The following is a 61,903-nucleotide window of genomic DNA, read 5'->3' as shown; positions in this document are numbered from 1 at the left end:
AATGGAATAATGCAACTCCGTAATGGACCTATTTACGGTTCTAGTGGAATAATGCAACTCTGTAATGGACCTATTTACGGCTCTAGTGGAATAATGCAACTCCGTAATGGACCTATTTACAGTTCAAGTGGAATAATGCAACTCCGTAATGGACCTATTTACGGTTCAAGTGGAATAATGCAACTCCGTAATGGACCTATTTACGGTTCTAGTGGAATAATGCAACTCTGTAATGGACCTATTTACGGCTCTAGTGGAATAATGCAACTCCGTAATGGACCTATTTACAGTTCAAGTGGAATAATGCAACTCCGTAATGGACCTATTTACGGTTCTAGTGGAATAATGCAACTCCGTAATGGACCTATTTACGGCTCTAGTGGAATAATGCAACTCCGTAATGGACCTATTTACAGTTCAAGTGGAATAATGCAACTCCGTAATGGACCTATTTACGGTTCAAGTGGAATAATGCAACTCCGTAATGAACCTATTTACGGTTCAAGTGGAAAAATGCAACTCCGTAATGAACCTATTTACGGTTCAAGTGAAATAATGCAACTCCGTAAATTCTTGGGTATGATGCTTTTAAACCATTTTCTACCTGTAAAGAAGATAGAAGTAAAATTAGAAGTAATCAAAACCTAAATCAATTCAGGATCATCAGTTAAGATCTCCTTTCATTTTTCCCGAACAATCTCTTAAAAAAAATTGATCTTTTATATTTGTCGAATTTTTATGGTTTCCTAAGAACTGAAGTAAACAATTAGAATTGTTTGTCACCCCCCACCATAAATAACACCATAAATAACACCATAGATAACCTAGTTTTGCACCTCTAGGATTCATAAAAAGGAGATCAGAGGTCGAAACTTGAATGCTTGATCTCGATAAACGATGTGGGCACTTTTAAATTTGAGGATCAGTGCTTTATTTCCCATTTAAAGCTATCCCGGCAGGGTATAATCAAAGAGTATTTATTAACTAAACCACTCTGAGCTCAAAACTTTAGAATGGGATATCTTTAATCCCAATCGCTCAATCTGAGTATCCAATGTACACACTTTTGATTTTCTTCTTAATCCTCTTTTTTGGATACCTACTGTATAAAGTTACGTTTGATAACAATGACAGATACGATGCTTTATCGATTTGACTAATATCCGATTGAACTAAAGTCAGCTGTTCACAAGTCGGCTTTTAGAGCATTTAAACAAAAATAAATTTAATAATGTTAATATTAACTTCTTAAAAATATATTTTATCCCATTTGAGGACTATAGCCATTTTGAACGTTAGTCTTAATAAACGTTAAATCAAAACTCAAGTTCGTTTTATCGATTATTCAATCAATCCATCAACACCAGAAATGCGCAAAAATTAAAACCGGTTTTTCAAAGGTTAAAGAGCGCATCTTTAACCTCTAGAAATTAATCTAAAGACTAAATTAGTCTTGATATTGGCAAAAAGAGAGGATCAAGCATTGATCTCGATATCCACCATTCTGAAGTTTCAGCTCTGGTCCGATTAGATGGATAGAAATCACAGTTTGAGCTCTGGTCCGATAAGATGGATAGAAATCACAGTTTGAGCTCAGGTCCGATTAGATGGATAGATATTACAGTTTGAGCTCTGGTCCGAGTAGATGTATAGAAATCACAGTTTGAGCTCTGGTCTGATTAGATGGATAGAAATCACAGTTTGAGCTCTGGTCCGATTAGATGGATAGAAATCACAATTTGAGCTCTGGTCCGATTAGATGGATAGATATCACAGTTTGAGCTCTTGTCCGATTAGATGGATAGAAATCACAGTTTGAGCTCAGGTCCGATTAGAAAACTAGAAATCACAGTTTGAGCTCAGGTCCGAGTAGATGGATAGAAATCACAGTTTGAGTCCAAGATTCACAAGACAATAGTTTTCACTACCAAGTAAATGGTATTATCCCTTAAAGTACATTTTTGTATCAAATTTATAGCATTCAAAAGGGGGAGGGGGAAAAGAGAAAGGGATAGGGGGAGGGAGGGGGGTTAGAGAGGGGGGAATTGAAGGGATGTTGAAGAATTTTGTAAATTATACTAATGAGGGATGGTAGAAGGACGGATAGAATTTATTTACATAAATTAATTTGTTATTTTCCTAATTGGGAATACTGCACTGTAGTATACTAGGAGCGGATAAGCTTATCAGATTATATCAATTATAAATACGATGGTTCTTAATCACTCGTAAAATTTCCTCTTTTTTTCTTCGTTTTTTTTACTCTTCAATACTTTTCGAACTTGTCCCACTATAGCTTTAGAAATAAACAATTTTATAGCTAAAAAAAGTTTAACTATATTTACATGCATTAAAGAGATATGTAAACTGGTCGTGAAGCAATCTATCAGACATCATTAATCCGGCTAATTAAACGTCAGACAACAAATTTCGTCTATCATTGACAACCAACGTACTTCTTCAATTATAACCAAGAAATTTCTTGATTTATAATCTAAAAATCTCATTATTAAAAGTCTAATAATTTCTTCGTTCTTAATCAAAGGATTTCTTCGTTTATAATCAAAGGATTTCTTCGCATAATCAAAGGATTTCTTTGCATAATCAAAAGAATTTCTTCGTTTTGTAATCGAAGGATTTCTTCGTTTTGTGATCAAAGGATTTCTTCGTTTATAATAAAAATCTTTCCTCGTTTATAATTATAGAATTTCATTATTTATAACCAAAGGATTTTTTGTTTTAATCAAAGGATTTCTTCGTTTGTAATCAAAGAATTTCTTCGTTAATAATAAACAGATTTCTTCGTTTTAATAAAAAGATTTCTTCGTTTTAATCAAAAGATTTCTTCGTTTCTGATGTAACCAAAAAAATCCTTTATGTTGAAATCTATTTCAACCAAGACTAAAATGAATTTGCAAGTTCTCTATGCTGAGTTGAAATGGTTGTGTAACCATACTGATGTTGCAGAATTCTAATATTAAACACTAAAAATGTATTAACTATAAAGACGGGGAAATTGTGATTTTCAAACCAAAACCTCTAGTCACTGTTAAAACGTCTGTTTGCAGTTGCAGTACAAATTCTTTCCAAATGTGACAGTTATATGTGGTTTACTAACAAATTTGTTCTGCTATAAATATATAAACGGATCCATGAAAATCAATATTAATTTGAATATTTCAGATCTAGCAAGAAACCAAATCAGTCAGCTTCAGGACAAAATATTTCTTTCACAACAAAACCTCGTCAACCTTCAACTAGACAGGAATATTATTATTATCATTATTAATAAAATTAACACGACCCCAGGGAAGGTTCATGAATGATCCGAATTTCAAAAATTTGCCTCCAACAAAATTTAATTTTCCAATAAATTTTCAAAAACCACGAAATATTTTTTTTATAAAATCCGCGAACTTTTTTGTTTTTTTTGTTTGTTTTTCAATGTATACAAAAAGAAAGTGTTCACAATTGAAATAGAAGATAGACATGAAGCGCCCTAAAAAACTAGAATATAATACTTTGGTTGTTTGTTTGTTCGTTTGTTTGTTTGTAACGATAAACGTCAAAACGGCTGAACTGATAGGGCCCAAATTTTGTATGGGACCTCACATGGTCCCAGGGAAGGTTTATTAAAATTGGATAAAAAATTCCTGGAAATTAGTCGGACTTTTTTTTGTGAAAATGCGCCAATTCGAAAAGAAAAGTCCTCCAAAACTTAAAAATTGAAAAATGACCGACTTTCAGAGCAACAGTTAAAAGCTAAAATTATAAAGGTAAAGGGGGCGCAATTAGCGCCCTTAAAGCTTAGTATATTTTAGTTTATATATTAACAAAGTTTTATTTTCTGTACCTTTTTAAAATTGGTGAACGTTTCCTTTAAAAGACTATATAAACAATATGGTGTCCCCTGGCTCTCACATAATATAAAAGGAAAGCCCCGCCTTCCACAAATATTGACATTAAGATCCTTCCGGGTCAAATAATTTTTTATGAAACTATTGTTTACTCTATCATTCTTCCTCACTTCATCGTGAATTTCATAATGAACAAAGTAATCATCGTGCTGTCAAGTTAAATTAGCTGTACATTATAGCACGGCTATACAGTTTGATTGGTTCCCGGATTTTCTCCAAATTTTTTTAGATATTTCCAAAGTATTTATTTTTCAATTGAGATGAAAATAAAATGGAAATCAACTTTATATTTTGACTTCTTCTTTGTTTCAAAGCTTATTTGATCTAGAAATAGCAATTGAAAGTATTCAAACGTTTCATAAAATCACCAATAAAACTATAATTTTGCCACGACGTGCTATAAAGTTTTTGGCCTTAAATTTTCTCTAAATCTCAAAGGTTCTCGCCTTTATAACACTGCGAACCAAATTAACAGTGTTATAAATAGTTATAATAAAATTAATAAAACATTTTTTTGTAAATATCAAGATCTTTGTTTTATTTAAATTTAAATTCGTGAGGGGGAGGGGGGCGAGGGGGGATAGGCAGCTGATGATTTCAACGGAATTAAACTAAAAAGAAAATATAACAATAATGGCACAGAAATAAATAGATAATTTTAATGGTCGCGGACAACAAAAAAGTTTATAATAATAATGATTCAGAAATAATATAACATCAATATCAAATCTAACATTCTCTGGGCTGAAACAACTTCAAGTAAGTACAAATAAAGATACTGATAAATAATTACCCCCCCCCCCTGTCCTACAAGAACATTAAAGAGAGCCTTCCTGAATTCCTTTAAAGAATCCAATTACAGATATTTCATTTTCAATCTTCTTGAAACGTGAAATTGAAAATAATGTATTTAGAAATCTTTTAGTAAAATTCTTTGAAATAAATGGTTATAAATAAAATGAATTAAAATGGTTTTAAAGTTGAAATAAGTTTTCTCTTTTATCTATTAATGTTGAATTAACGCTCACTTAAAAACCTTAGAACAAATCTTAAAAGTTCATATTATAAGGGGGGGGCGGGCTTTATCTTAAGAACCATTTGCATTGTGCAGGGTTGCTCACAAAGGATGAGACTGAAATCGGGCATTGAGATCTCTTCAAATATGGGGAAATGAATATTAGATTTGATGTTCTGCCTTTAATCTGGTCTTTTAATGGTTTGATCACAGAACAGGTTATAAAGTATAGAACCAGCACTGACGCGGACCGCCCTGCCTGAGTGGCTCGAAAGGGATTTACTAATCATACAGCTGCATATATTTCTAAGTAATCAATCAATCAACCTGTAGATTGTGGGGTCATTGTATATGTTGTGCACATTATTGTCTGCAATAAAACCCTCCACCGTCATTAGTCCAGTGGTTCCGGGGAGGGAGCGTGGCTAGAACTTAGACTTATTTATTTTGGAAAATTATGAATTTTAACATAAACGTTGCGGCATTGAGCACTTTCAAACGACACGTACCGGTTTGTTAGACGCCGGTACGCGTCAGTGCTGGTTCTATACTACGCCTGTTCTGTAAGTTTAATAAATGATTTTGTAAAGAAAGTTCAGTTGTTTTCATATTTAAGGGATAGTTGGAATAATGAAGAACCAATTCCGTACAGTCGTCTCTAAAGGCTCATTCTTGGTGGGTAAACCTGTAATTTAGCCAACAATAAAACAGCATATCTTAAAGTGATAAATAGTTCCTAGTTCGGCTGCGCGTCTAGTTGTCTAGCTAGTTCAACTGCACTTCCCTCTCGTTAAAAAATTCGGATTTTGTAATCTTAAAGATTAATCTTTAAAATGTTTTCCAGGTGTTGAACTTAAGTACGAACAGTTTGGCTCAGCTCTCTGAAAATCTGTTCAGTGATCTCAATGCCCTGCAGACCCTAGATCTCAGGTAAAACAAGCCACAACAAATCCCCTCAATACTTATCCACTGTAGACTGTACACGTAATTTAAATGACTCTCTAAATTAAAAGTTGCATGTCCAATTCACAATGACACCCTCTACGCCAACACACCTTTAAATTATTTTAACTGCGGTTTTCTACAAAAAAGTCAATGTGGGATTTTTGCATCATAGAAAGGACATTACAAAAATGTACACCTTTTAAAGCAGAAAACTGACGATATCTAACCTGTTTTTAGTCCAAATAAGGGTTAAAGGGTATTGTAATGAATCATGCATGGAAAGCTTTAAAGGTGACAGCCCCTTCAAGTAATTGCTTGAAATGCTGGACGAAATTTTATTCAACAATTTGAGTTTTAACATTTAAAACCAGCTCCAGCATGAATATTTTGAATCAATAAACTTTGAATATGTAATATTCTAGCGAGAACAAGCTGAAGAGATTAGAAAAGACGACTTTTGTTGGATTAAGCAGTCTCTGCGTTCTCAAACTAAACCGTAACCTTCTATCTTTTCAGAGGTGAGTTTGATTTATGAAATATACATTTCTTTAGGTTTAGATTCTACCGTTTCTCGCATGGTTATGAGCCGTAAAATGTATTTCGGAGAAAACATTTCTCGAATTTTATTTCAAGTTTAGATTTAGAACAATTTTTCCTATGAAGATTTTTTAGTAGTTAATACTCAGCCAGCGATAGATATATTCCTCGTAGTTTGTGCTTTGAGACACATTAGACACCCTGATTCGAATTTTTTTTTTGTGTTCCTTCTGATTGTTTTAAATCCTTGATATATTTGAGGGAGCAGTATATCGCGAAGTCTAAGAAACAAGTTATGAGGCACTGAGCGGTTAGTTAAAATTTTCAATTGTGATGATCGAGTTTAAGAAGCGTAGATTAGCGTCATTTAAAGGAATGGTACGCGGAATTTTAACTGACCCTGCATGGAAATTTGGAAATGCCCGATTCACAACGATACCCTTAAAACTTTGATTGATCTATGGTGTTAATTATATATATATCTGTGTTTGAAAACTAATAATTTTCAATTGTGGGTTCTCTACAATTGCTCATTTCTACTGCAGGGAAATATATGGAAATTGTCAGAGTTAAACACTTTTAACACAGGAAAAACAGCGATATCTTTAACATTATTAATCAGATAAAGGTTTTAGAGATATATCGTTTTGAATCTAGCATTATGATTATAAAAACTATTCTTATGTTTTACTTTAAGAAATATTTCATAAAATTCCTCTCCATAATAAAGCAGATATTGCATTTTTTTATTTTTAATATAATTTATCATATAGCTTGCTTCTGTTTTGATTTTTGAAAATAAGTAATATTTTTTTAAATGGTTTATTTGATTGTTTTTCTTATATCGATGGTGGTTTCCACAACAATTCAATTTTTGCCCTAGTTATTTCATTCTTACAAACACTTTTTTTTTTAAATATCAACAATATCAAATCATAAACTCGTTTATAAGATGAATTTGATGAGTTTATACATAACGAAAATCTGAATCGTAAAGATATATTTTCAACTGCATTTACTCAGTAAAAATTAGAATTAATTCCAAAAATCAACCTCACAAAATGTATTCCACAAATCAACCACATTTGCATTCCAAAAATCAACCTCACAAAACGTACTTTTTCCGAAAATCAACTTCATGAATTTATTCCAAAAGTCAACCACATGAATCTAACGTTATTCAATGTAGGATGTTAAAGTGACATTTACATGATAAAAGAAATTTTACCATTTATATATTTGACAGTTTAAAATTTTATTTCCTCTTCTGAATGTTTATTGATGGAGTTAAAAGATCTAACTAGAATATTCTTTAAAAAGGCATAAAACACATACCATCAAACAGGGCCCTTCCTTTAATACCAGCTTAGAAATAAAAGGCTTCCAGAGCGCTTTTTTCTTTACAAAGCACAAGCAATTGTTCATTTATCTTTACAGACTTAATCAAAATTTAAATTCAACCCGGTCGGTTCAGCTGTTTTCAACAAAAAACAATAATATTAAAAATTTCGCAAACTTTCTCTTTTTTTTCTTCATTTTTCCATTTTTTAATATTCAAATGATTTGTGACCATTTTTTTAATTAGACCTACAGTTATTCTTCCCTTGGGTGTTGTGAGTTACCACAAAAAAGTTGACCCGGTCAGTTGAGCCTTTTTGAGTTTCGTAGTTTTGACGTTTTTTTAACACCAACTGACAAACCATCAGATAAACAAGCAATATATATAAATTTACATATAATAAGAAAGTTCACAGAAGACTGATTTTGAAATTGAATCTTCAGAAGTCTATTTATATTTTACGCAGCTACGATTCTAAAAATATAACAAAAAAATTAAAAAACAAAAACAAAAAAAAGATAAAATAACGATAATGATGTAAAATTTGTTTGCCTATTGTAACCAATGATTTCCATTTACAAACATACGATACATGAACTCTGTATATTGTATAGAGACAAACATACGATACATGAATTCTGTATATTGGATACAGACAAACATACGATACCTTAACTCTGTATATTGCATACAGACAAACATACGATACATGAACTCTGTATATTGTAACATTGCAGTCGAGACAAAATGCATTTTTGAAGTTGCTAGCCTAGTGCCAAGTGCAAAGTATTCTGCATTTATTTCATTTTTTACATCTTTTAAATATTTTTTTGAATTTAAAGGGGTGTTATTCTATTCCACTTTCTAAAAATGGAGTGCTTACGAAAAGAGAAAGAAGATAAACCACATGAATCAAATAAATATTTTTTAAATAATTTCTATTCAATGTTTCTGTAAAGAGAAAAAAATATAATAAAACTACCAAAATTTCTCACTTTTAAAGTGAATACTTGAGTTCAGTCCATAAAGAATCAAATAAAAAATCTAATAATTATATTTTCAGTGAAACTATTGGATCGGTGAATAGTTCAGTAGATGGGCTAGAACTCTCAACCAGCTGGATTAAAACTGATAAACAACAAATAAATATTCAAGGAAAATTTTCATTCAAAATCTTTTCTTTTTTCAAATTATTCTTATAATAGCCCTTTCCTCTTTTTTACATTTTGAAATTGGAAAAGTACTAATTTTTGTCTAAACCGCAGGAATTTTCAAACATGTTTTCAGAAAATAAATATTTAAATGTCATGAAATGTATGATTCTCCAACATTTTACTGCAATCTAATTGAAAATATTTTTAGTTTTATGCATTTTTACAGATAGAATAATTTGACTTTTTGATGAAAAACCAGGGTTCTCTAAGAGCTGAATTTTGTTTTCACTTTTTTCTTTCGTAAAGATTCCCAATCCTCTCCTTTCTTAGTAATATACTTTCATTCCTTTCTTAGTAATATACTTTCATTCCTTTCTCAGTAATATACTTTCATTCCTTTCTTAGTAATATACTTTCATTCCTTTGTTAGTAATATACTTTCATTCCTTTGTTAGTAATATACTACTTTTATTCCTTTTTCAGTAATATACTTTCATGCCTTTCTTAGTAATATACTTTCATTCCTTTCTCAGTAATATACTTTCATTCCTTTCTTAGTAATATAATTTCATTCCTTTCTTAGTAATATACTTTAATTCCTTTCTTAGTAATATACTTTCATTCCTTTCTTAGTAATATACTTTCATTCCTTTTTTATTTTTATCCTTCAAGATATTTGTTTTACAACGGGTTTATCTATTATGCATTGGTTAGTATGTATTGCAAATACCAGATACAATCCAGATATATTTACAGTTTATATACAGATATAATCCAGATACATTTACAGTTTATATACAGATACTATCCAGATACATTATCAGTGTATATACAGATACAATCCAGATACATTTACAGTGTATATACAGATACAATCCAGATACATTTACAGTGTATATAGAGATACAATCCAGATACATTTACAGTGTATATACAGATACAATCCAGATACATTTACAGTGTATATACAGATACAATCCAGATACATTTACAGTGTATATACAGATACAATCCAGATACATTTACAGTGTATATAAGATACAATCCAGATACATTTACAGTGTATATAGAGATACAATCCAGATACATTTACAGTGTACATACAGATACAATCAAGATACATTCACAGTGTATGTACAGATACAATCCAGATACATTTACAGTATATACAGATACAATCCAGATACATTTACAGTGTATTGACAGATACAACCCAGATACATTGACAGTGTATGTACAGATACAATTCTGATACATTTACAGGGTATATTTGCATGTAAATTATATATACACTATACCTTGGATATACAGATACATTCTTAATAAATTTACAGATATAATCCATTTTTACAGATTTCATATATACAAAAACAAAATAGGATACAAAGATGGATAAAGATTCACAGTATTGTTATACTGAGATCTATCTAATTAGACCTTATATTTTCCCAGATATATTTTATTCAACAATAAGCTTTATATTGAGAAATATAAGAAAGAAATATATAAAAATATCTTTTATATCAACATTGCCTGAAAAGAAATGTTAAAAAAGAATAATTGATTAGAGAAGCATTGATCTATTGTTCTGTATACAATACACTTACATTAAACATATAATGCAGATGGGTAAATAGGCCTATAAATATACAAAGTACATATATATAAATATATAAATATCCACATAATATATACTTATATAGATATACTACACTGCTCAGTCTGCTTATATATACATATACTGTATGTATATAACTACCAGTATACTTATTGGAAACCAGAGAAACATTTGCCTTTTTGATGTACTTGAGTTGCGTTTCTGATTGTGCTCCAATGATGATGATGTTTATTCATTTTAGGGTGGGCAGCCTATTTTTACTTAATTTTTCTATTTAACGTGATAATTAATTCATTATTTTTTTAATATTTTAAGTTTGAACCCTAAGTTAACTTCATTGATAAAGTAGATCCATGTTTTATAATAAACAAAGTTCAATCCAACATCTGCCTTCAACCTGTATATATTGATAAAGTAGATCCATGTTTTATAATAAACAAAGTTCAATCCAACATCTGCCTTCAACCTGTATATATTTTACGGGGGGTGGGGTTAGAAGGGAAATAAAACGACAGAGTAAGAAGAAAGGAGAAAAACTACTAGAAAATGAGGAGAAAAGAGAATAGAGTTAAAGGAAGAAGAAGAAAGGAGAAAAACTACTAGAACATGAGGAGAAAGAGACTAGATGTAAAGGAAGAAGAAAAACTACTAGAATATGAGGAGAAAGAGACTAGATGTAAAGGAAGAAGAAGAAAGGAGAAAAACTACTAGAACATGAGGAGAAAGAGACTAGATGTAAAGGAAGAAGAAGAAAGGAGCAAAACTACTAGAACATGAGGAGAAAGAGAATAGATGTAAAGGAAGAAGAAGAAAGGAGAAAAACTACTAGAACATGAGGAGAAAGAGACTAGATGTAAGGGAAGAAGAAGAAAGGAGAAAAACTACTAGAACATGAGGAGAAAGAGACAAGATGTAAAGGAAGAAGAAGAAAGGAAAAAAAACTACTAGAACATGAGGAGAAAGAGACTAGATGTAAAGGAAGAAGAAGAAAGGACATGAGGAGAAAGAGACTAGATGTAAAGGAAGAAGAAGAAAGGAGAAAAACTACTAAACATGAGGAGAAAGAGACTAGATGTGAAGGGAGAAGAAGAAAGGAGAAAAACCACTAGAACATGAGGAGAAAGAGACTAGATGTAAAGGAAGAAGAAGAAAGGAGCAAAACTACTAGAACGTGAGGAGAAAAAAGAATGTATGGAAAGGAAGAAGAAGAAAGGAGAAAAACTACCAGAACATAAGGAGAAAAGATAATAGATGCAAAGGAAGAAGAAGATAGGCTAAAAACTGAATGGAAAGGAGGAGTAAGGAGAATAAATTTACAGGAAGAAGAAGAAGAAAGGAGGAAAACTGCGAGGAAAGGAGGAGAAAGAAGAAGAAATGTAATGAACGAGAAGAACTATCGAATAAGGGGGAAGGAGAATAAAGGAGAATGCTTAGAGGGAAGGAGAAGAATGGAAAATAAAATGTCAAGGAACGTGACGAAAGGAGGAAAATGCATGGAAAGGAGTAGAAACGCAATTGAAAGAGAATACATGAGAAAAGTTGTAATTGCAGGGGAAATATGAGAAATGAGAGGGAAGAAGTTAAACGATTTGGGAAAATTAAAGAAGATTAGCAAATTTATAACAGAAAGAGAGAGAGGAAAAAAGTAAAAAAAAAGTAGGAAAAGTTTTTGAAAAAAAAGCTGCGGGAATTAAGAACGGAATCCTAGTGAAACTTTCTTTTTTCTTCGTATTTAATCCCAGTGCACTGTAGTGTTGGAACTGTATTTAATCCCAGTGCACTGTTGTGTTGGAACTGTATTTAATCCCAGTGCACTGCAGTGTTGGAACTGTATTTAATCCCAGTGCACTGTAGTGTTGGAACTGTATTTAATCCCAGTGCACTGTAGTGTTGGAACGCCAGCTTGATTAATAGCTTGACAAACAAGTCTTCAATACTAAATCTTGATAAATCTTCAATGACATGATAATTTCAATTTTACATTTTATACAATGTTTTTCTCTTTCCTCCGCTTCCATTCCAGTCCCATCACTCCCCGACCCTTTTCCCATTCCCAGCCTCTATTCACTCCCACCATCCTTTCCCCTTTCCCCTCCCCATCCTTCTCCATTTCCCCTTCCCATCCTTTTTCCTTTCCCCTTTTCAGTCTTTTTTACCCCCTCCCCATTCCTCCCCCTTCCCCCTGGATTCTATTTTCACTTAATCAGACAAAATATTTTTAGTATCTAAATTCTAAACCAAGGTTTAACAACTATAGGACTAGCGACTAGATTATAAACTGTTTTCTTTTCCAAGGAAAATCAGAATTACTTCCTATTCAACCCTTTTTTTGAACAGACTTTAATCTTTTCCTTTCTTCTCAAACACTCTATTCCCATCCTAATTCTTACGCAGAGCCCTTGTAAAATACCCAACCACCGAATGAAAGCTTTGCCTAACCTGCCCCCACCCCCTACATAATCATTTATTAATCATCCATTGTCAGTTCAAATCTTCATCCATTATCATTGTATTCCTGTAGTATAACTAAGTATAACTAAGTATAACTAAGTATAACTAAGTATAACTAAGTATAACTAAGTATAACTAAGTATAACTAAGTATTACTAAGTATAACTAAGTATAACTAAGTATAACTAAGCATAACTAAGTATAACTAAGTATAACTAAGTATTACTAAAATCCTAAGAATGAAAAATCTCTAGGTTTACTACATCTCGACTTAGCAGATAATCTGATCAAGAGGTAAGATTATTGTTTTTTGTTTACACTTTACACACTCTTATACCATGAACTTACTCTTAATTGAATATTATTTATCTGATATTCTTTAATTATTTTTTCATCTTTCTTGGTTGTTAACAGACTGTTAATAGAATATAGCAGGTACTTCTTCTCCATTTCTAAATTAGAGTTATTTCGCTGACGATAGGTTATTAACGCGGAGAACGATTTTTGCAATAGAAAAAAAACACTACGAAGAAGTACGAAAAGCCTTTTAATATTAAGAAATGTAACTTATAAGTGGGAGAAAAATGATTCTTTCAGTACTTAACAAGTTGTCTAATCAGTAGAAAGTAATTTTTCAGTTATTTTTGATTTATAAGAGTTATTCTTAGAGTTTTACAAGAGCTCTCCTTTCCGTTGTACAAAGAATTGTCATTTCGGCTGTAAACAGGATTATCTTTCCAGTAGGAGAGTTATTTTCCAGACGAAGAGTTATCTTTGCCGTAGAAGAGTTATTTTTCCAGTAGAAGATACATTTTTCCAATAGGAGAGCCATTTGTCCAGTAAAAGAGTTATTTTCAAAAAGGAACGTTATTTTTCCAACAAAAGATACATTTGTCCGAAAAGAGAGTCATTTGTCCAGTAAAAGAGTTATTTTCTAGAAGAAGAGTTATCTTTGCAGTAGACAATCTTTTTCCAGTTGAAGAGTTATCCTTAGCCCTTTCCTTTCTAGAAGAGTTATCTTACGATGATAAAAGTTCTGGTTTTGGTTTGTGTTTGAACGAATTGCATTAATCCGAAGAATGAACTTACAAACTTCAAGATTTCTAATGCATGCAGTGGGGGATTATTATTAATCCCAGATATAAAGTTGTGCTCAAGATTACAGGAAATATTTAGAACAAGTATATACTTATCAGCTAATTTTTAACGTTTAGATCTAGTAGACCTACGTACTACAATGATCATTTTGAATTTTGTCAATCTAAGTATTTAAAGTTTAGATCTTTAGGTTGGAAAGATAAAGGAATTAAAATTTAGAATGTGTGGCGAGTATTCAGATCATTTCTCAATATCTCCAATAATTTTAAAGCTAAAAATGGCAAATCAGGACAATGTTAAATTGTGAAGAACTATTAAGTATTTCCGTGTAGAACACACACGATTTCAAGTCGTCTCTTAATTCCAGTGTTTAGTGTATAACCCTGTATACATACATATTATAGAAGTGTTATGCTGATAAACTAATTTAGTTTGACAAACAACTTCTATAAATTTTACATATTTAAGTTATAACTTATATCTCAGAGTTCTATCTAACTTCTAGATTAGTTCTATCTAACTTCTAGATTAGTTCTATCTAACTTCTAGATTAGTTCTATCTAACTTCTAGATTAGTTCTATCTAACTTCTAGATTAGTTCTATCTAACTTCTAGATTAGTTCTATCTAACTTCTAGATTAGTTCTATCTAACTTCTAGATTAGTTCTATCTAACTTCTAGATTAGTTCTATCTAACTTCTAGATTAGTTCTATCTAACTTCTAGATTAGTTCTATCTAACTTCTAGATTAGTTCTATCTAACTTCTAGATTAGTTCTATCTAACTTCTAGATTAGTTCTATCTAACTTCTAGATTAGTTCTATCTAACTTCTAGATTAGTTCTATCTAACTTCTAGATTAGTTCTATCTAACTTCTAGATTAGTTCTATCTAACTTCTAGATTAGTTCTATCTAACTTCTAGATTAGTTCTATCTAACTTCTAGATTAGTTCTATCTAACTTCTAGATTAGTTCTATCTAACTTCTAGATTAGTTCTATCTAACTTCTAGATTAGTTCTATCTAACTTCTAGATTAGTTCTATCTAACTTCTAGATTAGTTCTATCTAACTTCTAGATTAGTTCTATCTAACTTCTAGANGAGTTCTATCTGAGTTCTATCTGAATTCTATCTGAGTTCTATCTGAGTTCTATCTGTGTTCTATCTTAGTTCTATCTGAGCTCGATCTGAATTCTATCTGAGTTCTATCTGAGTTCTATCTGAGTTCTATCTGAGTTCTATCTGAGTTCTATCTGAATTATATAAGAGTTCTATCTGAATTCTATCAGAGTTCTATCTGAATTCTATCAGAGTTCTATCTGAATTCTATCTGAATTCTATCTGAGTTCTACCTGAGTTCTATCTGAGTTCTGTCTGAGTTCTATCTGAGTTCTATCTGAGTTCTATCTGAGTTCTATCTGAGTTCTATCTGAATTATATCTGAGTTCTATCTGAGTTCGATCTGAATTCTACCAGAGTTCTATCTGAGTTCTATCTGAGTTTTATCTGAGTTCTATCTGAGTTCTATCTGAGTTTTATCTGAATTCTATCTGAGCTCTATCTGAGGTCTGTGTGAGTTCTGAGACTAGGTAATTAGTTGAACTATGTAGACTAAGTTACACAATTTCTCTCAATTGCGCCTTTTTTGTGTATGTTTTTTTTTCTGAGTTTGGTGTATGTTCTATCTGAATTTGCTGTTTGTTCTATCTGAGTTTGGTTTATGTTCTATCTGAATCTGCTGTATATTCTTTCAGAGCTTTGTGTATGTTATATCTGAGTTTTGTGTATGTTCTATCTAAGTTTGTTGTATGCACTATCTGAGTTTTGTGTATGTTTTATCTATGTTTGGTGTATGTTTTATCTGAGTTTCGTGTATGTTCTATCTGAGTTTTGTGTCTCATCTTTGTTCTTACCTAGATATTTTTATCGAGTTATTTTTTTAATACTTTTGAGTTTAAATCATTAAACTTATCATTTTTAAAATGCTGAACTTTTAATGGTTGAATTATGAATTATCTACAACTATATAGGTGCACACTGCACATGCTTATTTGTTACGACCTCCCCTCCGGATGCTTATTTATTAAGACCTCCCCCTTTGGTGTTTCTAAAAGCAGAATGAAGAAAGGGAACTATTTGTATTTTTTGCAGATCTGTATAATGGTCTCCTATTCTTCTATTCTCCAAGGAATGGGTCCCATTATACAACGTAATTTAGAAAACGAGTAGACTTAGCTGGAGACTTTAAAAAGAAGGGTTAATTATACAATAAATGATTAAAAATCTCGGCTTTTAATGTTGTCTCAGAAAGTTTAACATTTTAGACAAATTTCGTCCTAGAAATATATTTAAGTCTTGACGCCTGACCAATAAAAAGTTGCTAAAACTGAATTGCTTTTTTGTCAAAAAGTATAAAATTTAACTTTTGATTTTAGCAATATTGTTTTTAAAAAAGTGTGTTTAGGCCTTTTGCTTATTAAATATCGTTAAAATGTGCTGAAAAGTGCTTGTAGCAGGTACAAACCTACTAATGGGGGTGGGGGGCGGTGAGTCGTCGATGAAATATTTTTCTATAAAATGCCGTTTTAACCTTTAAACGCGGCACTAATATTCGAAAATGTGCACGGTCTCCTTTTCAAAGATTTAAAAAAAATCGAATTATAATTTTATTTTTACGTTTTATACGACAGAATAGAGTAATTTTAAGAATAGAAAAAAATTTAAAATCTTTTTAAAAGTCTTTTGTAAAGGGACCGACTACAGTTCGAGTACATTTTGAAGGAGGTGGTGTATTTTTCGACCTACACATATCCGCCATACTCCATTTCTGACCTACGCCAAATCCGCTATACTACACATCCGACCTACTAGCACGTGGTATTACAGCTGCTATATGGACTTGTGGCCGCAGCGCTCTGCCCCCTAGCCTGTCCTAGCCGCGGCGCTCGGCCCCCTAGCCTGTCCTAGCCGCAGCGCTCGGCCCAGAAATTGTCTTAACCTAACCTAACCCTCAAATAATACTAAAATAAACAGCTGGCGTAGGTCCGATATTGCAATAGGTCGGAAAGTTAGTAGGTCAGAAGTTCAGTAGGGGGGATGTTGCGTATAGACGTTGTAACATTACCTTTTGAAGGATCAAACGGAAAATTAGAGTAAAATGTTTTAACGACGACCCCCCCAATTTATGGACATTGTACCTACTAGTCACCTCGTTGCTTATAGTCACACTGCACACATTGTAGACGAATAAAACGACGTTTAGTGGGTAAACGAGGTGAAAACGCAATTAATATCTTCGGAAATGGGACCGAGCACATTTTCGAGTATTATGACTAATTTTGAAGGTTAAAACCAGGCGCTCCCCTAAAAATGTTTAGGGGGGGCCAAAAAAATTTTCGCGCTTCGCGCAAAATATTTCTTCCTATCCCCCCCTAACCAAATGTCTAGTTGCGCGCCTGGTTAAACGGCACTTTTGAGAAAAATGTTTTATCAACGACCCCCATTAGTGGGTATTGAACCTACTAGAAGCACTTTTTAACACAAAAAAATGATCATTAGTACTTTGTAGACTAAAAAGCCTAAACACACTTTTTTCAGGTCACGCATAAAATTTAGACTTTTTATCAATTAAAGTAACTGTAGACGGATTTTCAAGTTACCATTCTTTTAGAATAGAAGTCTTATTCATTTTTGATCAGCATACAAATTATTTATGGGTACTCTTGTGAATCGGACAGAGTGTGTTATAAATTGAGGATCTTTTGAAATTACGCATACTGTCCCTTGAACAGGGTGTTTTGACCAGCTACAGTTCTGTTAGCTTTTATTCTCAAGTAAATGTGTATTTTGGTATAAATAAAACTGATATATAATTATCTCTCGGCTTTAGTTTAATAAAAAAAATGCATTTATATTTTTATATGTATATCTATTTACAAATATTAACTTTTTACATCGGTATACACTATACAATACTGCAAAGAATTGAACAGGGTTTAACACAATATTTTTTCTCATTAACCCCCCCAGCCCCCCCTTCCCGTACCCGTACGTTCCTGGTATTCTGTGGAGGCTGGGGTAAAAGGAGATTGAAAAGAAGTGACAGGAATGGCGGAAGTAGATAAAACTAAATTTTTAACAGAATACTTCATCTTGTACAATGTATACCGTACGGTACAATCTACTCAAAATAAGGGATATTTGATGAAAAAGAAATTGTTCAGTTTTTCAAACACGTTTGTTTGATGAGCTGAGAAATTAATTGATTCAGGGGCCCAATAGTTTTAAAGAGATCAGTACGTGCAAAAGTGGAAGAACAGAGAATTTATTCACTGTACAATTTACAAATAATAATTCGTTAATACACAATGAACTCAGTTTCGGAGGCTAACAACTTTTGTTGCCTTTGAGTAGGTGAACGTTTTTTGTTCGTCGAAGAATTAAAATGTTTAAAGCAGAAAGAATATTTTCGAACATTTTAAATATTTCTTTTTATTTTTTAGTATCCCTGATGAAGTGTTTGAGGAACTTGTGAATTTGAAATATTTGAATTTGGCGGGAAATCAGCTGACAACAATTCCTACCAGGTACTAAAAAAACTGTTTAAGTGTTTCTCATCTTGATTCTTTATGTAGATACAGTCGTCGTCGTAAATATCAATACAATAAAGACGACTTCATATTTCTACCAGTCGTTCAAACAACAGAGACACATAAACAAAAGTTTTCAATATTAACAACTTCTCTTTGTTTACTTTTAAACTTGCAATCTGAAAAGAGCTAAAAAGAGAGATATCAAATTGTCTTCATTGTATTGATATTATCGAAGTCTTTGGCCCATAAAACTTTGTAATAGGAAGACGACAATTAATAAATCTTATGAGCTTCTGATGATTTTATAATGCAATAACTTTTAGCTCGTATGTATCTAACTTTTTTTAAAAAGTGAAATGGGTCTCTCTTTACCGCACAATTGCTTTCTCCCTGTCGTACTGAGACAGCAATTGTTTTATGTAAGAAATGAAAAGGAATTGAGTCTTTGCCACAAAACTCAAATTTTCTAATCCCTATATCTATACAATCTGGATAGTGTAAACCTTAGATTATTTAGTCTAACAGAATTCATAGTTTGAAATATCTAAGGTCTACGACGGTGAATTCTAAAGATAAAGGGATTAGAAAATCTGAGTTTGTGGCAAAGAATAAAATCCTTTCAACGTTTCTAAAATTAATTTTTGAATATTTTAGATTTTTTAGTCTTGTAAATTAAATGTTTAAAATGAACTGTTTCCGGTTCAGTTTTATCGTTTCATGTTAAAATACAAATTAAAATTTTTAAACTTGTGCTTTAGGGTAAACTATCTTTAATACTTTAATACAATTCTGGATTACACCTTAAATATATTTGGCAGATTAATGTTTTTAAAAATCTTCTTGCAAATACTTTTATTAGATTCTGCAAAGGAAAAGAACATATTCCTTGACACCAAGAAATAAATTCAGGCCGAATTTTTCGGTTCTTTGTTGTCTTTATTCTTTGCAAGAAATGAAATCCTGTTTCGGCCCTCTTACTCATAGTTTTCAGTTTCATTTTACTTTCATGCAATCCACTTGAATTAATTTGGCTTTACTTTCAAATCTTCTAAATGATGAAAATGGTTTCTGTCCGTTAAAGTTTTGAGTCCTTGGCACAACCATAGTTTAGGAATTCTCCTCACAGGAGATTAAATAGTTTAGAGACACACAACCTTGCTTTTATATTTTTCATCTTTCAGTTTGAATATTTCATCTAATAAACTGCATCATGTATTATGTTTCTTTTTATGTTTCTGATAATTTCTTATTCTCTTTTTTATGCTGGCCAATCATATTCATTTATTTAGTTTTATATCCTTTTCCACTCTGTTGTTCACAAGGAAGTCCCTTCTGTAGTTCTAAGTTACCCAGATGTCCCATTCCGTGTATTAGCTTTTACAGATGTCCCAATTTTTGTGATAGTTCATTGGGATCTGATATGCTCCGATAACCATTTATGCCCCTGGTATCTCTAATATCATATGATGTCCCCTGATTCCTTGATGTCCCCTGATGTCCCTTGGTTTCCCTTGATGTCCCGATGTCAACTTATGACCTTAATATATCATAATGTCCCCTTGGCTCTGATGTCCCTTGATGTCCTGTAGCAAAAAGGTGGAAAACATGATATTCTGTGAAATTGCAGTATGTTGTACATTTCTAATGATTTAAATGATAGAGTATGATCTTGTCTAATCCGGGCCGAGCCCTAAAATCAGTTAATGCAGTGCAGACATATTTTTAAGTATAAGTGATAAAGTGTTGAAGTGTTGAAGTGTTGAAGTGTTGAAGTGTTGAAGTGTTGAAGTGTTGAAGAGTGGAAGTGTGGAAGTGTGGAAGTGTGGAAGTGTGGAAGTGTGGAAGTGTGGAAGTGTGGAAGTGTGGAAGTGTGGAAGTGTGGAAGTGTGGAAGTGTGGAAGTGTGGAAGTGTGGAAGTGTGGAAGTGTGGAAGTGTGGAAGTGTGGAAGTGTGGAAGTGTGGAAGTGTGGAAGTGTGGAAGTGTAGAAGTGTGGAAGTGTTAAAGCGTGGAAGTGTTAAAGCGTGGAAATGTGGAAGTGTTAAAGCGTGGAAGTGTTAAAGCGTGGAAGTGTTAAAGCGTGGAAATGTGGAAGTGTTGAAATGTGGAAGTTTTGAAATGTGGAAGTGTGTCCCAGGATGTTCCTCTATATTCCCTGATGTACTCAGATGCCAATGAATACCCCTGATGTCTCATGATGTCCCCTGATGTCCCATGATATTCCCTGATGTACCCTAATGTCCCCTGATGTCCCGTGATGTCCCATAATGTCCCTTGATGTCCCTTGATGTCCCATGATGTCCCTTGATGTCCCCTGATGTTCCTTAATGCACCCCGATGTCCCTTGATGTTCCATAATGTCTCTTGATAGATATCCATTGATGTTTCATGATGTCCCTTGATGTCCCCTGATGTTCCTTAATGCACCCCGATGTCCCTTGATGTTCCTTGATATTCCCTGATGTACTCAGAAGCCCACTTATATCTCAGATATCTCTGTTTGTCCCCTGATGTCCCTTGATTTTCTTTGATGTTCCTTGATGTCAACTTATGATGTCCTTAATGTCTCCTAATGTCCACAGATGTCTCTTGATATCCTCTGATGTCTCTTGATATCCCCTGATATCTCTTGATATCCCCTAATGTTCCCAAATGTCCCCTGATGTCCCATAATGTCTCTTAATGTCCCCTAATATCTCCTGCTGTCCCCTAATGTCCCCTGATTTCCCTTGATTTCCCTTGATGTCCCTTGATGTCAGCTTATGCCTTAAATGTCTCCCGATGTCCCCTGATGTTCCTTGATATTCCATGATGTACTCAGAAGCCTACTTATATCCCAGATATCTCTGTATGTCCCCTGATGTCCCTTGATTTCCCCTGATGTCTTCTAATGTCCCCAGATGTCCCTTGATGTCCCCTGATGTCCCGTGATGTCCCCTAATGTCCCTTGAAGACCCGTAATGTCCCATGATGTCTCAATATAATGTCCCTTGATGTCCCTGTAATGTCCCTGCCTTGCATCCCCCGGTTTCCTTATCTGCATTGTCTCCTTTAAAGTTCCTCCATGAAGTAAAGTTGCGAATTTATTGCAAACATTAATTATTTTTCTTTGATCTCTGTGTTTCTGTAGACTCGTGTTTCTGCAACACTGCGCAAAATTAGCAGCAGAATATTTTAACAATGGCGGGACACAATCCTAATTAATTTATCAATTAGTGCTCTGAGTCTGCTGGGACACCTGGAGGAGCTGAACCTGTCCAGGAACCTGTTCACCATCCTCCAACCCAACTCCATCAGGGACATTAATATATCTAATCCTTGACACGGAACTGTCTGAATAATTAATTTGTTTTTATAAAGCATGATGGATCTGGGGATAGAACTGGTTTCATCAAAAACAAGAATATTCAAAACAAAGTTTTCTCAAAGCTAGTAAATATCCCAAGGCGGGTTGAATACAACCAAAGACTATTTTTATAAGACTCTATTTAAACTTATTAGAATATATTCACCAGTATTTCATTTTTTCAAGTTTTAAGGACTTGTTGATTAATAAAATGGCCACGTATTTTTTTTCTCCTAAATCGCTGGAAGAAGAAAGGAAAAATAAGATGACAAGAAGTATAATAAAATATTTCTGTATGATCTGTAGTCTGTACCCAATAATTTAAACATTCATAATAGTTGTTAAATTCAAAATTTAAAAAAATGTAAAATAAAATGGCTAAAATTAAAGGAAAATGAATACTATAACCGTATCGCGGACTTCTTGTGAAAATCTTCTTTGAATTTTAGTTTTCACTCACTATATATATATGTCTCGTTCTACGTAGGAATATAAACCTAAGAGTTCTAGAGATATCATCCTGCTCCACACTTACCCGGATACAAGGGCAGTCCTTCAATCTGCTCCGCAACCTGGAGAACGTGACCATCTCTTTCAACTCTGAGCTGGAGGAGATCGAGGATGAAGTTTTCAGTCCTGAGATGTCAACTTTAGTTCATCTAGATATCAGTCAAAACAATCTGAAGTAAAACATCCAACATTTATCAAGATATCAAAGAAATGGAGTCTTTGCTATAGACTCTGATTTTTTAATTCTTAAACCTTTGCAACCAATTGTCGTTTGCTTTATATATTTCAAACGATGAGTTCTGTTTGATCAAATAATCTAAGGTTAAAATATAAAAGGATTACACCATCAGGTTGCAAAGATATAAAAGGTTAGAGTTTGTGGCAAAAACTCAATTCCTTTACATTATGATTAAAGTTGAAGAGCAATGTTACCAAAAATTTATTTAAAAAATTATTGATAAAACTTCAAAATAAAATGCAACCTAACAATCAAACAAAATCTTTAACATTAATATTTGCTATATTCCTATACCCTGAGTAAATCAAACCAAACCAAACCAAACCTACTAAAACTAGTAATTTCTTCTTTATTCCCACACCCTTGATCCTGAGCAATGCAAACCAAACCAAACCAAACCAAACCTGGTAAAATGAATAATAAACGCGATGTCTCTATAAGCAAACCAAACCTAATTGAATTAATGTTTATCTATCTAGATTCTTGTACCCTAACACTACTCCTTGGGAAGGTTTATCATCTCTTCAAATCTCTGGTAATTCTTGGCACTGCGACTGCTCTGCTCTTCTTCTTAGGTAATTTACAGAGATATCTTTAAAGGGACCTTACAAAGTATTTTTAAGTCCACTGGTTTATATATCTTTAGCTGGGGTGTGGGGGTGCAGGGTTACCCTATAGACTAAAGTGTGGGGTGGGGGTGCTGGGATATCCTTTAGTATAAAGTAAATATATCTATCTATCTTGAAATAGAATTGTTGAAGTTTGACGCAGTAATTATTCCATCCGGCTAACTACATACATATATCCAGTTTATATCAAATCCGGCTGACTACATACATATATCCAGTTTCAAATCCGGATTCTTAGAACTTGCAATAGCAGGGCCCATCATCTGTATACTGGCCATTGCGCTCATATTAAATGGATTTTTGCATAATTTCATTTTTGGAAAATGGAGGAAACTGAGTAGTAGACACAATAAACTTATAGATTCTCTTTTTTAAGGCCATAAAACCTAAATCTTTTTTGGGAAACGGAAAAACTTTTGTTTTCGAAGCTTTGATTTGTTTATCAACAAAGTTGTTTTGTTAAAAATCAAATTTACATTTTTTCGACTTGACTCATTTATTTTGTTCATAAGGAAACTTTTCTTGACATTTTTTTAGAGTGTATCAGAAATGTCTCCATTAAAAAAACTTAAGCAGATTAAATTTTTAAAAATCCGAGGTTTCAATTTCAAATTATTATATAGATAGTTAGCAATTAAAATAAAATAAATGGATAATTCAGCAAGATAGTGTAATATTTAGATAGTTTAGCAATTAACATTAAACAGTTAGAAAGCTAGATAGTTTAACAATTAAAGATATAATAGTTTGATAGCTTATCAATGAACGTAAAAAAGTTAGAAATCTACATAGTTCAACAATAAGATATAATAGTTCAATAGTTTAACAATTAACATAAAAAAGTTAAAAACCTAAATAGTTCAACAATAAGATGTAATAGTTAGATAGTTTAACAATTAACATAAAAAAGTTAAAAATCTAAATAGTTCAACAATAAGATATAATATATAATAGTTAGATAGTTTAACAATTAACATAAAAAAGTTAAAAACCTAAATAGTTCAACAATAAGATATAATAGTTCAATAGTTTAACAATTAACATAAAAAAGTTAGAAACCTAAATAGTTCAACAATAAGATATAATAGTTAGATAGTTTAACAATTAACATAAAAAAGATGGAAAGCTAGATAGTTCAGCCATAAGAAAATATGATAGTTAGATAGTTTAGCAATTAAAATAGAATAGTTAAATAACTAGATAGTTTTAAAGCTGTAGATGGTTATATAGCCAGATAGTTGTAAAGCTATAGATAGTTATATAGCCAGATAGTTGTAAAGCTAGATATTTATATGGCAAGATAGTTGTATAGTTGTATAGCCAGATAGTTATATAGCCAGACAGTTATGTAGTTGTATAGTTGTATAGCCAGATAGTTATATAGTTGTATAGTTGTATAGCCAGATAGTTATATAGCCAGATAGTTATATAGTAATATAGTTGTATAGTTTACACCTTCTCTATTTTAAATCCTGGCTATTTCTCTCTGTTTGTTCTAAGCTTGCTCTAATCCTATATCTTGACCAAATACAAACAAAGATGGGTGAGAGAAGCTGGGGAGAAAAAGGAAAAAGGGGAATAGGAGGGGGGAAGGAAGAAAAGGGGGGAGATGGAGGAAGAAGGGGAAGTAAGGTTCGGAAAATATTTAAAGGGAGGGAAGAATTAGGCCCGCAGAGGTGTTCTAAAAATAATGGAGGTTGTTGTATTTTATTTTGATTTGATATTTTTGGTATTGTTTTGTTTGATGCCATGGAAACGGACCTAGAGAAACCCGACCTATAGTGTAGAAAATCTGAACTAATTATCTCGTATTTTTAAAGTTAATATTTACCGTTTGGTTCTGTTTAGTTTGCTTTATTTTCTTCTGATTTGCTTCTGTTTGGGTTTCTTTTGCTTCTGTTTGGGTTTCTTTAGCTTCTGTTTGGGTTTCTTTTGCTTCTGTTTGGGTTTCTTTTGCTTCTGTTTGGGTTTCTTTAGCTTCTGTTTGGGGTTCTTTAGCTTCTGTTTGGATAATTGAGAAGCTTTGGACAATGTTTTGCTTGGGATAACCTTTAAGCCTTTTTCAATTGAGTTTACAGAGTTAAAGGAGTTAAAGTAGACACCAAAGGTTACCTTTCTCTAGATTGCAACAATTTCAGGGATTTAAGAAAAGGATATCATGATATGACACGGGAAGGGGGGGTGGGATGAAAATTTTGGAATAACCACATATTGAGCAATTTGGGAAACTGTCTATAAATTAGTTTTATTAATAATACTTTATATCGATTTGGTGAAGATTATCTTAACATTTAGCATATTAAGATAAATTCATATCGAGTAAATTTAAAATAACTTTAATCTGGTAGTGTTGAGGTTCATAAAGAGTCAGGGAAAACTGTTCTAATAAGTAAAGTATTAGAATTAATTTTATATCGAGTAGTTTTAGAATTAATTTTATATCGAGTAGTTTTAGAATTGATTTTCCCTGGAAAAGTTGTTGCATAGTCTTAGTGGAATCTTTTAATGCATCAAAATAATCTTTCTTAGCAGCTTTAGTCTAAAAAGTAGATAGATAGATAGAAAGATAGAAAGACAGATAGAAAGCTATATTTCGGCTAAAATCACAATAAATACAATTTAAATTTTACGATTTATGAATAAATGGTTTCTAGCCAAAATACATCTATTAATTCTGCAAAATACACACTTGTAGATACGACATTTCATAGAAAGGACATATCATAGACAGGACATTTTATAGACAGGAAATTTCATAGACAGGACATTTTATAGACAGGTGATTTCATAGATAGGACATTTCATAGACAGGACATATCATAGACAGGACATTTTATAGACAGGTGATTTCATAGATAGGACATTTCATAGACAGGACATTTCATAGATAGGACATTTCATAGACAGGACATTTTATAGACAGGTGATTTCATAGATAGGACATTTCATAGACAGGACATTTCATAGACAGGACATATCATAGACAGGACATTTTATAGACAGGTGATTTCATAGATAGGACATTTCATAGACAGGACATTTCATAGATGGGACATTTGATAGACAGGACATTTTATGGACAGGTGATTTCATATATAGGACATTTCATAGACAGGACATTTCATAGACAGGACATATCATAGACAGGACATTTTATAGACAGGTGATTTCATAGAAGGGACATTTCATAGAAAAAGAAATTCATAAATAGGACACATTTAATATATAGGACATTTCATAGATAGGACTTTCCATAGACAGGATATTTCAAAGACGGAGCAGACTTTTCACAGACAGACAATTTCATAGACAGAGAAGAATTTTCAGAGATAGGTAATTTCAAAGACATAAAAGTATTTTTTTCAGAGACAATTAAGGTTTTGGGTATGCAAAAAATGTGTCAAAATTTTAGAAAATGTAATCAGTTTGACTTACAAGAAATCAACAATTTATAATATGTTATCAGTTTAAAGCAAAAATAATAATATATGAAGTAAAAATCACAGAGATCGTAGAAAGAACAGGGTATGATTTATTAGATAAGATTACTTGGACGAAAACAAATAATTTATCTATGAAAAATATTCTTTGTCTTTGAAAGATCGTGTCTATGAAATGTCCTGTTTATGAAATGTCTTCTATGAAATGTCCTGTCAATGAAATGTTCTTTCTACTAAATGTCCTATCTAAGAAATGTCCCGTCTATGAAATGTCCTATCTATGAAATGTCTTTCTATGAAATGTATTTCTACGAAATGACCCAAAGCTAGAGCTAGAACTATAACTATAACTAGAACTAGAGCTAGAACTAGAACTGGTAAATGAATTAATTACTTAGTTTAACTCATTAATGAAGCTTATCCGTTTTAACGTTCATTCACTTTATCCAGTTAATCCACAACTTCTGTAATAAACCCTTAAAACTCTGAATTTCAACAATTGAATTTCTCTAAAAATTTAGATCGTGAAGAATAGATAGTGATGTGAATAGATGCTGATTGCTATAGATTATCATGAGCAAATAATAGAATAGCTAGAATAGAATAGCTAGAATAAAAAATATTGCCCAGCTTAAAAAAGTTGAATTACCCAGCTTATAAAACTAAAATTACCCAGCTTATAAAACAAAAATTACTCAGCTTATAAACCAAAAATTACCCAGCTTATAATCCAAAAATTACCCAGCTTATAAACCAAAAATTACCCAGCTTATAAAACAAAAATTACCCAGCTTATAAAACAAAAATTACCCAGCTTATAAAACAAAAATTACCCAGCTTATAAAACAAAAATTACCCAGCCTATAAAACAAAAACCACCCAGCTTATAAAACAAAAATTACTCAGCTTTTAAAACAAAAATTACCCAGCTTATAAAACAAAAGTTACCCAGCTTATAAGCCAAAAATTACCCAGCTTATAAACCAAAAATTACCCAGCTTGTAAACCAAAAATTACCCAGCTTATAAACCAAAAATTACCCAGCTTATAAACCAAAAATTACCCAGCTTATAAACCAAAAATTACCCAGCTTATAAAACAAAAATTACCCGGCTTATAAACCAAAAATTACCCAGCTTATAAAACAAAAGTTACCCAGCTTATAAACCAAAAATTACCCAGCTTATAAAACAAAAATTACCCAGCTTATAAAACAAAAATTACCGAGCTTATAAAACAAAAGTTACCCAGCTTATAAAACAAAAATTACCCAGCTTATAAAACAAAAATTACCTCTCTTTTCCAATCATAGTATGTGTTTGGAATAAAGATTATAAACAATAAAAAATATAAATTACTCGCTTGAAAAATCTTGCAAGTTTTCTGGTTTCCTCCAGCCCCCATCTATATTAGCATATATTTGCATATTTGCAAATTTAACATAATCACAATTGACACTCTAGAAAACTTGTTATCAAAATACAAACACCAACAACTTGTGTCGTATTATAAACCAGAGCGGGTGGGTAATCCTTACATACAGATTTAAAGTAAAATTTCGGAAAAAGAATGAATATTGAAAGCTGATATATTGGAAGCTAGGTTATGTAAAGTCATGCGTTAAAATGTCAGGACATAGCGCCTTGGCTAGGACAGGCAACTTAATCAACGCAGATTTTCGATGTTGCAGAATTTCGGCGCCATTTCAGATTCTGTAAATTACTAATCAGGGGCGAAATCAGGCATTTGTCTGATACCCACTATAGTCCCCAACCCGATTACGCCTCTGTAACTAATACCTGTATATTTAGAAGATTGATAGAAGATCAAATTGTGAAAGGAAGATCTCTGGTGCGCAGAACTCTATGCGCAGAACCAGCTGAGTTGACCGGTACAGATATACTCTCTCTTCCAGATCATATTTGTCAAACTAATCAACCTCATAGTCAACCTACAGATGACAGGTAGATACAGTGGAACCTCATAGTCAACCTACAGATGACAGGTAGATACAATGGGACCTCATAGTCAACCTACAGATGACAGGTAGATACAGTGGGACCTCATAGTCAACCTACAGATGACAGGTAGATACAGTGGAACCTCATAGTCAACCTACAGATGACAGGTAGATACAGTGGAACCTCATAGTCAACCTACAGATGACAGGTAGATACAGTGGGACCTCATAGTCAACCTACAGATGACAGGTAGATACAGTGGGACCTCATAGTCAACCTACAGATGACAGGTAGATACAGTGGGACCTCATAGTCAACCTACAGATGACAGGTAGATACAGTGGAACTTTTAATAATGTGGAATAGGAAGAAGACATGTATATAATCTTGTGATGTTGTTGTACAGCAAAAATGCTACACAATTGCTGTTCCAAATTTTATATAGTCTTTCTTTATATAGTCTTTCTTATTTCAGCCGTTGAAAGTTTTGGTTATAATATTTTTTATGCACGTTTTATTCTTTTTAATTCTTGAAATTCTTCTGAGTTGTATCTTTTCACTCTTTTTTGAAAAGTTTCCTTTTTATCTCGAATGTTTGTTTGTTTGTTCGAACTCCGTTAAATTTAAACATAAACAAATTTTAAGGCGAATTAAATTTTTGTTTTATTTTCAAAAGAAAATAAAACCAAAAACCTTCATGGGCTGCAAGAAATTGGTGGTTAAACTACAAAAAAATTAAAAGACATTTTATGATTCTGAAAGTTGGATTTAAAATTGAACGCACACTGTACAATATACTGTACAGGATGAACCTGCTGCTGTACACGAGTACTCTCATCTTCACCGCCATCATCATCATCATTGTCATCTTCATCCTTGCAGTCTTCTTCTTCTTCTTCATTAGGAACTTCAACAAAATAAATAATATGTACTTTTATAAAATATTTTTCTCAAAAAGATTGTAGAACGTAGACTAGAGTATACACCCTTCAATTATAGAGACCTTGACCATACATGAATGAGATATCTACGGTATAACATTGAAAACTAATGTGTCTTAATTGTGGTTTCTACAAAAGTGATTTGAAGTGAAGGAATTGTCGAATAGTAGAACAAAGTCATCACGCTATTGATCAGAATAAGGTTTCAAGGGTAACGTTGGGAGTCGGGCAATGAAGGGTCACTTGAAATTTCAAGAACAGTTTCTTTAAATATTTTTCAAACATTTCTCAGCTACTGAAGCTAACTTTTAGGTATTGTAATTATAAAATGTCAACAATTTCTTTTCTTTTGAAACATTAAAAAGGATCGGAAAGGTCTCTACTCGCAGCAAATCTGATTCTTTGACATTTTGCAATTTCAAATATTTTGAATATTTGACTTTAACCGAGCTAGAAGTAGGAAATATTTCATTTTCTAAAAAGAGATTAAAAACAAAAGAGAGATATTTTTTCTTTAAACTATGAGTTTAATAAAAAGTTCAACACATAATATGTTGAAAATTTATATTGAAGATCAAAGATGGGGGAAAAAGTTTAAACTTTAAAGATAGTCTTATTAACTTTGATAAATATTTAATTGCTTTCAACTTCTAAAACTAAATCTTTATTTATTATCTTTTTGATTTTTTGTTGATGATGTAAACTGTAGGCGGGTGTGTCGAGACAAACAGTTCAGAAGTACATCGTCCACAGGTAGTTCAAGTAGTTCAGGTAGTCGAGGTAGTTTAGGTAGTTCAGGTAGTTCAAGTAGTTCAGGTAGTTCAGGTAGTTCAGGTAGTTCAGGTAGTTCAGGTAGTTCAGGTAGTTCAGGTAGTTCAGGTAATTCAGGAAGTTCAGGTATTTCAGGTAGTTCAGGTAGTTAAGGTAGTTTAGGTATTTCAGGTAGTTCAGGTAGTTAAGGTAGTTCAGGTAGTTCAGGTAGTTCAGGTAGTTCAGGTAGTTCAGATAGTTCAGGTAGTTCTGGTAGTTCAGGTAATTCAGATAGTTCAGGTAATTCAGATAGTTCAGATAGTTCAGGTAGTTCATGTACAGGGTGTCCCACGAAACATGACAATTTGTGAATAGTTTTGAAGACATTCCACATACTGTATTAGATATTAAAGACTTTACAGTTTATTTTACCAATCGCACAAACATATTTGTATTTGCGCAATCAAAAAAGTAAACATTAGACAAATTTATGTGGGAGGGGGAAGGCCGGAAGGTCAGGGTCCGCGGTAAGCCCCCTGAAATACTGTCAATATAATTAAAATAGAATCTAATTAATTAGTGCGTTAATTAGTGTTTATGGAATGGTTTATCGCATCATGGAATTTAATCAAGTAGAATAAACACCCTGGGTTGCAAACACTATACAATACACTACATTTTAACAGATTTAAACAGCTCTCCAAATTCCAGAAATCCCTCCAAAATATTCAATCCCAAACTTGCATTTTTCGCAAACTCTGTTACACACATTATCTAGGCCTGAAGTAAAAGTTTTTTTTTATCAGAAACTTTGATTATATATAAAAAAAATTAAAAGATCAAGACATCCATCAAAAAAATTTTAAACACCGTTGATGCATTATATTTGCTCTACCCCCCTCCTCTTCCTCCTTTTTATGCTAAAATATTTATTCGAACACTGGTGAATGAATGCACCATAATCATTCTATTTTATTCAAAATGTAATCATTTTATGAAAATTGAATGTTTGAACCAAAATTGATGAATAAAAAAATAAAAGAAAATGATTTTTCAAATAAAATTTAAAATTTTATTCATTAGATGAAGTAAAAATTTACCCCTTGTCCGCAAACAGTAGAAATAAAATCTGGGTTTAAATTTTACATTTTCTATTTTATCAGAGAACTTCAGGTCTAAAATATGTCAAAACTTTATATACGGATCTGATTCTAAAAACTTATCTATTCAATATTTTTAATATTTTAAGAAAAGTTAGAAAAAAAGGTTTAGGTTCGTTGTAATTAATTAAACAAGACTATTTGAAGTTAATAAGGAATCCACAAAAATATCCTGACCCCTTAGCCCATCTCCCATTCTACGCCCCCCCCCCCCCCCCCCTCCCACATATTTTAATATGTAGAAATTAAAATTCCCGCGCTTCAATAATGCTTACTGATGTTTGATTTGTCCATAAAGCGCAAACTTGATTTATTTTTCTCTTAAATAAATACAGAAAACCCTTTGATATAAACGAGTCCATCAAGACAAATAACTTGAGAAGTAGAAAGATTCCAAGTTTACACTTTAGAGTCATTTTCATGGAAGTTTAAAGTTTAAAGTTGAACTCCCACTTCTCCCCATGTCGGCCCCAACTCTCTAAACTCAAATTGAAATCCGGGAAATTCTCAAATATGAAATCCTAAAATATAATTTTAATAAGAGGAAATATGCATTACAATACAAGTTTAGATCTGCAGTGCAGGGTTTACAATCAGGATTTGACAAAACCTGAAATATTTTATTTACGAACCTTGATAACCATAGTTTAAAGAGTCAAGAAGGATTGTGGAATGGATTATGGGACAGCAAATCTAGGATTAAGCCAAAAGTTAAAGGACCTTAGCTGAAAACTTTAGAATGGGATATCCTTAATCCCGATCAGTTAATAAATCTGGAGATTAATAACAAGAGGAGAACAAGAATTATTTAATCTTGAGATTAAGAAAAAGAGAAAGATTAAGATGGTGGATATCGGGAATAATGCTTGATCCACTCTTTTTCTTAATCTCCAGATTAAATAACACTTGTTCTTCTCTTGTTATTAATCTCCAGATTAATTAACTGACCGGGATTAAGGATATCCCATTCTAAAGTTTTCAGACCTGAGGTCGGAACTTGCTATGCTTAATCCATTCAGAAATGATTAATCCGTATCTCAAAAAGTCCGAAAGATAAGGTTAATTCTTATTAGATATCCATAGAATAGAACCAATCAGAAACCGCAAATATTAGCAAAGATTTAAGGATCAAAAGTGAGTCAGAAATTGAAGGATTTAGGAAAGGATCAAGGGCAAAAATATAAAACAAAGATTAAAAGATTAAGGAAAGGATTTTTTTTAGAGAATGATCAATTGACAGTAAAGGTAAATGAAAGAATTTATTTTGAATTCTGTTTTTGCATTTTACTTGGATGATGTGTTTGTATTCTGTAGGATTGCTAAAGCTACAATGTTGCATCCATTTTGGCAAACATTTAATCGCTTTTTGGGACATTAAATCTGCCCTGAAAAGCTGGCGAATTCTAAAAAGGAAAATATATAGCACAATGTTCAAACTTTTGAATAAAATTATCATCTTGTTGGTGCAATAAATAATTCTTGTTTTAAATGTATGTAGGTTAGGTGCCATGTTTTAGATGATAAATTTAGATTAAAGAGATATCAAGACACAAATAAAGAAATATTACTAAGTATCTTTACATGAAACAAAAATTAAACAACAAGGAGTTTATTCGTTGTTACTTGAACCTACGATAAAATTGTTATGTTCAATGTGCCCTTTAACAATTTGTCGGATCAAGTATTAATGAGAAATCCATTTTTTTCTGCTGAGAATTAATAAATTTTAATTGTGGTATCTCTTCAATAGTAATTGGTAGATTTCTGTTGGAGAGAAAACTTGGGTTACTTAAAGTTACATCTACAGTTCATTAAAGCAATCACTGATTATAACAGAAAATCCGAAGAATTCAAAATATTAAAAATCTTACTATGAACAATTTATAGGCCTCCTTATTGTACTTCATTTGAAATATCAACATGTCTTTTTTTTGAGATTAGAAATTACAATCAGTTAATTCCTCATATAATGTTGAAATGAAAAAATACAGAGAACATAAAAGGATTGATAGATAGATAGAACATCTAAGAAAATATATCTATAAACAATAATAATTGAATTCCCTTCTGCTCCTTTGTTTAGTTTAAAATGTTTAAGTAGTTTTAGCAAATAATATTCTCTTCTATATTCTCCTATTTCAATTCCAGAGCTTACATTAAAGTTTAAATTACAGGAAATAATTTAAACTTTCTCAACCCTCCCTTTCCTTTAACATCTTCCCAGCATACGTTCATTACTCAACTATCCTCCACCCCTTCACCCCACATTTATGAACAACCTCCCCCCCCCCCACACATTATTATACCTTTAACATTTTCCCAGCATACGTTCATTACTCATCTATCCTCCACCCCACATTTATGAACAACCACTCCCCCCCACACATTATTATACCTTCAACATGCTTTTCTGATTGCTTTATAGAAAGTGATCACTTTTTTAATTCTTAACATTTTGAACATTTTCTGAACACTTTTTGTTTCTAAACCCTGACCATGGTGACCATAGTTTTTTAATAAAAATATCTCAGCCTAGAAACTATTTGTATTAGTGATCAAAATATATTTACATAAACTTGTATTATTTAAAAAATGCAAATGTTTGAAAAATTTTTCCATTATACTTGAGACATTTGGCTGTCAATGAGTTTCCCTCTTCAAGTCACTTGGCCAATTTTCTCCCGAATATTCATGTCAAATATCTTCTGTAAGCAAGAGGACGATTAGAAAGAAAAAGGGGAATAATTCTGCTGAAAAAAGGGTTCTTATAAAAATAAATTTAAAAAACTCACCCTGTATTTTTATGAAGTTTACAAAAAATATCCTTTATACAAATTAAATATACAAAAATATGTATATATATTTTGCAGAAACCCCCATCTTATCAAGTTTGCTGAACCTCTGATAAAATCTATTTCCCATATAAAACATAAAAAACATTAATTTTCTGTTCTTTCTCCCAGATTAGAAAAGGGTGCAAAAGTCGTAAACTAAACTGATTTATAGATGTATAAAACGTAGAACATAAACAATAACAATAAATAATCCGCCTCACAAAATACTCAATGGGAAGAATTTTGAAAAGTATGCATTAATACATTATATAAAAATGGGGAATATCAAAATAAAAATAAAAATTTGACACCAGGATACAAAGATTTCAGGATTAAAAAATTAGAATTTGTTCAAGGGTTCAGTTCCTTTGTTAATCCCTCTTAAGGTGAAAATGTAGACTTCAGAAAAAATATGCTACGAAAGAAGAAAATATGCAATTTTCTTCAAATTTGTTCTAATGATGGTTTTTACACTTGAATACTGTGGGAAATTAGAAATAAAACTAAATTCAACGTTTTCTGTTTTCAATTTAGAATTGTATTTTGCTCGGTAAATTGCACATTTTCATTAAAATAAATTCATTTTACCAAAATGTTGGTGTAAGTATAGCATCGCCACACACTCAAATTATCTGATCCTAATATCTTTGCAACTTGATGGTGTAAATCTTTAACATTTCAAGCTAAAATTAATTGATCTATCAGAATTCATGGGTTTAAATATTAATGGTCTATGCTATTGGATTACAAAGATATAAGGATTAAAAAATCAGAGTTTGTAAAAAGAACTTAGTTCCTATCAGAGGACAAAAATGTTGAATACATTTTAACAGATTAATCTAGTATCAAAAAGCATAAAAAAGAAAAAAACGAATGAAATCTAAACTGTAAATGTCTAGAGAAGAATACCTTAAAGGGAAGATGGAAATATAAACTGTAAATGTCTAGAGAAGAAAATACATTAAAGGGAAGATGGAAATAAAAACTGTAAATGTCTAGAGAAGAAAATACATAAAAGGGAAGAGGGAAATATAAACTGTAAATGTCTAGAGAAGAAAATGCATAAAAGGGAAGAGGGAAATATAAACTGTAAATGTCTAGAGAAGAAAATACATAAAAGGGAAGAGGGAAATATAAACTGTAAATGCCAAGAGAAGAAAATACATTAAAGGGAAGGGGGAAATATAAACTGTAAATGCCAAGAGAAGAATAGGAGAGGGGGGGGGGCTTAGTGGGGTGAAAGTTGGTGCTAAGTCTGGTGGCAGAAATTTATTAAAGGGATTAAATGAGGGATGGAAGGAGATTGTGAAGGAAAGGGATGTCAAGAGTTATCATCAAGGTTCAAAGTTTAGACAGACCCTCTCCTAGTCTTCTCTCTGTAGTATCCTAAGGGACTGTCGTTTACATTGACAGTCCCTTTAGTTTACATTGACAATCCCATTAGTTTACATTGACAGTGCCTTTAGTTTACGTTGACAGTCCCTTTAATTAACGTTGACGGTCCCTTTAGTTTACGTTGACAGTCCCTTTAATTACAGGGTGGTCCACGAAACATGATTGTAACAAAACAACTTGAAAGTCGTCTTTGAACTATGAATTTATTTATTTGTGGCATTATACTACCATATTCTCTTAGTTCTGGCATTTCCAAAATATTACCGGAGATATTAAGAATTTCGTTCATATTTAGTTTTTTTTTATCAAACAAAACCAAAATTGTCGAATTCTGAACGTCAACGAAATATTTCATATCTCCGGTATGTTGAAAGAATAAAAAAGGCAGACCACATTTTGGAAATGTCAAGACTAGGGATATTTTGGGATTATTAAATCTAGAATTTTACTTCTAAAATGAGGTTTACAACTAAAAGACGCATTTGATTTTCAAGATCAAAGACGACATTCAATTCGTCTTGCTACTGTCGTGTTTCGTGGGACACCCTGAATGTTTCTGAAATACAAAAATTAGTATTTACAATACAAGTATAATTGTTCTTATTTACAGGTACTGAGGAAACGTACTGCCAAGTCCGGGATCATGTTGAATCTCCGACCTGCTCTGCCACCAAAATAAACCGGATCGGAGAACAGCTCATCCGGTCAGGAGATTCATGCAACCGGATTATAGAGCCAATACTCCGGTTCCCGGATCACGGGATTCGGCCGGGAGATGCGGGAAACCGGTTCCACCGAGCAGACTATCCGGGTGGGATAATGTATTTTTATAGAGATCCGGTCTCATCACGTCCATCTCGATCCCCGCAATCCCCTGGAGACTTAGGACCCAGTCTTCTCCATCCTCCTCCATCCTACCATGCTAACTATTCTACTCATAGAAACCTGGAGTACCGGGGTTCCGGGGAACCAGGAGAAACAGGAGGTCCGGGAGGACCTGGAGGACTAGGAGAACTAGGATATGAGGATGGTGATCAGGAATATCGTCCTTTAACATTATCCTACGCTAGACACTGAATCAACAATGAAGGAAAATTTCTCCGAGAATTGAAGTATTCTTCTGAATATGAACATTGAACACACTTCACTGCTCGTTCAGACCCATGCTCTTCAGTAAATGTACTTATTAAAGAGGTATTAGTTTAGTACAAACAGTTTAGAGCAGCATAAAACCGTCAAGAATCATAATACAGCCCGTACAGGAACAGTACAGTCTAGTCAGACGATAAACAAAATTCAGCTCATTAAACTTAAAACCATTTCAGTGATTTTGAAATCTATCTGAATCAAACAATGGCAATTAGTTCTTGAAATGTTAGGTGACATGGTACATTATTAATCATTCCGTTTAGTGACATTTTTCTCCAAACATTTCGGAACAAAGCTTGTAAAAAAAAACTTTATTAGTCATACTTCAGATGGATTTGTTTAAAGGGCAGTCGGTCCTTTATTGTTAAAAAAATGTGGCAAACCTTTTTTTTATGGTAAAACTTGTGGCAAACCTTTATTTTCTTGTAAACTGAAGTGGGAAAATTTCATTCTATTCTATGTGGCAAACCTTTAATGCCTTAAACCTGGCTTGATTCTGTGATATTTCCACCAAATACTTCCACTGAAAGTGGATGCATGAGGTTTACTAACTCTGTTTGTTTTTAATTTAAATACTTAATGGATGGTAAACACTAAATTGTCAACTTTTGCCTCCAAATTGGTTGAAAGCCAGACAAATTTTTATAATGTAAACTTTACTAGTTTCTTGCCTTACACTTTTATCAAATAGTTTTGCAGAGAGATGGCATTCATTCTTGGCTATCCTAGATGTCAGGATATCTCTGCTGACAGTTTAAAATATAGCTTGAACTAGCTTAAAATAGTTTCTATTAGTTTGAAATATTTTTGAATAGTTTAAACTAATATTTCTCTATACATTCTATCCTGCATTTGTATTGTGCATAGATAAGAAAATAAATTTCAAATTTAGACATGTTTAATTAATTTCAATAAACATAAATCTGTATTGTACTATTTTTTTTTAAATTGCATAATTATCCGATTCACAGGATCCTTCACAGTTCATTTGGTAGGATCCCTTTAATATCAGCTATGGAGGATCCTTTCAATATCAGCTAGGGAGGATCCTTTTAATATCAGCTATGGAGGATCCCTTCAATATCAACTAGGGAGGATCCCTTCAATATCAGCTATGGAGGATCCCTTCATTATCAGCTATGGAGGATCCCTTTTATCAGCTATGGAGGATCCCTTCAATATCAGCTATGGAGGATCCCTTCAATATCAGCTAGGGAGGATCCCCTTTAATATCAGCTATGGAGGATCCTTTCATTATCAGCTATGGAGGATCCCTTTAATATCAGCTTGGGAGGATCCCTTCATTATCACCTAGGGAGGATCCCTTCAATATCAGCTATGGAGGATCCCTTCATTATCAGCTATGGAGGATCCCTTCAATATCAGCTAGAGAGGATCCCTTTAATATCAGCTATGGAGGATCCCTTCATTATCAGCTATGGAGGATCCCTTCAATATCAGCTATGGAGGATCCCTTCATTATCAGCTATGGAGGATCCCTTCAATATCAGCTATGGAGGATCATGGAGGATCCCTTTAATATCAGCTATGGAGGATCCCTTCATTATCAGCTATGGAGGATCCCTTCAATATCAGCTATGGAGGATCCCTTCATTACCAGCTATGGAGGATCCCTTCAATATAAGCCAGGGAACATCCCTTCAATATCAACTGAGGATGATCCCTTCAATATCAACTAAGGAGGATCCCTTCAAAATCAACTAGGGAGGATCCCTTCAATATAAAGCCAGGGAACATCCCTTCAATATCAACTAGGGAACATCCCTTCAATATCAACTAAGGAGTATCCCTTTAATATCAACTATGGAGGAACCCTTCAATATTAACTAGGGAGGATCCCTTCGATATAAACTAGGGAGGATCCCTTTAATATCAACTAGGGAGGATCCCTTCAATATCAACTAGGGAGGATCCCTTGAATATCAACTAGGGAGGATCCCTTGAATATCAACTAGGGAGGATCCCTTCAATATCAACTAGGGAGGATCCCTTCAATATCAACTAGGGAGGATCCCTTTAATATCAACTAGGGAGGATCCCTTCAATATCTACTGGGGAGGATCCCTTCAATATCAACTAGTGAGCATCCCTTTAAAATTAACTAGGGAGCATCCCTTCAATATCAACTTGAAAGGATCCCTTCAATATCAACTAGAAAGGATCCCTTCAATATCAACTAGAAAGGATCCCTTAAATATCAACTAATAAAAGAGTTTTTAATATCAACTAGAGGGACCCTTTCATTCCAACTTTTCACGTTTTTTCTTCACCATGAAGGACAGAAAACTTAAAGAAGAAAAGTTTTAATTATGTTAAAAGATTTTGTTTGTTTGTTTACAAAATAAGTTTTGAGAACACTCGTCGAGCCTTAAAAAAAACTTTACAGAAGAGCTTTTATACATTCATTCAATACAATGAAGACGACTTTTGATTTAAACTTTGATTTGTATAAAGCTGTTAAACAGCATGGATACATATAAACCTAGAAGTCAAGAGAAACTGTCAATTAAAAGCTTTGATTACTTGGAAACTTGTAATTCGAAAAAAGCTTGTTTAACAATCAAAACTTAAGTAAAAAGGTCGTCTTCATTGTATTAATTTGATATAATCGCCTACTATGATGTTTTTTCAAATACATTTGTTTTCTTATAAAATTTAATTTTATAGCAAATTGAATGAAAACCTGTAAAAATACAAAAAGTGAAAGCTTTATTTTTTCCAGTTAAAAAATTTCATCCTTGAAGTTTTCTTGAAAAGTAATTTATTAAAATAATGACAAATGTTTTTAAGGTTTTCTAGACGATTTGAAGAATTTTAATCTTAATTCTTCCACTCCGATTAAACTGCAAAATGCATGTTGTTTAAACTAATGACTCGAAAAAAAGAGTTTTACAGTATGCATTTTTTTGCATAAACAGAATATATTACAGCACAGCAAATGTATATTTATAAAAACTATAGCAAGTTTAAGATTTGTATACTAGGGTAGTTTAAAGATTTGTAAATGGTAGAGCAGTTTAAAGATTTGTTTATACTATAGGGTAGTTTAAAGATTTGTATAAACTAGAAAAGTTAAAATATTTGTATATATTAGTGTAGTTTAAAGATTTGTATATACTAGTGTAGTTTAAAGATTTGCATATAGTAGGGTAGTTTAAAGATTTGTAAATGGTAGAGCAGTTTATAATATAGGGCAGTTTAAAGTTGTATATACTAGAGTAGTTTAAAGATTTGTAAATGGTAGAGCAGTTTAAAGATTTGTATATACTATAGAGTAGTTTAAAGATTTGTATATACTAGAGTAGTTTTAAGATTTGTATATAGTAGGGTAGTTTAAAGATTTGTATATAGTAGGGTAGTTTAAAGATTTGTATATAGTAGGGTGGTTTAAAGATTTATTTTTACTAGAGTAGTTTAAAGATTTTTATATAATAGAGTAGTTTAAAGATTTGTATATAATAGAGTAGTTTAAAAATTTGTATATAGTAGGGTAGTTTAAAGATTTGTATATACTAGAGTACTTTAAAGATTTGTATATATCAGGGTAGTTTAAAGATTTGTATATAGTAGGGTAGTTTAAAGATTTGTATATAGTAGGGTAGTTTAAAGATTTTTATATATCAGGGTAGTTTAAAGATTTGTATATATATAGAGTAGTTTAAAGATTTGTATATACTGGAGTAGTTTATAGATTTGTATTTAATAGAATAGTTTAAAGATTTGTATATACTATAAGGGTAGTTTAAAGATTTGTATATACTAGGGTAGTTTATAGATTTGTATATACTAGGGTAGTTTAAAGATTTGTAAATACTAGGGTAGTTTATAGATTTGTATATACTAGGGTAGTTTATAGATTTGTATATAGTAGGGTAGTTTAAAGATTAATATATAGTAGGGTAGTTTAAAGATTTGTATATAGTAGGGTAGTTTAAAGATTTGTATATAGTAGGGTAGTTTATAGATTTCTTCATACTACAGGGTAGTTTAAATATTTAAATATTTTAGGACAGTAATATAGATATATAATATACATACTTGGACAGCTGAAAGATTTACATATTTTGTACTAGGTGAATGGTCGTTAAGAAAGGACGGATTAAGAAAATATTATTAAATTAGTCAGTCAAACAGTTTAAGCTAAATCTTTAGAGAACAAAATAACTTAACAATATGCATGCAGCCTAACGTCCGCATTATAAATAGAAATAAACAGAGGATAAAGTTTACTTAATACTCAGTATCTGGTTAGGTTTGAAACCGGAGCTGGTATGGAACGGAGAAAAGAACGTTCCTGTTCATCCAGTTCCATCCCCTTCATACTTACTCTTCAATCTTTATTTGGTAAAGTAGACAGGTACAAAACTACGTTTCTGCAGCAACCTCTCGACAAACTCTTGAAGTGAATTATAGGACCACACAAAAATTAAACAATTTCGTCAACCCGCATGGAAAGTCTTAATTTTTCACTTAAAGGGATTGTAAGCGTAATTTCAAGTGACCCTTCATGCACAGATAGCAATGCCTCATTTACAACGGTATCCTTGAACAATTTGTCAGATCAAGCATTAACTATATATCCATGATTTTGTTTCTTTAAACCGTTTATTTTCATTTGATATTTCTCTGCTATAAAGTGGCTTGCCTATAAGAAGCGATGGAAAACTAATCTGAATTAAACACCACATTTTTGATCGGAATATAGGTTTCAATGGTACCGTTGAAGACTATGCTTAAAATTGTCAAGGTTGCTGCACAAGGGCAGCTTAACCCTATCTCTGCTGGGGTACTTGAAAACCAGGATATGCTGGGGGGGGGTCAATTTGACCCCCCCCTCTAAATCCCATGTTGTATGTCCAAATATGACAAATGATACATCATTAGAAAGCTCTTGTGCTCTACTTTTAGAATCTGCAAAAAAATTTGCAAATTTGCAAAAATTGAATTTTTTATCGCAAAATCCAGTTATATAGTAAAAATGTGTGCAAAAAAAATTTGTCAAAAAAATGAAAAATTATACATTTTTGAAAAGCCCTTGACCATGCCATTTTAAATATGCAAAAAATTTTGCAAAATTTTAAATAACCTGATTTTTAATCAAGAAAAACTAAAAATGTGCAAATTTCCTTTGACAGGTTGTTTGCAAAAAATTTGCAATTTTTTTTCGCAAAACTTGTGCAATTTGTTTCCTTTTGTCAAAGGCTTTCCAAAAAGCTAAATTTTATCAAAATCTGACTAGTGAAAGTGGGTCAAAACAAAGATTTAGTTTGTTACAGGAAAAAGCAGTCATTCAGGCAGTGTGCCTGAGGACTCAGGCAGTTAGTATTAAAGCCCTGTTTTAGGCCTAAAGGGAGGGCTATGGGTATGTAAGAAAAGTCAGAAAATTTCAACAGCCTCAGACCAATACTTTTTGAGTTATGTAAAAAAACTACAGGGGGGGGTCAAATTGCCCCCCCCCCCCCAGCAGGAATAGGGTTAAAGATTTAATCGTTAAATAATTTTGAAAAATTAGAAGGATCAGAAGTGTGTAAACTGGTCCAGAAGTGAAAAAATACACACATGTATCTTTTCCATTTGTTTAAAACAGCTTTATTCCTTTATTTAAAGCATTAAATTCTAGTTGAGGTAGAAAAGAACAAAAAATATTGCTTTTATTTCTTCCTCATTTCATTTCCTCGTAGTAACTTATGCTTAAGGCCTATACTAAGGCAGAGTGCAGTTTATTTAAAAGCCTGTGCGCGTATTGCAATTCTCGAAATTCATCAGGAACAGTTCGGCGAAATCAAAATTGCAAAGTTTGAGTGCTCGGAGCGTGCTTGGAATTTTACAAAGAGTCCATATACCACATACAGAGCGGTCCATATCATATTGGATTATCTCTTTAAGCCTTAAAGTTAAAATATTTAGAGAAACATATCCTGTATTTTCTGAAATCAAATTGTAAAAACAACAGTCTAGGATGATTCAATCTTTTTAAAAAATATATTATTGGTGTCCCACATCATATTAGATCGTTTATAACTCTAAATTGAGATTTAAGGGACCAATTAGAAAAGAAAATTTAAAAAAAAATGAATCATTAAAAAGAAATGTATGAGGCTAATATAAAAATTTTCTTGCAGAAAATACCAGGTTCGAGTATTATGTGCGTATTTTGGCGTTAAAGATTTGAGATAATCACATATGATATGGGACACTCTGTATGATATGAAATAGAAAATATTGATTGCAAATTTTAAGCAAATGTTTAAAACATTGATATTTTTCATCTTGAAAATTAACATAACTAGAGTATACCGAACAATAAAATGTTTTTGTACTAGAAAAGTATGCTGGAATTTTCGGGAGGAATGTATAGAAACTTAAAGTAGTAGTGCTGTACTGGCGGAATTTAAAGTTGTAGTACTGTACTGGCTGTACTTCCTCTGAGAAACTGAAGTACACAAATATACTGGGGTTCTTGGACTCTTCACAGATCTCTTTCTTCAATATTACGCTTGATCAAGATCTGACAATATTTTAGAATTATATTGACTGAAGGGACTGAACGAGTGATTCTAATTTATCTTCAGTTCATAAAATTGCATGTCTGATTTATAAGGTACCTTTTAACCCTGTTTGATGATAGATGAGATATCCTTTTTTTTGTACTAAAATTGATTGTTTTGCATTGCGGTTTCTCTGTTAACAATATTGCGGATTTATGCTAATAATTTTCACCTTTTAGAAAGTTTCAAAGAGACCGGCAATGAATGGTAGTTGAACTGAGATTGCAATATTATTAAGAAATCTTTTAGGATTAATTCTAAGAAGAACTAAATCTTCGATATTGTTACAACGATAGCGGTATCCGATGTAAATCGGACATGCCACTCGACAAAGTCGAAATTTCGTTTACATTAAAGACACTAAAAAATATAAACATAAAAAAGATTTACCCCTCCCCCCATCCTCCTTCCCCTCAATACATATTTAATATCCTATCCTATCCTATCTCCTTACTTGGTGGATTGCACAGAGTAAACTTTCTGCTGTCTATTGAATACAGAAATATGTCCAAGATATTCAATATGCAAATACACCCCTACCCCCTCCCTCCCCCCTCTCAAACTCCGAATTCAATTCCGCACAAATACGGTTCAATATTTCTGTTGCTTTATCTCCCCAAGGCATCGACCTTTAATGGAATCTGAAAAAATGGATTTTTTTTTCGAAACGTAAACGCGGTCTGAAACTTGAAATATAATAATACATACAGGGTGTCTCACATCATACTGGATAGTTATCATGTATTAAAGAACTGTATTTACTTTCCATTTTTAGTGGGACTCTCTGAATTTCTTCTATCAATTGGATTTCAACTAAGCAAAATTAAAATTTGAGATTTTTGAAATTCAATAAATTGTATTTTAGTCCCAAGCAGAGTAAATTGTGATGTAACAATTTGCAAGCAGAAAATACAGTATTATATGTGTATTTTGGCGTTTAAGTTTGGAGATAATCCAATTATAAAATGCTCTGACGTATTGTATAAGAAAATTAGTCATAAAAAAGAAATTGGGATTACAAATATAATATGAAGCAAATTTGTCAAATTAAAAAAAATTGAGATTGAAAAATAGGGTTAAAAATAGTGGTAGAGAGAGGTTTCTCCCTCCCCCTTCAAACATGCTGACAAACCATTGTTAAGAATCTGTGAACTCAGTCTCATAATTATAATTTTATGCTAAGTTGAATTTTGTGCTGGGTTTGTCGTTTTCAGATTTAATTTTATCATGTACAAAAACATACTAGGGCGTTTTTATCTACACAAAGATGTGATCTCTGTTTGTTTCTTAACTCAGGAACCCCTTAACCGATTTGCCTCAAATTTTTATTGGGGAAGTCGGGAGAGCCACGGGAATGTTCTTAGCTTAGCTTTAATATTCTAAAATGAGTGTAAAACTAGTAAAAGTCGTAATTTACGACAATGCGCGGTTAATCGGTGGGACTAACTATGACCCGTCCATTTAAAATAATACTGGATATTTTTTTATTCCTATTCCGATTGGGCTATTTTTGTCTATTGTAGATTCGAGGGGGGGGGGGGTGCCTTGGGTGCCCATGAAAGAAATGTAAAAAAATTCTACAGTAAACTAAATAGATGTTTTGGAATATATTTGTCAATTGAAATTTTCTCAATAAATCAATGTAAGAATCAATTATTTATTTTTGATCGTTATATTGAATTTCTTATTCTTTATGAAGTTGTTCGCAGATTTCTCAAATTCTTCAAATGTCGTCTTTTCAAAAAAAATTCATGAAATCTACAGAAATTGTTTGTGAACAATGAGACATTACAGAATCCAATAACTGAACAAGATTGCTTATTTTCGATGAAAATAATTAATTTTCATTTTCTCAACCTGTTCCTAAACAACTAATAAGTTTACTGTAGAATTCTACCACATTTCTTATTTAGTTATTGAATCATTTTTTTAAAAACAAATTCTCAAAATTATCTCTCAAAAATGAACAATCAATGAGGATTTTAAAGATTGAATTTGCGCTCTTGCTAAACAAATTTGCACAGTAAAAACGTCTCATAGGACTCAAATGATTCCATCAAAATTTATCCACAATACTACATTCTCAGTTCAACTACCATACATTGCCGGTCACTTTCTTTAAGTAATATTTTTTTTCAAATTTAACACCTTACTATTTAGAAATATTTAGCAAAGGCATAAAAAATATATGATTATGCCCCTAGAGTTGATTCATGTCCCTAGAGTTGATTCATGTCCCTAGAGTTGATTCATGTCCCTAGTGCAACGTTTTCAAGGTTTCAAGGGTACCATTCTAAAGTATTGAATTGTTGATGTATGGGGTCTCATTCGAAATTACGTCTACAGTTCGCTTAAAAATAGAAACCACAAAAAGAAAATCGCATATTTTCATGTGTCAAATTTTGCGGGTCACTTTATAAGTTATGTAGAGGGCTGCGGAGTGCCATAGTTTTTTTCTTCCATTTAATCATTTTAGCAGAAAGATAAGGATTTAAATATATCGATACACATCCAAATTTATCTTGAACCATTGACTGAGAATACTTGAATATTGCACACCCTTATTTTCTTTCTTTCTTCTGAGAAATTGGATAAATTTAGGTTTATGTGCACATATAAACCAGTCAATACAACTATATAGTATATACTGTATACAGTATATACTATATTCTATATACTGTATACAATACAACCATATAGTATATACTGTATACAATACAACCATATAGTATATACTGTATACAATATATACTATATAGTATATACTGTATACAATATATACTATATAGTATATACTGTATACAATATATACTATATAGTATATACTGTATACAATATATACTATATAGTATATACTGTATACAATATATACTATATAGTATATACTGTATACAATACAACTATATAGTATATACTGTATACAATATAGTCCTGAGCCCAAAACTTAAGACAGGGTATCGTTCTGAAAACCAGTTTTGGAACCTGGGTTTCATAAATGGGGTTAGGCAGTTTTATGAATATCAATATTTTAGTTATGAAATATTATTTTATTTAGTTTCTTAATATTCTCCATTTTTTTCGAATCTCTAAAATCAAAATCTACACAAATGTTAAGACCCCAAAAAGGAAACTTTAAAGTTTCGTTCAACGATTTCGGCCTCTGAGCCGAGAACTTAAGAGTTGAACAAAACTCCCGAGTTTCCTTTTAGTGGTCTATGCATTTGCGTAGATTTTAATTTCAAGAAATCAGAAGACAAAAAAGAATGTAAAGAAATAATGAAATCATATTTCTTAGCAAAAATATTGGTATCTGCAAAACTCAAAACAAACCCCATTCATGATACCGGGTTTCCGATACTTGACTTTATTATGATACTCTGTTTTAAAGTCCGTTGTATACCGTACACAATATAGTTCTGGGTACAGAGCCTGAAATTTAAAAGAGATATCGTTGATGGAAACTGATGAGTTTTTTCCTTTTTGGGGTCTTTAAATTTGTGTAGATTTTAAAATAATGGAAAATATGAAGAAACTAAATATAATAATATTTCACAACAAAAATATTCATATCCACAAAACTGCCTAACCCCATTCCTGCAGCCCGGGTTTCAAAACTTGTTTTCATAACGATACCCTGTCTTAAGTTTTGGGCTCAGAGCCCAAAATTTAAAAGAGTATCGTTGAACGAAACTCTCCTGTTTTGGGTCTTAACATTTGTGTAAATTTTGATTTAAGCGATTCAAAAATAATAGAGACTGAGAACATGAAGAAACTAAATAAATTCATATTTCATTACAAAAATATTGAAATCCACGAAACTGTCTAACCCCATTCGTGAAACCCGGGTTACAAAACTGGTTTTTATAACGATACACTGTCTTAAGTTTTAGGCTCAGGGGGTCCCATGGATACATTTGCTTACCGTCGTATTCAATATAGTCTTGGATACAGGGTGTCCCAAGGATGGAATTGTAAACAGATAAATGATTTAGTGTTGGATACCTGGGTGTCCACATTGATACAGTTGTATACTGTATACAATATAAAGATACAGTTGTTAACACAAATTCGAAATATAAGGAAGACAATTTTACCGACTCAAATGCCGTAGCCCTTTCTCAAGACGTGTTTATCCATTTCCTCCATGTAGCACCCACATGTCAAACCCCGCTCATCCGTTTCCCGCCTCACCCCTCTATAACACATCCCAGCTCAGTTAGGTTTGGAGAGTTGAGCTGGTAACAGCTCCGACACAGGGAGCCTCTTGACTCCTTTATGATGATGCCGCAGATACTCAGCGTGACGCTCCTGTTGATCTGCTCCACCAACATGAAGCTCTACATCACTCCCATGAAGTACCCACAAATATTCATCATTAATTCCTTTGTTAATTTCTAAATCAACCAATTTTAATTCTGCCTGAAATGCAAATATTTCAAAACTTTCGTTTTTAAATAAATGTTAGAAATATCCATTTTTAGATCTCTTTATTTTACTATGGTGACTTTTAAAGTCAACAACAGTGTGTTCTAGAATGCATTTTTGCATTTAAAACAAATATATAACTGAAACTAGCTAGATATCTGGATGTTGTATACAATCTGAGCTGAGCTGGTAACTTTTGAATGGTGGATATCAGGATTAATGCTTGATCCACTCTTTTTCCTTATCTCCAGATTAAATAATGCTTGTTCACCTCTTTATATTAATCTCTAGATTAATTTACCGATCGGGATTAAAGATATTCCATTCTAAAGTTTTCAGCTCTGAAAACTTTAGAATGATATATCCTTAGTAAGGATCGCTTAATCTGATTATCCAATGTACACACTTTTGATTTTCTTCTTATAATCCTCTTTTTGGATATTTCTACTGTATAAAAGTTACGTTTGATAACAATTACAGATACAATGCAATATCAATTGAACTAATATCCGATTGAATTAAAGTCAGCTGTTCACAAGCCGGCTTTTAGAGCATTTAAACAAATAAAAATTTAATCATGTTAATATGAAATTATTAAAAAACATATTTTAGGACTATTTTTATTTTGAACGTTAGTCTTAATAAACATAAATCCAAAACATTCGTTTGTTCAATCGATGTTTAGTACAATTGATATGACACAATCAACACCAGAAATTAAAACCGGGTTTCAAAACTTAAACAGTACATCTTAACATGACACGCTGATTGGTTAAATTTTTAACTTCTTTCTTGGATATCGAATGCGTTTTAAAATAATCTTGGCTTTAGTAAAACCAGGAGTTTAAGCATTAATCTTGATATCCACTATTCTAAAGTTTTCAGCTCTGGTCTAAAAAGTAGAATCTATGGAAGAAAGTCCCGGGAAAAAAAGTTTCTGGGAAAAAACCTGGAAATAAAAACTTTGAAAAAAAGTCAGAATTTTATCAAGTCCTTGGAAAAAATGTCACTGGAAATAAAGTCCTGTGTTTTGGATTCCTGGGACTTTTTTTTCCTAATATAGTATGGGGGCAGCCAATAAAGTCTCAGGAAAGAAGATCTCAGGAAAAAAAGTCCTGAAGAAAATAGATCCGAGGAAAAGAAAAACCTAGAATTGTGAATCATGCATTTTCACTTGTTAGAGGACTTTTTTCCGAGGACTTTTTTGTATAAAATCATACTGGAGCCAGAAAAAAAGTCCTAGAAAATAAAGTCTCGAATTGGTAGGACTTTATTTCCGGAGAATTTTTCATAAAAGGACTTTTTTCAACAGGACTTTTTTAGTGTGAAATTTTAGGACTTCATTTCCGGAAACTTTTTTTCCAAGGACTTTTTGGCGGTTACCAAAAAGTATTCCTGAATTATGGAACAACATTAATATCTCATTTTCAACAAAACATTTTACTTTATTGTTTCTAACGCTAATTCTTTTATCCATTTTTCTCAAATATGTTTTTTTTTATCAGTTTATTTGATGTTAATACATCATATTACTTATTTTTCTCCTGTCCTTTTTCATTTAGCGTAGAAACAAGCATCTTTCTTTTTTCCCAAACTATTCAGTATTCATGTCTTCAACACACAATTTATTTACTCAAATACAAAATCAAAATTCTCTACACTTAATACTTTTCTCTCGGTGAATAACAGGCTGGACAAGTATGCATTTTATTTGTCAAAAGAGATAACACATGCGCACACACTGCACAGGAAATAGGCTTATTTCATTTTTAAATGAAATAAACAATATTTTATTCTAAAACCACTCGAAATAATTTTTCTTCCTACAAATTTAAATCGATAAACTTCTTTCTTATTTAGAAAAAAAATGTCAAGTACGGCATTGAAGTATACCATACTGTAAATGTAATTTCAAATCACCTAGCTTTCAATAATAGAGTGGCATGTAACAGTTAAAAGCTTTGTCTTTATAAATTATATGTAGCATCTTTTTGTTTTTCTAAATATAAATATTTTTCTTCAAAGTTACTTTCCCATTAATAACCAGTTTCAGGTTTCTAGGATACCGTTTTCAACCTGGTATTCCTCTCTTTTAATGGAGGGTCGCTTAAAATTACGACGACATTTTAAATTTGAAAACCTCTGCTTAGAAATATACACTATTTGCATCAGAATTGTCTATTATAATTTTAAATAAAAGGATCATATTAAAAATTCATTTGATCTTAATCTCCAACAAATGTATTCCCACCCTGTCCAACATTTCCCTCTGATTCATTAGGCAATTCTCTGCAATTTCAACAATTTTAAACTCAAATTATTTTTAACTGAACCATGTACATTTTACACTTGTGAAAAGTAATTCCCGTGTCAGCTGATTATATACAGGGTTAACTACAAAATATAAGATTGTAAAGACAATCTGAAATTCACATAAATGGACGATACCAAGGTTAAAATAAGTCTTCTGTCTTGAAGGAATCTTAAAATAACTTATTTAATGAGTTTTCAAGGAAAGAAATAAGTTTACTTTTGCAGAAATCCATAAGGAGGATGGAAACAGACAGGAAAAAGTGTTTTAATCTGTTTAACTTTATATTTAGAATATAAAAATAGACTAATCAAAATGTTTTTAAAACAATTTTTCTAACCAAAAATTGAGAAAAGATAATGCCACGAGAAATCAAACTTTTCTTTTTGTTAAATTTAGCCCTCCCCCCTCATCCTCTTTTCTTCGACTTTCGACAACATTTGAATAAGCCTATCATTTCTTAACCATGAAATTGTTGTAATAGTGCTAATTCATTGAGTAAACATAAACCCATTAATTCATTAGGTTTTTACTGTAAAGTTTGTATGCTTGAATTCTTTTCTAATCATTCTCACGTTACACCCTTTAAATCCTTTACAGTTTACACACTTTATATCTTTTACAGTTTACCCAATTTATATCCTTTACAGTTTACACCCTTTATATCCTTTACAGTAACCCTTTATATCCCTTACAGTTTACAACCTTTATATCCTTGACAGTTTACACTCTTCATATCCTTTACAGTTTACACCCTTCATATCCTTTACAATTTACAACCTTTATATCCTTTACAGTTTACACCCTTTATATCCTTTACAGTTTACAATATCCTTTACAGTTTACACCCTTTATATCCTTTACAGTTTACACCCTTTATATCCTTTACAGTTTACACCCTGTATATCCTTGACAGTTTACAACCTTTATATCCTTTACAGTTTACAACCTTTATATACTTTACAGTTTACAACCTTTATATCCTTTACAGTTTACAACCTTTATATCCTTTACAGTTTACACCCTTCACATCCTTTACAATTTACACCCTTCACATCCTTTACAGTTTACACCCTTTATATCCTTTACAATTTACACCCTTCACATCCTTTACAGTTTACACCCTTTATATCCTTTACAGTTTACACCCTTCATATCCTTTACAGTTTACAACCTTTATATCCTTTACAGTTTACACCCTTTATATCCTTTACAGTTTACACCCTTCACATCCTTTACAGTTTACAACCTTTATATCCTTTACAGTTTACAACCTTCATATCCTTTACAGTTTACAACCTTTATATACTTTACAGTTTACAACCTTTATATCCTTTACAGTTTACACCCTTTATATCCTTTACAGTTTACACCCTTCACATCCTTTACAGTTTACAACCTTTATATCCTTTACAGTTTACAACCTTCACATCCTTTACAGTTTACACCCTTTATATCCTTTACAGTTTACATCCTTTACAGTTTACAACCTATATATCCTTTACAGTTTACACCCTTCACATCCTTTACACCCTTTACAAACTTTTATACTCTTTATATCCTACATACTCTATGCGTCTTTTACACTCTTTAATTGGCCCTTTAAACCCATTTACGCCTTTTTTAACCAGCATCTTTATTGTGCAAGCATTTTTGCTTTCTGGCCATTTAGAGTTTGCTATGAACCACAAGCCTTCAATTTTTGAAAGAGATGTTTGAGAAGATATGATAAAAAAATCTTCATTATTTTTTTAATCGTCAAAACCCAAAAAATCATGCTAACGCCCTAAAACAGGAAAATATTTTACTCTGGTTATGAAACCTCTTTTTCATCCCTCCCCCCCCCCGGAGCCCCTCCCCCTCTCTGCATTGATGCTCTTTAATCCTGAAGTTTGAATGCCTGTATTCAGGGTTTATATATGTATATATATATATATATATATATAAGTACCTTAAAAAATATTTAAGTGTTTGTAAGTGGGTGGATTACGATGAATTCATGACTATCAATTCTTTACTCGCGCTGGTCTTGACAGTATACGACTACACCCCATATTTGCATGTTTGTCTGTCTGTCTGCCTGTCAGTCGACCTTCTTCTAACCTGGTTTGACATAAACAGTACACACCCTGTATTTGTAGTTGGCCGTTGGTTATTTCAGACGATGTCAAGTGTCCAAATGTCCGAATATTATACATCTCACTGAAATAAAAGAGAGTTTTAAAATATTTAAATTGCAGTATAAGGTTTTTTCCAAAATGACTGAAAATTCTTTGTTAAACTGCTTATATAATCTTTTTGCCAAATGGTTAATTATCAAATATTAGAAACTCAGGGTGCTCAAAGCCGATCTTCTTTCTTATCTATTTTAAATACTAATTTTGAACTCATGCAGTAAAATCTTTAATCTATATATATAAAGTTGTAATCCCACGGGATTGTTCTTAGCTTGGTTTTGAGATTCTAAGTTGAGTGGGTCAACTTTAATAGCGAACATTTTATTGACCGGTAAAACCGTTCCAGGTGCGGGTAAACAGCGGGAGTAACTTTTTGGGCAGCGCAAGGTTCCCAAGCCAGTAATTTATAATGTAACTTTTTAAATTTTTTTAACAGTTCTCTGAGAAAGTGAATTGCGAATTTCTCGCTTTATAAGAATCAACGAAGAAACTTATAGAGATAAATACTTTTCGAGTCAGTAAACGGGCATTAGTATCTTTGCATGGAGGATCTCCCGAAATTAAGCACAATCCCATTAGAATAACGTCTAAAATTCCTTGAAACTGCTTTTTCCTTCAGTTTTGAATTTTTAAAGATAAATGACATGGTTAATTCTTCTGACACATAATCTCAGAACTTAATCTTCATTCTTAATCATTAGCATTGTTTTTTTTTCTATAAACAGTCTATTCTTGTCTGTGAGGGTTAGACCGCTTGTCTGTGAGGGTTAGACCGCTTGTCTGACACATAATCACAGAACTTATTTTTAATCTCTTTATCATTAGCATTGTTTTTTTCTATATACAGTATATTCTTGTCTGTGAAGGTTAGACCACTTGTCTGTGAGGGTTAGACCGCTTGTCTGTCCACCGTTCCAAGTCTATGTTAACTCCACCAAACCCTGCAATTTATTTAGTGTGTGAAAATAGTAATTTTTGCACAATATATTTCTTGCTGTTTTTCAACATGTTAAAGATCAAATTCAGTCGGGCTTTCAAACAATTAAACTTTGTGCTTTGAATAAAAATTGTAAAAACATAAGTTGTTAATTAGAAACAAATGTACAACATACAGATTTTGCATTTAGAATTTTCTCAGAAGCAAAAATAAGGAATAACAAACAAATTAAAAAATAAGGTCTAAAGACAATTGATCTGGATACATTTACTTTGTATAATATAGATAAAACCAACCTTCCAACCAAATTTAAACTATATAAAATGTCGTCTTAGGTCGAACCAATTTTCAGATAATCTGTGCCTTTAACCTTGCTTCAACCTTTCCTACACAAGGGTAAGATCTAGGAAGATACAGCAAAAATAAATCATACTCAAATATGTGCACTGCATCAGATAATACAAATATACTCGGTCTAGACAGCACTGAGTTTATTTACATTAATCCCAGAATCTGCAGTACATTTTTATATTGAACCTTTCTAGACTAAAACAGTAACATTTATTGTAAAATTCTGGTTAATATGTACGTGTAAGTATAAGTGTACGTGAACTTGTGCAAATGTATGTACATGAAGTATTAAAGTATTATTTCTTAAACTAAACTTTCCAACTTTTAGTTTTTTGGTCGTCTTCCGTGTGCCATTTTTTATCGTCTAATTCATACTTGACGACACAACTCTTTTAAGGTACCGTTGTAAATTGAACTTTGCCATCTTTGCACGGAGGATTTCACTCCCTTTAACAAGAAATAAGCCAACAGTCCCTTTAAGCCAGGATGTTATACTCCTTTATTGAAAAAAGTTTCCCCACTTATCCATGTTAAAGAAAGAATTGCCAAGAAAATATGATTTGTATGCGCCTCTCAGATTTGTTGCGCAGTACGACCCTCCGCCATAGAGCATAGAACAGGGGGCGGAAACGTCATGGGGGTGTGTCTGTACCAAAATAGTGTGCGTGTGAGATAAGAAACCGTAAATTGTACTGTCGGTGTATACAGTACAGAAGAATCTCGGTATTTGTACAGTCTAGGAGAGTACATTTGTTTATTTTTAATTGTTTACTTAAAATTAAATAAGTTTAATATACATGTAATGCATTATTTATATATTTTAGTCAACACTATAAGCCACATTTTCTTGCAAAGAATATAATTTGATTAAAGTTTATAGTAAACTACTCGTTATTAAAGCTTAATTATATTTGACGACATTGTTCTGCACCTTCCTTGACTGTAAGGTTAAATAGCTGAGTGTTTCAAGCGCATGCGCTAAAAATAAGGAACCCGTCTGCAAAGCAGTGCGACCGGCATTCTCATGCGCCAGACCAGCACCATTTCCATTCCCTTTATTCTAAATTGTTCTCTGGCATAGAACGTCTCCTCCTTAAGTCGCCGATGAGCGTTTCGTTTTCTAAAGTTTAGAATTTGTTTGATTGAATACTGTCGTACTGTAGCAAAATCAGTAAATTACTGTTTACAAATAAAGTATAGTTGTTCTTTTTCATTGCTTATCTTTGAGAAATATTAAAAATGTATCATATGTATAACTAGCTTTGCAGAATTGTTAAAAACAGAGTTTTATATGGAATCTTTAGCAGAAATAACTATATTATTGTTGAGTTAAAGAATGGNAGTTTTCAAGTTTTCAAGTTTTCAAGTTTTCAAGTTTTCAAGTTTTCAGGTTTTCAGGTTTTCAAGTTTTCAAGTTTTCAAGTTTTCAAGTTTTCAGAGGTCGTCTTAAATTCGCCACAAATGCAGAGAATAATTTGGCCAAAGACGACATTACAATGGGGTAAGGTTTGGGGTTTATTGTTTACAATCATGTATTAGGTATTCAGTGCTTCTCCCTTTTATCAAAGACGATGTAAATTGTCACTTAATTCCCATGTTTATTGTGAAACTCTTGTACTTGACTTGACCAAGCCTTTCAACGATTTTGAAATGTTTTAGCACTATACTGTATTTAGGGAAATGTAAACACAGGAAAAATGCGAAAATAAAAACTTTATTTTTACCGTGGAATTGTGGAAGCTTTTAAAAAGGTTATACTTGTTGGAAAGAGTGAACGAAGGGGGTTTAAAGATATTTGCAGCAGTTTAGTTTGCAAATCTGTGCAAAAAAAGGTTGTAAAATATTTTCTTTAAATAAGACCTGGCTATAAAAAGAAGCATTGAGATAAAGGGATGCATGAACTGTAAATACCTTTTCAATAATAGGGTTTTAAGAAATTCTTTCCAATCTCAGAGTTCTCAGAGTTTACTCATTCTCTTCAATCTCAGAGTTAATCTAATTTTCTAAAATCTCATATATGATAAATATACCCCAATCTCAGAATATATTTTATTTTCTCTTATCTCAGAGTTAAACTTTCTTTTCAAACTCATAAATAATCTCTTTAAAAATAATAAGTAATCTGTAATCAACTATAAGTTAACCCCTTTTTCTCAAATCTCTGAATTAAGATCATTATCACCGATCTGAGAGTTAAACTTTTTTTCAATCTCAGAGTTAATCTCATTCTTTTTAAACTAGTAGTTAACCCTATTCTCTTAAATCTCAGAGTTAATCTCATTCTCTCCCACCTCACAATTAATCTCATTCTCTCCCATGCCTCAATATTAATCTCATTCTCTCCCATGCCTCACAATTAATCTCCTTCTCTCCCACCTCACAGTTAATCTCATTCTCTCCCATCTCACAGTTAATCTCATTCTCTCCCACCTCACAATTAATCTCATTCTATCCTAACTTAGAGTTAAGCTTATTTTCTCAAATTTCAGATATGATCTTAGTTCTGCATTTTGTAGTTTACAATTGTATTGTTTTTAAAATTGCGAAAAACGGTCGAGTTAAGTCCAGCTTGCATTTATATCTAATCTTGTAAATTTATATATTGCAGGGTTTGCAGTGTCATGTAATGCTGTGTTATCCCTAAACTTAGTTCAAGCTAAGCTGCATACCTCGAGCCTTCATAAAAACAAGGTTCTATTCATACCACATACATATGGGGGGTCTATTAATATGCTGGACATGTGTGACACTTGTAAGATAGTGAAATATATTATACTTGGTGTATGGTGCAAACGTGAAGGAGGAAATACTAAAGATGGGAGAAGAGTAGGGGCAGGGAACCAATGGGAACCAACTTTAGCATCCCATATGGAACCAAGGGAGAAAAAAATTTCGGAATCAGGAAACCAAGGAACCAGGAAACTTTGACACAAGGAACCAGGAACCCAACGAACAAGAAACCAGGAAAACATAGATCTAGGAATCCAAGGAACTAGGAAATTTTAGATAGAAGGAACCAGGAAACTTAGACACAAGGAACCCGGAACCCAAGGAACAAGGAACCAGGAAAACATAAATCCAGGAATCCAAGGAACTAGGAAGCCAATGTAACAGCAAACCAAGGTGCTAGGAAACCAAGGAACCAGGAAATCAAGGAACCAGGAATACAAGAAACTAGGAATCCAATGAGCTTGGAATCCAAGGAGCTTGTAATCCAAGAAACTCTGAATCCAATGAGCTAGGAAACCAAGGGACCAGGAAACCAAGAAACTAGGAATTCAAGTACTAGGTTTCCAAGTACTAGGAATCCAAGGGACCAGGAAACCAAGGAACTAGGAATCCAAGGAATTAGGAATCCGAGTAACTAGGAATCCAAGGAACTAGGAAACCAAGAAAATAAAAATCCAAAGAATTAGAAATCCAAGGAACTAGGCAACCAAGGAACAAGGAAGCCAAAGAACGGAAGGATGATGGATGATATATGAAAGGAAGTTAAAGGACGATGGATAATATATGAAAGGAAGGTAAAGGACGATGGATGATATATGAAAGGAAGGTAAAGGATGATGGATGATATATGAAAGGAAGTTAAAGGACGATGGATAATATATGAAAGGAAGGTAAAGGACGATGGATGATATATGAAAGGAAGTTAAAGGACGATGGATAATATATGAAAGGAAGGTGAAGGATGATGGATGATGTATGAAAGGAAGTTAAAGGACGATGGATAATATATGAAAGGAAGGTAAAGGACGATGGATGATATATGAAAGGAAGGTACAAGATGATGGATGATATATGAAAGGAAGTTAAAGAACGATGGATAATAAATGAAAGGAAGGAATAAAGACAAGATGGATAATATATGAAAGGAAGGTAAATGATGATGGATAATATATGAAAGGAAGGTAATGGACGATGGATTATATATGAAAGGAAGGAATAAAGACAAGATGGAAATGAATTAGAAAGTGTAAAGGTATGAAACCACTAATCTGTATTCAAGTGTGGAGGTCCGGACAAAAATATAAACGTCTAAATATATTCATCTTCAAGCCTTTATTCAACTTTTCTAATATCCTCTCCCTCCACCTTTATTGTCTATAAAGTGGCTTGTCTGTTACTATGAATGCAGATATTCTAGCACATGTCGGTTCGTATTGGGTGTTTGCCAAATATATATTTGCAAACGTGTGTCTAATTAATTCTTGCAAAATGCTCGTATAATAGGACTCAAGCTGTGTTATCTAGTAGCATAAGATAATGCTAAAATTTAAATAAGTTCATATTTATATTTCTATTTATTTTTGTCTCGTTAGCCTTATAGTTTTATTTTACTTTTCACATGATATCAAAAAATTGTTATGCATTCTACTCTGTTTTGACAATTTCTAGCGTCAAAACGTTTAATTTTGCTATCTAATATATATATAGATATAGATATAACTTCCATATTTATATATATATATATATATATATATACGCTATAGCTGACCAAACAGCTGAACCAAATTGGCTGATTTTTTAAAAAAAACTTATGGGTATCCCGGGAGTAAAATAGGCTAAACAAACCTGATTTTTTTTTAAAATTCCAAGCGCGGGTAAACGGCGAGAGTAACTATTATTAGGAAAAATAATGTAAACCTAGGAAACTCCGGGAACTCAAGCTAGTTGGTAGAACCAAGACGGATCGATCAGGAACATTCTAATCCGTTCCGACACATTATGTACTCCAGTGGGAGCACCCCACTATAAAATTTGCATGATCTGAGCCGTTACTGTACCGTATATGCATTCGGTCGTGCAGTCCAGTCTGAACTACCCAGTGTAGAGTCGACCCGGAACGTCTAATGCAACAAATGTAGCCTGGATCACAGTTGATGGAGATCAAAACAATAGAACCTAGTGGCAAACCAGCTGTTGTAAGCGTGAAATCAAGTGTATCTATGGTTGTTTGTATTATTGACCAATTGTATATTTGCCAGAATTTAACTGATAAATTATATCTGACTAATTTACATGTAAATATCAATTTAATGACTTGCTTCATCAGCCGATTTTTATGTTTTTAAACTCAAATGATAATGATGTTTTAACAATAAACAATGCATCTATGTAGCTATGTATCTATGTATCTATATATATATATATATATATATATATATATATATGCATGTATGTATGTATGTATCTTTGTATCTATGTAACTACTAAAGAGCTTGTTAGTGAAGTATTTATGTGAATATTTATATGCGTGGACACTCTTGGTTCACATATTTTATCTATTCAAGTATAATATAAGTATCTACTAAGTATACAAAATTTTGTTGCACATTTTTACCTTTCAACATCCTACTTTATGTTATAGTTTATTTTTTTAAATTTTAGAATCCTCATAAACCTTGGTTTACTTTTATTCATCCGTTATATCTTTTTTCTTAACAACCTGCCATATGTCCTAAACACACAATTCTATCCTTATTCCTCAACCTGTATTTCATCCTTTCATTCTAAACACACAGTTTTATCCTTATTCTTCAACCTGTATTTCATCCTTCCAGTCTAAACACACAATTCTATCCTTATTATCAACCTGTATTTCAACCTTCCAGTCTAAACACACAGTTCTATCCTTATTCTTCAACCTGTATTTCATCCTTCCAGTCTAAACACACAGTTCTAACCTTATTCTTCAACCTGTATTTAATCCTTCCAGTCTAAACACACAATTCTATCCTTATTCTTCAACCTGTTTTATCCTTCCAGTCTAAACACACAAATCTATCCTTATTTTTTAACCTGTATTTCATCCTTCCAGTCTAAACACACAGTTCTATCCTTATTCTTCAACCTGTATTTCAACCTTCCAGTCTAAACACACAGTTCTATACTTATTCTTCAACCTGTATTTCATCCTTCCAGTCTAAACACACAGTTTTATTCTTATTCTTTAACCTGTATTTTTTCCTTAAAGTTTAACAAAAAAGTCTCCTTACCCAGGGAATAGGGGTCCTTACCCCACCTTTATCCTAATCGCTTTTTAATAAACCTTTAATATACCCCGCCCCCCCCTTCATCTCAATTTTTTAACCTATGCTCCTTAATAACCGCCCGCTCCCCTTACTCTGAATATTCTTTAATTTTTTGGAACCCGTCCTCTACTCTAATATAATCCTGCTCAACTCTATAGGATCCATGTATTCCAATCTGTCAGGAAATAAATAAAACTGGATTTTATTTGACTGGATCCTCCTTCGAACCATTAACCTTCATTTCTATCAATAGTTTCCTCTTGTCCTGAAAGCGGATATTTTCAAGTTGAATATGCTGGCAGGGTGTTTCACTTAACAGTATAGAGACGACTTAAGTTACACTCTTTTACTCTATTACTAAACTCTTATACTACCCGTTTTATACTCTTATACTCCTTTTTTGCACTCTATACTACCCTTCTTATACTCTTATACTCCCTTTTTGAACTCTTATACTACCCGTTCTATACTCTTATACTCCCTTTGTGAACTCTTATACTACCCGTTTTATACTCTTATACTCCCTTTGTGAACTCTTATACTACCCGTTTTATACTCTTATACTCCTTTTTGAACTCTTATACTACCCGTTTTATACTCTTATACTCCCTTTTTGCACTCTATACTAACCGTTTTATACTCTTATACACCCTTTTTGCACTTTATATGACCCGTTTTATACTCTTATACTCCCTTTTTGAACTCTTATACTACCCGTTTTATACTCTTATACTCCCTTTGTGAACTCACTTACTCCCCGTTTTATACTCTTATACTCCCTTTTTGCACCCTTATACTACCCGTTTTATACTCTTATACTCCCTTTTTGAACTCTTATACTACCCGTTTTATACTCTTATACTCCCTTTGTGAACTCACTTACTCCCCGTTTTATACTCTTATACTCCCTTTTTGCACCCTTATACTACCCGTTTTATACTCTTATACTCCCTTTTTGAACTCTTATACTACCCGTTTTATACTCTTATACTCCCTTTTTGCACTCTTATACTACCCGTTTTATACTCTTATACTCCCTTTGTGAACTCTTATACTACCCGTTTTATACTCTCACTCTCCCTTTTTATACTCTTCTATTTCTTTTGATCCACTTCTACCTCATCAAACTTTTATACTCCCTTATTGCACTCTGATACTCCCTTACTAGGAATTTTCATTGATTTAACTAAAGCTTTTGACACCTGTGATATAGATATACTATTAAAAAAGTTAGATCATTTGGGGTTTAGAGGGATATCCAATCAGTAGGTTGAAAATTATTTAAAGGGAAGAAACCAGTTTACTTCAATGCAGGGTGTAAATTCCTCTCTTGAATATATACTTTGTGGAGTTTCTCAGGGGTCAATTGTAGGCCCAATTTTTTTTCTGAATTCTGATAAATGACCTTCCAAACTCATCAAAAATGTTTAAAATACTTTTTGCTGATGACACAACATTACAATATTCTTAGGAAACTCTAAAAAGTCTGTACTGTACTGTACTGTACTGTACTGTACTGTACTGTACTGTACTGTACGATTTTGCAAATTTTGAGCTTTCACAAATTGCAGACTGGTGCAAAGCAAATAAACTGATATTAAATGCCTCTAAAACAAAGTATATAGTTTTCAGAAAGAAAACAAAAGTTCTGGTAGGTGACTCACTTAAATTTTTCATTGAAAATAAGGAAATATAATTAATAGTTGCTGGTTGTAAAAATGAAGTTTGAGAGAATACATCTTGATGAAAACCTAACCTGGAACCACCATCTTAGAGCTGTAAAAACCAAGCATCTAGTTCAGTGCTTGCATTATCAAGAATATATGAGAAATCTACTTCCAAGTAACATTAAGCATATTATAACTCCTTATTTTCCTCATTTGTAGAATATGGAATTGCAGCCTGGGGGGGGGGGGAATAAAAGTCCTAAAATAAAATAATTAGTTTGATCTAAAAAACGTTAGAATTATTGATACTGCAAAAACAGCTTTACATAGCGATCTTATTTTCTTTAAGTATAAAATCCTTACGTTAAATGATTTGACTGATTTCAATCAATTTCAATTTATGTATAAATACAC

At 32.4% G+C, this 61,903-nt stretch overlaps 1 protein-coding gene across 1 annotated transcript; it reads left to right on the top strand.

Moving 5' to 3' along the window:
* Positions 1-3,187: 3,187 nt before the first annotated feature.
* LOC111710183 (uncharacterized) lies at positions 3,188-37,910 on the top strand. Its single transcript, XM_023484244.1, has 14 exons — positions 3,188-3,265; positions 4,622-4,676; positions 5,777-5,862; positions 6,300-6,395; positions 8,817-8,908; positions 13,231-13,270; positions 18,577-18,660; positions 21,881-21,961; positions 22,498-22,695; positions 23,238-23,333; positions 28,639-28,791; positions 29,594-29,692; positions 30,439-30,482; positions 36,479-37,910. The coding sequence occupies exons 9-14, from the start codon at positions 22,652-22,654 to the stop codon at positions 36,943-36,945; spliced, it is 903 nt and encodes a 300-aa protein (XP_023340012.1). The 5' UTR covers positions 3,188-3,265; positions 4,622-4,676; positions 5,777-5,862; positions 6,300-6,395; positions 8,817-8,908; positions 13,231-13,270; positions 18,577-18,660; positions 21,881-21,961; positions 22,498-22,651; the 3' UTR covers positions 36,946-37,910.
* The last annotated feature ends 23,993 nt before the right edge of the window (positions 37,911-61,903 follow it).

Source organism: Eurytemora carolleeae, unplaced genomic scaffold (genome assembly GCF_000591075.1).
Source record: "Eurytemora carolleeae unplaced genomic scaffold, Eaff_2.0 scaffold136, whole genome shotgun sequence".
NCBI lineage: Eukaryota > Metazoa > Arthropoda > Copepoda > Calanoida > Temoridae > Eurytemora > Eurytemora carolleeae.
The sequence above is the reverse complement of the archived record's forward strand: the minus strand, read 5'-3'. Positions and strand labels throughout refer to the sequence as shown.

What these genes read in the sequence shown, in the direction of transcription:
- LOC111710183 (XM_023484244.1), top strand. Translation starts at nt 22,652, where the DNA reads ATGTCAACTTTAGTTCATCTAGATATCAGTCAAAACAATCTGAA. An exon ending in TGCTCTGCTCTTCTTCTTAG is followed by an intron (nt 23,334 to 28,638) that starts GTAATTTACAGA and finishes CTGTATATTTAG; the next exon opens with AAGATTGATAGAAGATCAAA. An exon ending in TTCTTCTTCTTCTTCATTAG is followed by an intron (nt 29,693 to 30,438) that starts GAACTTCAACAA and finishes TGTAAACTGTAG; the next exon opens with GCGGGTGTGTCGAGACAAAC.